General features: G+C 44.2%; 2 protein-coding genes and 1 long non-coding RNA gene across 3 annotated transcripts in view; 2 read left to right on the top strand and 1 right to left on the bottom strand.

Annotated features, from left to right (window-relative positions):
* The window catches only part of RHOV (ras homolog family member V), a 5,176-nt gene extending 2,604 nt beyond the window's left edge, over nucleotides 1-2,572 (bottom strand). The window contains exon 1 of the mRNA XM_009569995.2: nucleotides 2,285-2,572. Coding sequence (XP_009568290.1) covers nucleotides 2,285-2,480 — 196 coding nt within the window. The 5' untranslated portion in view covers nucleotides 2,481-2,572. The remainder of the gene's footprint in view (nucleotides 1-2,284) is intronic.
* A 9,900-nt stretch (nucleotides 2,573-12,472) lies between these two features.
* Nucleotides 12,473-24,332, top strand: VPS18 (VPS18 core subunit of CORVET and HOPS complexes). Its single transcript, XM_009569994.2, has 5 exons — nucleotides 12,473-12,653; nucleotides 17,974-18,115; nucleotides 18,287-18,378; nucleotides 19,101-20,971; nucleotides 21,713-24,332. The coding sequence occupies exons 1-5, from the start codon at nucleotides 12,563-12,565 to the stop codon at nucleotides 22,439-22,441; spliced, it is 2,925 nt and encodes a 974-aa protein (XP_009568289.2). The 5' UTR covers nucleotides 12,473-12,562; the 3' UTR covers nucleotides 22,442-24,332.
* A 42,696-nt stretch (nucleotides 24,333-67,028) lies between these two features.
* Nucleotides 67,029-71,316, top strand: part of LOC128852257 (uncharacterized) — a 10,096-nt gene continuing 5,808 nt past the window's right edge. The window contains exons 1-2 of the long non-coding RNA XR_008449987.1: nucleotides 67,029-67,597; nucleotides 71,287-71,316. The exon at nucleotides 71,287-71,316 is cut by the window's right edge and continues 105 nt beyond it. This is a non-coding gene — a long non-coding RNA (uncharacterized LOC128852257). The remainder of the gene's footprint in view (nucleotides 67,598-71,286) is intronic.

Raw genomic sequence — 71,316 nt, 5'->3', positions numbered from 1 at the left:
CTTGTTTCACTCAAGGCCGCTCTGCCTGGCAGTGACAGGCAGCAGGAGGTAGCACCCAGACAAATGTGGCGGAGTCACAGCCCTAGAGCCATTCCTTTGAAACAGTAATGCTCTCTTCTATCTTGTTATTGGCATTACGGTCCATTGACCAGAACTAGGGGTAGGACGTAAACTGCAAAGCTCAGTTCTGCTGGCAGTTAAAATTGCAAGTATTCCCTAAGAGCAGGGAGAACTAGACTGAAATTTCTTAAAGGGATTTTGAATTGCGCTTTTCTATGAATCTAGGGAGCGAATTTCTTCAAGTATATCCAGGTTGAGCAGGATTAGGAAGGGAAACCTCTCTATTCTCTCACTTCCTCCCAACAAGCAGAATTTGAACTTTGCAAGACCCATTTTTAATGTTTTTTATTTCTCTCAGTTAAAATCCTATGCACTTTTGGAAGCCAGGCTTGGTACTTCACCATTCAGAGTGGGGATAAATCCATGTGCAGCTGTCTTCAAACTACTTTCTGCTAATCAGGGGGTCTCTGAGCTCACGCTACCTCCAACTTTCTGGATCATTTTACTGTGGATTTGCCTTTTCCAAAAATGTGGAGGCTACTAACTATAGTAATTCCAAGCCTCTCTTAGCCCAAACCTCAGTGTAAGGGGAGCAGAGAGCAGACTAATCTTTCCTTTGGAAGACTTGAGGGCTTCTTACATCTGTTTCCAAAGGGCTGCTACACCCTGAGCAGCAGGATGTTCCCAGTTTATTTCCTTCAAGGGACAGCAGAAGATCGTGGAGGGGGTTAAGGCATATCAACAGTTCCCAGTGTAAGAGTAAGCAATGGAGAAGACATTTAGACAACAAAATGCTCCCTCTAAGACACCTGAAGACTATGACACATTAGAAGTCTTGTTCCTGGGTCTGACTTCAGCCTCACTCTAATCTGCCAGTCCATACTATTATAAACTATTATGTTTCTTCATATTAGATGAAGATCAGAAAGGGCTTTGTACTTCCCTGGGGTTTATATTAGAAATTGGAATAAAAAAGAAGAGGAGTGGAGAACAAGAACAAAGATGGAAAGTGGAAATTAAGGAGAGCTCAGCTCATGAGGCAGGCCATTCTAGCCACTTACAAAGCCCCTCAACCTCTCTTCAACGCTAACTTCAGTGGACACCTGGGGAAAAGAATGTTTATTGCTGACTACCAGTTGAAGCTAGGAATCCTACAGTGCAATGCTGTGATATTTCTGAAGCTAAACCCCAACAAAAAGAATTTAAACCCTCTCCCATTTATCCATAACAACACCAAAAAAGCAAGCAGATGCCCAATTTCCTAGAACTTGCAAGCCAACTTCACACATGCCCTGTTGACACACAAAGTTGCAAAATGCAGGACTTCCACCGGCTAAACGTCACTAAACACCTAAGGGACACAGTCCTAGTTGCAGAAAATGCCCTTGGGCTTCGTCCTCCCAGGCCGTTCTCGTCCCACACCCACAAACCCCCCTGGGTGTGCAATGCCTGGGTTCTCATCTCACACCCGCAAACTCCTCTGGGTGCACAGACCCCGTGTTTGCTCTCCCAGGCTCTGCTCACCTCACTCCCCAAACCCTTCTGGATGTGCACCCCTGGGTTTGCTCTCCCAGGCTGTGCTCACCCCATATCCCCAAACCCCTCTGTATGTGCAGCTCTGGGTTTGCTCTCCCGGGCTGTTCTTGCCCCATTCATGAAAACCCTCCTGGGTGCACAGAAACTGGGTTTGACCTCCCAGGCTGCGCTCACCCTATACCCCCAAACCCTTTTTGGGTGCACAGAACCTGGGTTTGCGCTCCTAGGCTGTGCTTGCCCCACTCCCACAAACCCATCTTGATGGGCAGCCCTGGGGGTTTGCTCTCCCGGGCTCTGTCCACCCCACCCCCTCAAACCCCTCTGAGTGCGCAGAACCTGGGTTTGCTCTCCCAGGCCGTCCTCGGCCCACGTCCTCAAACCTTTCCGTCTCCGCAGCCCCTAGGTTTGTGCTCCCGGGCTGTGCTGACCCCATATCCCCACACCCCTCTGTATGCACAGCCCTGGGTTTGCTCTCCCAGGCTCTGCTCACCGCAGTCCTCCAAACCCCTCTGGGTGCGCAGCCCCGGGTTTGCACTCCCAGGCTGTGCTCCCCCCATATCTCCAAACCCCTCTGGATGCGCAGCTGTCCCAGGCTCTGCTCACCCCACACCCACAAACCCCTCTGTATGCATTTGCTCCCTCCATACCCCCACACCCCTCCGGCTGCGTTAGCGCCCCAGGCGCCTACCGGAGAAGGTGTCAAGGGCGGTGGGCTGGTACTCGTCGGGGTACCCGTTGGTGGTGTAGCTGACGACCAGGCTGGTCTTGCCCACAGCTCCATCGCCCACCAGCACGCACTTGATGCCCAGCTCGGGGCCGCTGCCGCGCGGCGGGCTGTGTCTCCGCAGAGCTGGCGAATAGTCCAGGAGCTCCTGCGGGGGCATGGCTGGGCTCAGCGCGACGCTGCCATGCCCGGACGCTGCCGTGCGGGAACAGCCTCTCCGGAGAGCCTCACACCACTCCTCATCGCCGCACCTGCCGCCCTCTACCCAAAACCGGCTCTCATTTCCCTAACCCCGCCCCGCCCCGCCTCCCGCCCCGGGCTGCCACCTTTCCTCCCGGGATTTCGGTGCGAATTCGGTCATAGAATAGTTTGGGTTGGAAGGGACCTTAAAGATCATCCAGTTCCAAGCCCCCTGCCATGCGCAGAGACATCCCACTAGCTCAGGCTGCCCAAGGGACCATCCAACCTGGCCTTGAACACCTCCAGGGATGGGGCATCCACAGCTTCCATAGGCAGCCTGTGCTAGTGTCTCACCACTCTCAGGGTGAAGAAATTCTTCTTTATGCCTAGCCTAAATCTGCCCCTCTCCTTTTTATACCCATTGCCCCCAATCCTATCACTACAAGCCTTTGAACACAGTCCCTCCCCACCTTTCTTGTAGCCCCTTCAGGTACTGCAAGGTCACTGTAACGTCTCCTTGGAGCCTTCTCTCCAGGCTGAACAGCAACAGCTCTCTCAGCCTGTCCTCGTATGGGAGGTGCTCCAGCTCTCTGGTCATCTATGTAGCCCTCCTCTGGACCCATTACAACAGCTCCATATCCTTCTCATGTTGAGGATTCCAGAACTAGACACAATACTCCAGATGAGGTCTCACAAGAGAGGAATAGAGGGGCAGAATCTCCTCCCTCAACCTGCTGGCCATGCTTCTTTTGATGCAGTCCAGGATACGGTTGGCCTTCTGGGCTGCAAGCATACATTGCCGGCTCATGTCAAGCTTCTCATTGACCAGCACTCCCAAGTCCTTCTCTGCAGGGCAGCTCTCAATTGCATCATCTCCCTTCCTGTACTGAAATCAGGAACTGCCTCAACCCAGGTGTAGGACCTTGCACTTGGCCTTTTTGAACCTCATGAGGTTCTCACAGTGCATGCATCGTGCATGCACAGGGGGAGCCATGGTCCCCATGCACCCTGTGACTGTTCAATAGAAACCACACTGATGTATTTTATTTCCCCTGACCAGCAGCCCCACCTAGAGCACCTGTGATTTCTGGCATGACAGGAAGAAAAACAATAGCGCTGGTCAATATTGTGACAACAGAAAACAAATGACAGAAATACCTCACATTTGCTAACTGTGTGATGGCCCTTACTGAGTTCTTCTGACCCGGCTGAGCTGCTGCTACATGCCGGAAAAAGCCCCAAAATGTATTTTCTCAGCTGCATGGATATGCACAGGGGTTGCCAGTCCATTGCCTTTACCCCATTTGCCCTTGGTAGCTCACAAACTACACTGTGCGCTTGGCAGGTAAGACGATGGCTCCATTCCTGCCCTGAGGAGATTACTGCCTAAAGAAGTAGGACTAAACAAACAGAAGAGTAGGAGCACAGCGCTTGAAAGCAAAGATGCAGCCACATTGCACTCCAGTGTGACACCACTGAGTGACTGAAAACACTGGAAGGAAAGCATTAATGCATGTAATATCCAGTATCGTGACATCAACTTTGAAAGTGGAGCTGTTTCCTAATAGAGGAGCTAAACTCAGCCTCTTGATGAATGCCACCAATTTAGTTACATGATGTCCTTCCTCGTGCTCTCAGCAAGGGAGACCTGTGCTGCAAAGAGCCGATGATCAGCAGTTCCTGAGTGTGTGTCTCATTGTAGTTTGCATGCACGCTGAGAAGCTACCGGGGTGTTTCACCTATATTAATGCTAAACCTGAGAAAACATCTCTAAGTCAAGCACATTCTAAAATGCTTTTCCCCATGGCTGACATGTCGCCAGCACTGCAACCTCTCAGGTTCAAGAGTCTCGGCTGGACAAAGCATGTCCACTCTTTGGAGGTAGCACACAGGCTTCCTGAGGACAGCAAAAAGGCTTCTTCTCTGCAGTTTTCTCTAGCAGTTTACTTTAATCAACCTCTTCTGTCTTTTTGCTTGCACAACCATAGATTTCTACAGCTACAAAAAATGAGAGCAGTATTTTAAACTGCTGCTAAAATGTGTGCCAGATAGTCTTGCTACACTGAGTGGTGGCTAGTTCAAGTGACTGGCTTGTATTGGGTTGGCTTTTTCCTGTGCCATACTCTTCAGTGTTAGTTCAGAGCCAGGTGACAGCTGAACTGCTCCAGAAGAGCCAGAAAGTGCTGGGACAGGCGATACTCTGTAATGCATGAGGTGTGGCTGTATCTCCGACGGGACTGGCAAGGACGTGCTACACTGCAGCCTGTGCAGGCAGCACACCGAGTGAGGATCTTCAGAGTTTTTTTTCAGTGCATTTCAGGCACACGCTGACATTCTGTGAACTACAACATTTCCATTTAATTGGAAGAAATTAATTTAAATGAGGGATTATTCACCAAATTATTCACTGTTAGCAAGTGTTAGCAGTAACAGGGGGAAGAGAAGCTGGCAGCTCTTGTTTCCTATATGCTGTTTACTTAGGAATGGATGTCCTTCAGAAGACACGCTATTACCTGACTCCACAGACTGAATCCCTTTTTCTTTCATTCTTTTGCTAAAATCTCTTCCTTCTGTGACAATGTTTTTTTTCCTTTGTGGTTTCTGACAGCTGTTGGTTGACACACACTTAACTTGTGGATGAGTTTAAGCGATTTTTAATCTATATTCAAATTAAGCGATCAAGCAAACAAACAGTGCAGCTCCCATGGTTTTGTTTCTCAGGTCTTGCTTTGTTCCTGAAAGCTAACAGAAAACACAGGTTTAGTTTCACAACATGGCAAGGAGTCAGATGGTAGGAATCAGACATTTTGTTTTTGCAAGATTTTTGTACCATTTTCTTTTTGCAGTGAGAGTCTGCCCCATTCCTAGAGCTGCTGAGCCGACAGTCACAGGAACAGGCTTTGCAAACAGGTACAGCACAGGTTCAGCAGGAGAGCCCCATTGCATGCTGCCTCCCTGACATGCTCCTTTGCCAACATCATCTCTCTGGCTGAGTGGGAAATACTCAGTCTGCATATTTTTTGGCCTCTTTCCCAGGAATTATAATTGATACCAATTATGAAGGTATTCTTCATGATGTGAATTCCCATCCACTAGGAATTAAGTGCAGAAGATCAAACTCTCTTCAGGCAGACCCAATATAGATTTCAGGTATGTTAGCGTTCAGCTGTTATCCACCAGGGCTGCGCTATCATCTGAAGCTTCTGAAATTAAACAGAAAAGCTGCTCCATTAGAGTATTGGATCACTGAATTTTCACAGTGATTTACAGTGGAAATTCAATTTACAAATTTAGGCAATGTGTGATTGTCGCCACTGAATAAACATTATACACCTGCACAAAGTCCTATTTCTAAAAATACAGTTATTTAGAGGAAGGTGCTTCATTTTCTGTCCATTTCTATTAATTATAGCCTCCTTTGTCACTGGAGTTGTGGCAGGAGGGGTCTACCTATGGAATAATTTAAAAACAATAACTGAGCCAATTTGGATGAGGAGGAAAGAAGAGCTTGTCTGTTGTAGTGGGGGCAAACCTATGGATGAGCTCAAACTATTCCATATAATCTCTCCTCTGAAATGCAGTGCTACAATATAGGGAAACTGATGCTGGGATTCTTTGCAGCCACTAGTCTTGTCTTTGACTGCCTCCTGAGCAAAAGTGCACCTCCAACAACATCATATTTTGCCTCTCTGTTTGATTGCATTTGTAACTTCATAAAACCAGTTTGCCTGAAAGTCACAGAGTCAGAGCCACTACCATAATCTTCTGCAAAGCCTATCAAACTACTCAGATTGCTTCAGAAAAAACATCATGAGGTGGCAGACCTCAGTTTTAAAAACAGCTGCATTCCCTTCTTACCAAGGGAGTGAGGAAAATTTATCAGCCACTCTTAACATGTTAGTGAGCAAACCTGGCCTTCAGCTTTACCTGCACTTGTATAAGTGGGTTGCATATGTCAATACACTCCTTCACAAATGATACCCTTAGATCTCATTTCTGACTCCTTTCACAGTGCTACATAGAATCATAGAATTGTTGGGTTGGAAGTGACCTTAGAGATCATCCAGTTCCAACCCCCTGCCACGGGCAGGGACATCTCCCACTAGCTCAGGCTGCCCAAGGCCCCATCCAACCTGGCCCTGAACACCTCCAGGGATGGGGCATCCACAGCTTCCCTGGGCAACCTGTGCCAGTGCCTCACCACTCTCATTGTGAAGAAATTCCTCCCTATGTCTAGTCTAAATCTGTCCCTCTCCAATTTATAGGCATTTCCCCTAGTCCTACCACTACCAGCCTTTGTAAAAAGGCCCTCCTTAGATTTCCTGTAGCCCCTTCAGGTACTGGAAGGTTTCTATAAGGTCTCCTTGGAGCCTGCTCTTCTCCAGGCTGAATGACCCTAACTCTCTCAGCCTGTCCTTAAATGGGAGGTGCTCCCATGTGATGGAACATGGAACAATGAGAAAATGGGGGATGATGAAAAGAGGTGACAATGCAGGGGAGTGGTTATCTGGATTGAGAGAGGGGCTAAACAGGAAGGCAGGCGCCAGAGCAAACTGGATCTCATGATGCCAAGAGATATGCTGAAGAAGGCCAGATACGGCCACTGCGTGGCCAGTTGCCTTCATAATTGCAAGCAGTGAGACAACCAGTGCGACAACCAGTGCTGAGTCACTGGAGTTTTGTCATGCACCTGAATGTGCATACTCCCTGGGAAAAATCAGGCATAATTACCATAAAAGAAGTGACAGACAAAGGGGTGAAGACAAGAGCCTGACTTTGGTTTTCCCTTGCAGTGTGCCTCACCTAGTCACCGTCATGTGTAGGAAGTGATGTCAAATGCTTCTTCATATCATTTTCTATCACCCTTGCAGAGGCAGAAATAGCCACCACACACCAGTCAGTGGAAAATCAGGCTTTGGCTATTCACGGAAAAAATTACTACAGCTGAAATAAAAGGAAGAAAGATCCTACTATTTGCTTTCCCATACAGAGCTCTTGATTGATAGGAGCTCCATAGTTTCTGAGTCCACAGCAATAAAAATACTTCATGATTCTACAGCAGCTAATAGGTATTTCTGGTGTGCACTGGAGATGTGTGATTCAGAAATGTCTTTTAGGCAAATTAAAAAAAGGAAAGAAACAATGTGAGAATAGAGCTGCCACTATCCTGGCCTCTGAATTACTTTATTGCTACTTGGAAAAAAAGCAATACCATGAGGGGGTGCACAGAAATGTTCTGGTTCATATATTCACTATCCCTCTAGTTGAATACAGAGGCGAAGAGCTACAACACTATTATACTACATTTTAAGACTACATGATAATAAATTTAAATGAAATGACAGTGCCACTAGCTTAAAAAAAAATTCTTAAATGTTCCAAGGAAATATAAGCAGTTGTATTGTACTCGGCCCCTTTCTCAAAGAAAAATTCATCTCCTATCAGACTTTCACAGTTCTTCCTCTCAGATGTTCTATACACAAGTTAGCCGTATGTTGCCATCTGCTGGCGGAAGTACATCTCTTAATAAATCAACTGAAAAATGTAAAAAGTGGGCAAGGTTTAAGACACTCGAAGCCCTTTCTTTAAATCAAAACAGCAAACGTCAGACTAAGAATGCCTTGGGAGCTTAATTTAATTATGGCAATCAATCAGACACTTTACACGAAGAGAGGAGTTAACACTTAACTGGAAAGGTTGAGGGAATTAGCAAGAGGAAGGTGATAAGGTTCACATCCCCCATGTGAAACAGGGAAAGACAGGCAGTTAGCACTGAACAATGAGGGGCTGGGTTGAAGAGCGATTGCTAGGAAAACCATAAAATGCTGTAGGACCACTTTTCACCGAATTACCAGTTTCAGTTCTCAGGCTTGTCATTTATAGATCTTCCTTGAGGGTCAGAACTGAGCAATTAGTCATAGGGTGCTATTGATTGAAAAAAGGTTTTCTCACTGTAGAAGTATGTTTCTGTCCCTTCTGGTGCTTGTTTGTTCATTCTAGCACTGATGGGTTATGTTGTGGAGTTTCCATGAGGGCACTCCATGTGCTTAATGAAGGGCAGCGTGCTCTGGAGTGCATGCATAGCATCAACAGATCTTGATAGTTCACTTGTGGGAAAACTTCTCAAGGTGTCAGAACAGCTGTGGTAAGCAGATCTTGTTAAGATTCTCCCAGAGTTTTCTGCTCTGCAGGAAGCCTGCTTCTGGCAAAGAGTTTGGAGAGCTTGGGAGGTTGGTTAATGGTTAGGAGGTGGGCACTGCCAAACACATTTTGAGCTTTGATCTCTTCCAGTGTAAGTTATAATTGTTGTATGGCTTCCTATGTAGGTTCTAGTTCAGGTGCTCAAGAGTAACCATGCTACTCATAGGTACACAGCCGCAGCACTTTCTTTTACTGTAGTAAATTTGTACATAGAATTCAAGTGGTCACTTAAAGGCACTGTATCACTAGGGTAGTGTCACTCTTAGGAGAAGGTCTCTTGATTGGATGGGGGACATAGGTGTCTGCAGGGTGCTGAAAGCCTGGCTGTATAGTACATCTTTGTTGATATTATATGGATGCTGTTGCTTTTGGGAATATACACCTATTTGCCTATGGCTCTTAAGAATGCAGTGTATTTTTTATGTTGACCACAATGAAGGAACATTCTATAGACAGTGAGGTGGAGTGATGATTAGTACAACATGCATAGTGGAAATCTGTGAGGAAATCCAGGGTTTAATTCAAATTACAATTGTGTCACTAGGTTATCTCATGGGCAGTTCAGGTCATTTAAAGCGGAGCCGCTTTTGTTCTGCCCATACCTCTTCCCACACTTTTGTCTTCCTGCCCTCTATTCTGCCCCAGCACTCATGTTTAGATTGTGGATCACAAATTCGTCTGCTGCAGGGCACTGAACTTGCTCACTCTGCAATCATACACACACTAATCCTGGCACAAAGTATGGGCTGGACAGGGCAGATAGAAGTGACAGAGAGACAGTGTTGTGGAAGCCTACATTTAGGTGGGCTTAATCTGCTGGGAATCTGGACCTTGGACATAGTATATGTTTGTCAATGCCATTATCTAGAATCTGTTCCTCAAGGCAGCTGAAGAGATAAGCAGCATCTAGATGTTATGCAGCATCTAGATGTTGACAGCTGTGTCCATAGCTTGGAGAAAATGCTAACTTTTTAAGCCAAAACTACTGCAAGTGTGACCACAGCTATACAAAAACATGACCAGAATTTAGGTTTCCAATCCAAACACATCACTGAAGTCCCTCTTACAGACTTACACCACTGCTACACACAAAATGTAATCTGATTCGCCATGCACTCCTAGGGCATCAAAAAGCTGGTAAATCTTTTGCCTGCAACACTTGCTTTCCCCTTCTTTTCAGAATATGGAATCTGCAAATGCAGCATTAGGATATAATTATTGTCCATGTTTAAATAACAGCAGATGATAGTGTAAACGGACAGAGCAGGTTTGTAGAGGCCTGGATTAGCTTTAGGCTTGGGTTTCATTTCCAGATAAAGTGTGGATCTGGTTTCCAATTTAACCACAGTAAAATCAGACAAAGGTTTCTCATGAGGTATCAGTCCTAAAAGGCAACAATATGTGCCAGAATGAAAAAGAAAATATCTTCCATTTCTCGACCTGACCATGAAAAAAAAAGCCTAGATCTAGGCTTTGAATGGAAACACCTCATAGAGCTGGATACCGCCTAATTTCCAGGTATATGTAGAGAGAGTTTATTTCCCCCTTACTGAACATTTCAGTCTTCTACTGCTAAAAAAGTAACTAAAAAGAGAAAAAGAATAAGCATTATTGTTGAAAGCATCAAGGGGAAACATCAGGCACAAATACTTCATGCACAAGTCTTTGTCTCTCCTCTCCTCTCCTCTCCTCTCCTCTCCTCTCCTCTCCTCTCCTCTCCTCTCCTCTCCTCTCCTCTCCTCTCCTCTCCTCTCCTCTCCTCTCCTCTCCTCTCCTCTCCTCTCCTCTCCTCTCCTCTCCTCTCCTCTCCTCTCCTCTCCTCCCCTCCCCTCCCCTCCCCTCCCCTCCCCTCCCCTCCCCTCCCCTCCCCTCCCCTCCCCTCCCCTCCCCTCCCCTCCCCTCCCCTCCCCTCCCCTCCCCTCCCCTCCCCTCCCCTCCCCTCCCCTCCCCTCCCCTCCCCTCCCCTCCCCTCCCCTCCCCTCCCCTCCCCTCCCCTCCCCTCCATATACATCTGCATTCATTTTATATATGATGAAACTCAAAAGCGTTGTGTAAGAGATTAGCCTTTTTGTTAATGCTGTTGTAATAAATTCTGCTAGTTTAACAGGGTAAAGCTGTAAATAACAACTGTTGGCATAATCAGAACATAAGAATGCCGTCAGCTTTGAAATATTATTTAGTGATACAGAAGCTGGGTCCAATACAGAGTTTAGAAAACCGAGATAGACCTGCAGAATAAATGTAGCAGAGTTCAAGCACAGCCTTGTGCTGGATCTCCGTATGCTGTGCCACAAGCATTATTTTAGCAATAAAGCAAAGATTTTACCACTCATCCTACAGAAGGGATACCGAAAATGCTGACAAATAAAGTCCTTAAGATCCCTTTTGGAGTTTTAGAAAGCAAGCATCCTTTATCCAGCCTGGGCAACATGAGGGAGCAATCACGATCAAACACGTGAAATGAGACAAGAGCTGGGGACATAATATACTTCCCACTTACATGCATATGGATACCTTTCCCCAGAAATCTTATGCATATTCTATTACTTTCAAAGGACTAATTTTAATATTATTATGAACCTCAAAACAGTCAAAACTCTTGCTAATTTAGAGCTGGTGCCAGCTCTGCCTGACCTTGCATTTGAGATCAGGAGAGACTGCAAACAGAGGGGATTATAGGAGAAGACACACCTGTTCAGCACAGATCATACTGCACACAAGATCTTTTCATCTCCAAATAATGAACAGTGTCTGGAAAAACACTGTATGAAAGAAAACACACTGTCAGAGGGACACTCTGACTTTCAAAAAATACAATTGCTTAGATGAAACTTTAATCTATGAGGTTAAATGAAAAATATTCCACTTTTTGTAATAATCACTTCTTGTATCAGAAGACTCCAGAGCACAGGAATTTTTACAGCAATGTTCAAAACCAGTCAACTCCTGGTTGCCATCAGCAGCATCACTAGAGAATGCTGTATTTGCAGTGCCATCACAACCAAGGGATCCCAGCAAAGCCCACGGCTCCATTAGCCAGGGGATTTATCACGCACATGACAAGATGGCAGAAACCAGAAGCAGCAGACATTGCACTGATGTCCAGCACCTGCGAGCCTCATCGTGTGTGCACGCACCCCAACACATCAAAGCAGGGGTACAGCCTGATTGGCTGCCTGTGGGGTATTAGGAGGCACACGAGAGTCGTGTCTGTGACCAGACCGAGTTGCCTTCCCATCACCATTTTAAGCAGGGAAGCAGAGAAGAGCAACGAAGCTGGAGAACAAGTCTTACAAGGAGCAGCTGAGGGAACTGGGGTTGTTTAGCCTTGAGGAGGCTGAGGGAAGACCTTACTGCTCTCTACAACTACCTGAAAGGAGGTTGTAGAGAGGTGGGTGCTGGCCTCTTCTCCCTAGTGTCAGGTGATAGGACAAGAGGGAATGGCCTCAAGCTGTGCCAGGGGAGGTTCAGGCTGGATACCAAGAAGAAATCTTTCACAGAAAAGGTCACTGGGCACTGGCAGAGGCTGTCCAGGGAGGTGGTTGAGTTGCCATCCCTGGAGGTATTTAAAAGACGGTTAGACAAGGTGCTCAGGGACATGGTTTAGTGGCAGATAGGAATGGTTGGACTCGATGATCCAAGAGGTCTTTGCCAACCTGCTGATTCCACGATTCCAGGACTCGCCACGGGAGACGCGCGAGAAACACGCGAGGCCGCACGGCCACGTGACGCGAAGAGGAGGTGGCGCTGTCACGTGACGCCGACAAGGAGGCGGGACTGTCATGTGACGCGGGTCAGCTGAGCGGCGGAGGTGGAAGCGGTGTGCGCGCGCTTGGGGCGCCGAGGGGGGTCTTGGCAATCATGGCCTCCATCCTGGATGAGTACGAGGATTCCTTGTACCGCTCCGCCTCCTTGCAGCAGAGCCGCGCCAGCGTGGGCATCCCGCACTCCGGTAGGTGCCCGGGCCGGCCTCTGCAGGCAGCGCGGAGCTGCGGGCGCACCTGGGCCCCGGACATGTTGTGTCCTCGGCTGGGGGCCCGGCCCCGGACTCGGGGTCCTCCCCTGCTGGAGCTCAGCTGCGGACCTGCCTGCTGAGAGGGAGCAAGCAAGGGGACAGCTCGGTCGTTCGGGGCGGGATGAGGGGAGTAGGGCACTTCAGGCGTGGGAATTGTACCCTTGTTGTAGCGAGGTGGGTGTTGGTCTCTTGTCCCGAGTGACAGGCGATAGGACGAGAGGGAATGGCCTCAGATTGCACTGGGAAGGTTCAGATTGGGCATCGAGAGAAGTTTGTTAACGAAAAGGGTTATTGGGCACTGGCACAGACTGACCAGGGAGGTGCTTAAAAGATGTGTAGATGAAGTACTCAGGAATATGGTTTAGTAGTGGGCAAGTACGGTCAGACTCGACGATCTTGGAGGTCTTTTCCAACCAGGCGATTCTACGATTGTGCCTGGGGAAAGGTATATCACTGTGTGCATCTATGTCATTCACCTGTGTGATTTCCTGTGTGACATCTTTTGACTCGGGGAACACTTGGATCCTGGTGAAGCTTAGGGTGTGATGCAGGCTGCCTTAGCAAAATCGATGAGCTTGTTGTCTGTGGTAGAGCTTCATAAGGCCGTAACCCCATGTGCCATGAAGTGATGTGTGGTAGAAGCATGTGTACACGAAGTGACGTGCCTTCATAGTCACAAATCATAGACACGCCTCAGCACTACTCAGTTCAGAGCTGTGGTAATTATCTGAGATAATTTTATCAGCTTGCTTCCCATCCCTCCTCCCTTTTTTGTTTTTTCCTTCCCTTTTTTTCTTTTTTTCTGTTTTTTTCTCCTCTCTGAGGAACCCAGCTGTTACAGCACATGGTATTCTGGCTATGTGCACAACTGTACCTGAATGGGGTTAGTTTCCTGACGCAGGGACAGTTTGCCAAAGGCTTCGTTGTTTGGAATGTTTCCCTTAGGCTGACTACAGGATGGCACCTTTGCTGCTGTAGATTACCAAGAGAGCATTCTATATTACTATTAAATTTTTCTGTCAAGGTCTGTGAAACTTTGGTATACTGTGCTGTTTGGGAAGGTGTACAATCAATGTAACGTAAAGGTGAGATGACCAGTCAGTTGTTTTTTTCATGTGAGAGAAAGCAAACAAATGACTGGTATGTTCCATGATACACTCAAGGTTTATTAGATTCAATAACTGTTCACTCTTAGACACCACCTCACAATATTTTATTGAGTGTGGCAGGGAAATATAAGTTATGAGAGGATTCTGTTCTAACTGGTATTGTCATGGTAGTACCAGCTGCTGTGCAGCACTCGCATTTCTTAGTTACGAGTTTGAAACTGTATGGACACAGTCTTTCAAGTTGTTTTTTCCTCATATAGTGTTACCTGCTGTTAACCTTGGGGTAAACCAGGTTGTGAGGTTTATACATGTGGCAAGAATTGATGAATTATGTCATACTATGTATACTATTAATCATAAATACACAGACAGAATTACTCCATGTCTAGGTGCTGAAGTAGATATGTTCCCCATGTTTGTAGGTATTTTGTTGTGTAATGCTAAATAACGAATAAGTGTCCTGAATAGGTGGTGTGCAAAGCAGTGTTAGGACAAGCCATCTCACTGAAAGCAGTTTTTCAAGGACCTGGTTTTTCTTCTTGACTGCTGCAGTGCCTTCTTCAGTGATGGTTGTCTACAGTTGAGAAATCTACCTGTTTGCTGACAGTCGATGCTAGAAAAGGAAGTTTTGGAAACTGCTTAATTGCAAAGGCACAGACTAATCAGGATTTTAATTATTCTTAAATCAGACTGCACTGGTGATTTTGAACAAAACTTGAGCTGGTAGAAGTTGTGAAGAATCTGAAGTTTAAGCAAATTGATTTTGGAAAAAGATGCAAGTAAATAGTTAACTTCTTGAAAACAGCCCTAAAGTTTTAAGTTGGAAATTTTGGAACGTATTAAAACTTATTCTTCTGGTTCAGTTAGTAGTTTCCTGTGCTTGTTAAACTGCAGGTGCTCGAAGTTGTAGATAACCAAGCAGTGGTTTGATTGCCAATCCAAAGTACTGCTGCAGAGCAGGCTTTTAAGAACTGCAGTGCCAGCATGAAAAGACCTACTTTGAGGCACTAGACCTGACTGATGTTGTAATGTTAGATCTTCGAACAAATTGAAAACTCAATGGAAACATGCAGATTTGCCCAGAAATCAAGATGGGTAACGCTGCTTTCACACATCACTGCAGTAGGATCTCACTTCAAAAGAAGAGAGTCTTTAAGGTCAGGATGAAGAAGCTGGCTGAAAGGAATGTATGTTATAAAATAGGCATCCTCTTTGTATAGAGAACTGTAAGGTAAAGAAGTAAATCTTCTCCTGGTATGGATACTAGTTAAAATCTTGGAGTTCTTATAATTGTAATAGATATAGTCCTAGAGAGTCCAGAACGCTGGAGTCCAATCCGCTGACTTGAACTATGACTGAATAAAAAGAAAACCCCAACCAACCAAAACAAAAGAAACACAAACAAGCCCACCGCAGCTCAAAATTGCTACCTGTGTATAGATGCGAGTTGTTCCCTTTTTGAGTTTCCTTGCTGTCTCAGTCAACCTTGTTTTGCCTGGTAGCAATCTGAAAAAAGATCAAGATTTCCTGAATGAATGTGACTTGGAGATCTGTTGGCACGTGTTTTTTTTCCCCGATCACAGTAATCCTTCTTTTTATTTATATAAATATTTATTTGTATTTATTGGACATCATGGGAGCTTTGTCTACGTGTTTTGAACTGCAGTTCATACCAGCAGCTCCTTAATGTGAAATGACGAACATGAAATGGAAAATGGATATGGCTTAAATGGAGATAAAGGAGTGCACATTTGCTTAAGTGGGTAATGTTTAAGATGTGGATCAATATGTAAGAAAAAAATACACGTGCTGAGCAGAAGGCTGCCTACTCTATTTGTGGTTGCTTTGTCTCTTTTTGCATGTTCATCTTTCCTCTAAAACAGGGGTCCTTTAATCCACAGCTGGTTTAGTATTAAGGCAGAGGCAAGGAGAAGGCATGGGTGGAACAGACATTTAAAGGATTTGCAGTGTTAGTAGGCTGCTTTCTGCAACTGCACTGGCCTTTTCAACAGGGCTGGAATTAGATTTTTTTCCAGATGATTTGTGGGAGGTTATAGGTATTGAGTGTGCTTTGAAGTGGTGCTGCTAGCCACAGTCTGGGGAGTGTCAGGCCTGTGCAGCCTTTTCTCCTGAGGTACAATCCCAAGATGTTTTGGGTTTTTTTTTTTTTTCTTTAGGTTTACATCTTTCTAGTTAGCTACTTTGGCCATGACTGGCCTTAACTTGCTATAGCTCTTTTCAGTTTTAATCTTATTGTCCAGACCAATGGCTGTATGGATGTGCTTGCTTTAGAAGTCCTTCACTTGCATGTGGAATGAAGCAGTGGGTTAACCTAGCAATATATCAGTCAGTCATGCTTTCTGGCTTGAGGCGATGTGGTCAGACTGAGATCCTCTGGTTTTTTCGTTGTCAGAGGGTTATGTAAGAGTTTGTGCATTTGGGAAATTTGGTCACTGGGAAAACTTGTCTCATGGGAGAGATATGGATGAAACTTTGTGATAAGATCTGTTTATGGATACACATATGTTCCAGGATTTTGCTGATGAGTACCATCACTTGAATTTGGTGGTCTATGAATGTCTTCTTATTTTGCAGGTCACTGGCAGGTCTGAGCTCTTTTGTAGGTTTTTGCTTCCTCATAGGAAGACCACAAAGCATGCAGTCCTCATTTATGACTAGAATGGCACGGTCTCTGCAAGTCCCATGGTTTTGGATACAAAGGTCTACCCATCCCAAATAAAAACTACATCTGTCATGCTGCTTCTCTGTGCTGCCACAGGTTTACTCGTCGTAAAAGTTTCAGTTTTTTGACCACTTGCCACTTGTCTGGGGGTTTGCTTTTGTTGTAGCCGAAGAAACAAGTCTTAAGTGTTTGAACTATATCTTATGCTTTGCGCATCTGCACTGAAGATCATAAGAGGCTTTTGAAGCAATAGGCCTTTAATTTTTAGTTAGTTACATATTTCTGCAGAAATACATCACTTTCCTCAAATCAGACCTTCATTCTCTGCCTTTCCCACATAGATAGTATTCATAAGTAATCCCTTAATGTGCCATATTGCCCAGGCTGGTTGGGATGAGACAGACTAGCTGAATACTTACTTAGTCCCATGAGCTAACTTGCTAATTGTACATATTCCTGTTTTGAGTTCAGTTTAATTTCATTTTCAGTCAGGTTTGCATGGTTGGGCTTAAAAAGCGACACGTGTCCTGCAAAGCGGCCATTTCTTGTCAAACCTCAGCTTTCCAGGCATGGTTTTTGAAAGGATCTGAGCATTGGGTTAGTCTGGCTCCATCTTGGGATTTGCCATGAAACGGTAAACTACTATGAGTGGGCTTTGTCTCAGGAAACAATTTATACTGAAATCGGAGCATTGATCCAGCAATCACCAGGTCTTGGTTATTATTTTGGCTCTAATGAGTAGTTCACAGGCCTTCCAGCAACAACTGTGAAGTTGCAATTAGGATAGTGTTATGATTGGTAAAATAGGGTTATGGTAAAAGCATCATTGTGACCTCTGGCTGTGTTCACTACAGCAAATAATCCAACACACTTCTTTCTATGACAAAGTCTGCTGCATGGATACAAAATAACACATGGTTTTAAAAATAGCTTTAGCTTGTGAATGATGGATGTCACGGGTGGTATCTCATTCAATTCTGACATGGACTAAGAGAGAAATACATTTCAGTTAGTGCCACAGTGGTCTCCTGGGTAGCTTGTATGTGAGTGTCAAACCAGAGCCCTCTTTGTGTCTTATGCAATACCAGCCATTCTTTCCTGTCTTGAACAAATAAACTGTCAGTGCAGGAAAACAAATTACCCTCATTTTCAGCTTTTTATGTAGTTTTTGTGATGGTTTTGTGGTTTCCACTGGAATTTTGTGTGCTTTCAAATTAATATGAGAAGTTTGCAGTTCTGTGACAAGACAGTAAAGCATATTACTGCTTTTCTTTGCTGTTATATGTATCTATGCAAGTGCTGCTTTCTGTGTTTATGCTCAATGGAGCATAATCCCTTTTCAGTATAACTTGGAGCAGGCGACGATGATCTTTCTAGTCCTTTAGGTTACATTTTGATGTGGTGGGGAGTGGTTGTTGTAGGTTTTGCCTTGTTTTGTTTTTAAGTATTCATGTTCTTTCTCCAGGATTTGTGAATGCACGACTGGAGAAGGAAACACCTATATTTAACAAGCAAAGGATTGATTTTGCACCTCCAGAGAAAATTAACAGCTTAGTGGTCTCCTCTAACCAGCTCTGTATGAGCCTTGGCAAAGATACCCTTCTCAGGTAATGCTGGCAGAGACCAGAAGTTATTGCTTGCTTCTTTTTTTTCCCTTAAGTTGCTAGAGAATTTGCAACCACAAACGGGATAAGAAGCCATGAACCCAGTATGGAAAACAGCAGTTATGTCTACTTGAACTTTTGTTGGAAGCATGCTGTCATGGTTTCTCTTTGCAGGATTGATCTTGGGAAGCCAGATGAGCCTAATCAGGTAGAGCTAGGACGCAAAGATGAAGCGAAAGTCTACAAGATGTTTTTGGACCACACAGGTGAGGCAATGTACTATGTATATTTACTGACTCTGGTTGGCAGCAGGTGCATTTGAATGTGTATAACAGGCATTGGTGAAGGAGTTCATTATCTGTTCTGTAAATAAGGAGAACAGGTGGTACTTCTGTGGGCAGGACTCCATTGCCCGGGGCTCTGCCTACTGATTTGTCCCTGTACTATTAGAAAAAAAACCTGGCTTGTTATGTGTATGTTGTTGCTTTTTAACTGTCTGAAACGAACATGTGCAATTAGGCCATTCTGGGCAAGGCTGCTAAAACCAATAAAACAATCTTTGCAGTCACCCTGTGCTGTGTGTGTTTGCATAATAATTTTTTTAAGGACTGTGAAACGTCTGCAGCTCAGTGTAGCCTTGTCTGATTTTAGAAGCCAAAAATTTTGAAAGAGATACTCATATCTATCACCAGTTGCCAGGAACAAGAGAGAACTCTGGGAATTTTGTCTTCATAACACTTGTTGAAATGGAAGAATAACTTCTTTCTGAATTCTCTGGGACTAGTAGTTTAAGTTTCCAACATAGGCATACCATTCTGATCCAGCATGGAAATCCCACATGTTCCTATGAATGTCTGGGAAAGTCTTGGATTAAGTATTTTGATATTGGAGTTTATCAAATGTAAGGATTAGAAGCCTCAGGAATTTAGGTTGCTTATGCACAGCGTTAATTTGTTCTCTCCTTTCCATTCCCCTCTCCTGTTGGCAGGCTCTCATCTCCTGATTGCTATGAACACCAGTGAATGCCTTTACCTGAACAGAAGTGTTCAGAAAGTGCGAGCGCTCTCCCGCTGGAAAGGCCATTTGATTGAAAGTGTAGGTTGGAACAAATTTCTTGGTTCAGAGACCAACACAGGGCCTATCCTGGTGGGGACAGCCCAGGGGCAGATCTATGAGGCTGAAATCTCTGTCAGTGAGGGAGGCCTCTTCAGCACTAATCCCGACCAGTACTTCCGACAGGTCTACACCCTGGAGGAGGAATCAGGACCTGCCCCAGTCTGCTGCTTGGAGATTGAACGAGGGATGGAAGGGAAATTTTTTATTATAGCCACCACTCGAAAGAGACTTTTCCAGTTTGTCGGCAAAGTGCCAGAAGGGACAGAGCAGCAAGGTTTCAGCTCCATATTTGCTATGCATGCTGACCATTTGCCCAGCTTCCGGGAGTTTCCAGCCAGCTTTGGTTTCAGTGAGATAGCCTTTTACACCCCGAAACTGCGTTCCAACCCACGCTCCTTTGCTTGGATGATGGGAAATGGTGTTTTATATGGTACATTGGACTATAGCCGTCCTGATTCAATTTTGAGTGATGAACGGGTCTGGGTTTATCCTTCTGATATTGACATAACTGTGAATAAGCCAATATCTATTGTACTTACCCAGTTCCACTTCCTGTTGCTGCTGCCTGATCGGGTGAAGGCTGTATGCACTCTGAATGGGCAGGTTGTTTTTCAAGATCTGTTCCTGGAAAAGTTTGGCTTACTGACGCGCATGATCAAAGATCCCACAGTACAGCAGATATGGATCCACACTGAAAAAGTAGTGTTCCGCTACCACGTCCAGCGAGAATCTAGGGATGTATGGAAGATGTATATGAATATGAATAAATTTGATTTAGCCAAAGAGTATTGTAAAGACCGTCCCGAATGCCTAGACATTGTGCTGGCAAAAGAGGCAGAGCACTGCTTCCAAAACAAAAGGTATCTAGACAGTGCCAAATGTTATGCACTGACCCAGAACTACTTTGAGGAAATTGCCCTTAAGTTCATTGAAGCCAAGCAAGAAGAGGCCCTGATGGAGTTTCTGATTAAGAAGCTAAGTAACTTAAAGCCTTCTGAGAAGACACAGACAACTCTGCTGACCACATGGTTAACGGAGCTGTACCTGAACTGGCTAGGTATATTGGAAGGAGATCCCTCACAGCGAAATCTCTATTTGGATACACGGGAGAAGTTTCGCACTTTCCTAAGCAGTCCTAAAAACAAAGACTGTCTGTTTAATAACCGGGCATCTATTTATGAGCTGTTGGCAAGCCATGGGGACACGGAGCACATGGTCTACTTTGCAGTGATCATGCAGGACTATGAGCGTGTAGTGGCTCACCACTGCCAGCATGATGAATACGACGAAGCTCTAAATGTGCTGTCCAGGCACAGAGATGAGAAGCTATTCTATAAATTCTCTCCAGTCCTCATCCAGCATATTCCCAAGAAAGTAGTTGATGCTTGGATTTCTATGGGCTCTAGACTGGATGCCAGGAACCTCATTCCAGCCCTTGTTAACTATAGCCAGAGTGCCAGCACCCAGCAGATCAATGAAGCCATTAGATATATGGAATTCTGTGTCTGTCAATTGGAGGAAACCCAGCAAGCCATTCACAACTACCTATTATCTCTTTATGCTTTGTGTCGGCCAGACTCACTGCTATCATACCTGGAGCAAGCAGGAACCAACCCAAACAGGATCCACTATGACCTGAAGTATGCATTGCGCCTGTGTGCAGAGCATGGGCATCACCGTGCGTGTGTCCATATTTACAAAGTGATGGAATTATATGAGGAGGCTGTGGATCTTGCCTTACAGGTATGCCCGTGTCTGTGCGTGTGTACTATGATGTATAAGAATGCAGCCTGTTCAAGTTATCTTGAACCACCAAGCATTGAGAGGAGCTAGACAGACTCATGAGTACAGGAGCTGTGCAGCTAAGTCTAGGAAGAAAGACCTGTCTCTGTTAATATACTTCTGTGCTTTCACGGTTGTTTTAAGTAGACAGCTGACTGCGACAAGCCATAATTGAGGGTAGGGGCACAGGAAGTGCGAAGGGGAGTACTGTCTGTCTTAACGTCAGTCTCTATCATAAAACACCTTTAACATATCTGCATTTATGCAAGTCGTGTATAGCTGTTGCTAAGGTTTCTAATTACTTCCTGCTCTTAGCTGTGATAATTATCACTGAAGAATGGCTTTGTCAACTTAGTCTGAGCTCCGGGGAGGTGTTGGAATTATTTCTGTTGGCATTGCTATGTCTTTGCTGAAATGTGTGGTCAGCAAAGCTACTGTAACGTGGATTTGCCCTTATTCTAGTGCTGGGCTTTGCTGTTTTCTGCTGGATAGCAAGCAAATCTTTAGACAGTAATACTGGTGGAAAGAAGAGGCGTTTGACCTCTAAACAAGGAGGAGGTCAGTAGTGTAGCCCTAGACAATGAGATAGCAGGCATTAACAGAAAACTTCCATTGCTATGATGGACAGCAGGCTTTGAAATTAAATGGTGGATAAACAAAGAGGGAAGCTTAACTCACATTCCTTGTCTGTCCATCTTCTAGGTGGATGTTGATCTTGCCAAGTCCTGTGCAGATCTCCCTGAAGATGATGAGGAGCTCCGCAAGAAGCTCTGGTTAAAGATTGCTTGCCATGTTGTTCAGGAGGAGAAGGATGTCAAGAAGGCAATGGCTTGCCTCTCTAGCTGTGCCCTGCTGAAGATTGAAGATGTCTTGCCATTCTTTCCAGACTTTGTCACTATTGATCATTTTAAGGAGGCGATCTGTAACTCCCTGGAGGACTACAACAAGCACATTGAGGAGCTGAAAAGGGAGATGGAGGAAGCCACACAGAGTGCCAAGAGAATCAGAGAGGACATCCAGGAAATGAGAAATAAGTATGGCTCTGTGGAGCCTCAGGAAAAATGTGCTGCTTGTGACTTTCCACTTCTAAACCGCCCATTTTACCTTTTTCTGTGTGGTCACATGTTCCATTATGACTGTCTCCTCCAAGCAGTTTTCCCAAATCTTCCTGCCTATAAGCAAGCAAAACTTGAAGATCTTCAGAAAAAGCTGGCAGCTGCCAGTCAGCCATCCAAGAGCCACCATCGTCCCAAGGACACAGATACCATTAGCCTGGGGAAAGGGCAGCAGAGCCGGGAACAGATCAAAGCTGACATTGATGACATTGTGGCAGCTGAATGTGTGTACTGTGGTGAGCTGATGATCCGGTCCATTGACAAGCCTTTTATTGATCCCCAAAAGTATGAAGAGGAGATGCAGAGCTGGCTGTAGTTTTCCAAACCTGAATGCACCAAACTAGTTTTGTTCACAACTTGTGAAGCTTCTGCAGTGGGAATATAACCTCCAGAAGCAGGAACTCAGTGGCTTTTGTGGAACTTCAGGGCAACTTAGTGGGATCATGTTATCCTGATTACGGAGAGCTAGTCTTGAAACCAGGGAGATATAGGTATAATTGAGAACTTGAACAATAGTTAGAGCTAACCTACTAGAATATTTTTAGCAGGTGCTTGCTGCTTGCAGTTTTCCCAAGGTTCTCAGTGTAAAGCTAGTGGAGTGCCTTGTTGTCCAGAAGGAAATGGGAACAGCCTATGATGTGTATTCCCTGTTGTGTGGTATTTGTTTTCGTGAAAAGAAGCTTAAAGAGAAAGGTAGTGAAGAACACTAAGTGGTGTATCTTCAATCATCATTTTGAAAGCTAGAACTGCTTTCTGTTTCCTTTTTTGCTATGAGTGTACAACCACATACATGGAAAGAACATGAAAGGACAAATGCATATATTTTTTGTAAACATCATGCTACAGAAATACATGTTTCTACACAATATAATATAAGAATGTGTGTGATTCTCAAGCAGGAGTGTCATTTACCTGCAATTTAAGGTGTATAATTCTTTCCCACAAGCTTTATGGACAAGCCTGTGCATTTGAATTTTCTCTAGGTACTCTTCACTTTGTTTCTCCCAATGCTTCCTAGCCTGTTCACTCCTTCTTGCCTCTCTCCATCCTATTTCTACCATGATTGTCTTTGTATAGTGGATCTTGGTTTTGTCTTCGCTGCAAAACAAAATTGATATATGTAGTAGTAACGTTTCAGCTGATACTCTGCAAACAGGAACACAGCTGATTTGTATTGTTCTGCTGTGGTCCTCTTCAAGCTGCACTTAAGCACTAGAGATCTTGTCATAGGTTCCTTCAAGGGTAGACTACTGAAAAGTTCTGTTGGTGTGAAATTTGCTTTGCCATTTGAGGCCAGTACTTCATGATCAGGTGGTCTTTTACCTTCCTGACAGTATTTGATGCTTTCTGGAGGTGGCTGCAGATCAGTGTTTCTGTCTCCTGCTCTTACTTGGAAAATTCTTCCTAAATGATGATGACTACTTTGCGGTTGAGGGAACAAAAAATTTTCTTTAGCGATTTAGCAAGGGTTCCTTGTTTTATTTTTGAAGAAACTAACATTTTAATGAAGTTCTGCTGCTTGGGGCTGAATCACAAAGTTAGTAATTGGCAGAAGAAGGGAATGATGTAAATGAAAAATGATGATTCTTGTAATTAAGGCAATAGAAAATGCTGTCTTCTGAACAACCTTCAGTTCTTTCATATGAATGTGTGTGCTTGTCTTGAGTATTGCTTGATCCGCTAGTCACTTACCCTCTTCATATGGTTGTAGAAATGAGTCTTCACATCGTTGAAAAAGAATATGTCAGTTTCCTCAAGGAGCTGGCCTAAGAATTTTGATAACCATCAGAGCTCCAGAAGAACATACACAGGAGCTTCAGCCTGGAATGAATTAATTTTATCTATGTAAAATGACATGAGTAAATAAAAACCAGAGTTGACAGTAGGCTTTGAAATCTCCTTTTTTAATCCACTTTTCATTGTTGGAGCCATGGGATAGGCAGTCTTATTACCACCTGGTACTGTTTGTTGCTGCCTTATCAGAAACCACTCCTTCAGTGGTTCTGTCAAGGAATGGTTCAGAAACCCCATGTGCTGTAGTTTTCTCTGAACAGCCTTCTGCTCTGAATAAATCAATGGGTCTGCCAGAAGAATTTGTAATGAAAACTAAATGTGATGTCTTTTGAAGTTCAGCATTAAACCTGTTATACCTGGCCACTCCCGAATGATCAACTTTTTATGTAATCAGTGCGATATTTAAGGTCATATATGTCATTATAAAGAAACCTCCCCCCACCCAAAGCAATATCTGCTCAAAGGCAAGTGACTATTTTTCTGCTTTTTAGCAGAAACATGAGTAGCAACTCATTCTCATGCAAGGGGTAATTTAAAGTTATTTATTTTCTTGGAGATAGTCTTACTACTTGTTACATCTCTTTACTTTTTTTTTGTTTTGTTTTTTTTTTTACGGGGTGCTTTTGTGATATATTGGAATTGTTATAGTCCTCTACTCTTTTCCTATTAGTGTTACAGAACAGCTGCATCGTTTCTATTGTGATCTGAAGATTATCTATTTTGTTTGCACATAGATAATTCCCGGGAGATCTATCTGCTCATCCATAATATTGGAGGAAGCATGTGTCTGAGGCATAGCAAGTAAAGAAACCCCTCCCTGACACGGGGCGGTAGGGAAGGGACCTCAAGAACCTGCTAGTCTTGAGTATTAATATTTCTGAGTTAACTAAACTGGATTTTTGTGTTTAAATGACTAGTATGTGACATTCTCTGAGGGTTGTAGGCTTGTGCGCCAGATACATATACCACAAATCTCATGCTTCCTCACTATTGTTAATTGAAAAATCTTTAACGGCATTCACTGTCAAGGCTTTGGAGTGTGTTAATGCTTGCAGAGTCCAGCAGTGATTAAAGGGCTAGCACCAGTAGCACAGGAAGCTACATAAAGGTATCTTCTGAAATTTCCTTACATTGTCACGTGCTTCCAAAGTTTCAGTAACCACTCACCTGTGCTTCTTGGCTGTTTCATAGTATAACTCGGTGAAAAAGGCAAGAGGGCTTTTTAGGGGAGGTGGAGGGAAGTGAACTGCCTAGTGTTCTCCCATATATCTAATCTGCAAGATCACTTCCTCTTTGGTTTCAAAATAGCATTTTTATCTTTTCTCCTTGTAATTTCAGCATAGTTACATTTTAGAAATAACAGTCCTTTGAATGTTTAATTTTTTTTTTTTTTTTTAGCTGTGAATGAACATTGTATACCAGCTGTTACAAATGATGTGGCCTTGGGCCTTGTCCTTGTCTGTGCACATAACCTCTACCATTTAGTTTAATGTAGCTAGAGAATGGCATAACCAAAGGGTGGGTGAGAGCCCCCAGAACAAATATCTGTAGCTAGATTTACACTGAAGAAATATAGTTTTGCAGAAAAGGCCTAAAGCAAACTTGTGTGGGCTACCCTCGCCTCTCGTAGCCTTTGGGCAAAGAATTGGTGAAATGCTGTGAGTTAGGGGAGACAATGGTGTGTGTTATGGAAGAGTTTGTAGAGAATTTTTCTCTATGTGGTTGGAAGCCAATGGAAATGATGACAGCTGTGTGTTTTGTCTACTTTCTGAAAACAAATGACTGGGCTGGAAATCCAGTAAGGCAACTTCTTAACAAGCCACTAGATGTCATTGCTGTCCACTTAAATACTGAGGTTTGCTGTAGAGAAGCTAAGAGTGTTCTGTAACTGGAGGAAGAACGGTACCAATGGCAAGGAACTGAAGCAGGTTCCCACTGTCTTTGGGGGAGGGTGGAGACGGACCAATATGTTAGTTATTGGAGAGAAAGATGCTGAAAAAAAGAAAAAAGGCAACTTCAGCACATGGATCAACGTTTTCCAGGTTTTGAAACACGAAAGCTATATTTATTGTGTTAACAAATGAGTATAAGTCCTCTTTTGTTTAATTGCATTACAGTATAAGTTCCTACAGACTTAGCTGATGTAGTGAATTCTAGAGATATCATCCTGAGGCTTGCAGCTGTGGTATCTGGTGGCCTTGGTCTGACCATTTTGCTTGCTTCCTCTTCACAATGTTTCAGCAGCGGAGATGGTAGTAGTGAATGTGAGACAGCCTCTTAGTTGCCTGAGTTCAAATCTAGTGTGCTTTGTCAAAAGCACCAGTGAAGCTGGGTTTGTAGTATGATATTGGACACTGACTTGCATAAAGAGAGAAGTTAGTATGTTTGCTTTTGTCTAGGAATTGTGGGGTCATAATTCCAATAAAGGGACAAGTAGGAGTAGGAACATTTTGTACTCCATCAAAATTAGATGTTGTAGTTTAAGTCAGATTGTAGTCATGTATTGACATGGAGTTCTTGGAATGGGTACTTCCCATTCACTATGACTGTCACTTTCAGCGTATAGACTGTGTTTACGAGTGCAAGTACTTAGTTTCTGCTGGGAATTGATGGGAAGTCTGTTGTTCCTTGTGTCACTTCATGCCACAACCCTGTACTGAGTTCCAGGAAGACAGACTGAAAATGGGCCTATTTTTGCAACAAGTGTGCTGAGCTGTAATTTATGGTTAGAAATGTACAAGACTTAGAGAAATTTGGATTTTTTAAGTTGTTATTAGTTTTATTCAGTTGGATTAAATCTCTTTCTCCAGAATAGATGGAGTACCATGGGATTCACTGTGGTACGTGTAGTGTTTTTGAGAGAATCTTATGGTATCCTCAAAGCAGAGAGGCTGGCCAGGATCTCCTAGCCTTTTTGTACGGGGAGGAAGGGATCCCCTAGAAAGTGGAGAGAATGGTGGTTTCTATAAAGTGATTTGGCTGAACTTTATGTATCTGACTTCAGGGAAGCTTCCCCAGTGGAGTGTGATATTGATGGATCTGTACTTTCCACAATGAGGTCCTGAAGGGAAAAAAAATCTCATTTCCTTTGGAATATGAATTTTGGTAAATTGAAGAGCTTAGTCCTTGAAAGTGGAATGTTACGGGAGTGCCTTAAATTTGCAGCGGGTTGTGTATGGATTCAGCTACTAAACTGTCTGCTGTCTCTGATCACACTCAGTCCTGACTTTACACCTCATGATCCCTCTAGGATTTGAGCTTCGTGCCCTTGCTCTGATTTTGGAGACTTGTGATAATTCTCCCTCAACTTGGTGTTTCGTGTTTTTAACTCCCAGATCTCATCGAAAGTCTTCATGCTACTTATTTGTAGTATGAGATTTAAAGGAACCTGACCTGCAGCTGCTTTCAGGTGAAAGGAGGGGAAAAAGATTAAACAAACTTGTTAGATCTGCCTGTTGAAACTGGAAAAAGCTCAGGCATTTCTTCTCTGCCGTGGCCAGGGGTATTGGAGACAGCTTGTTTGAGTAAGACTGGTTGCTTAGGAACAAAGAAGCTACAGGAGCACTCTAAGGTTAAAAGTGCAGCTACAACTGATCCTACGCTGTCATTGTGGGGCAGCTCAGCAGAGGGCAATTTCCAACTTGCAGCATGTCGGTGTTGGGTTGAGACCTCCTGGGTGTGTTTCATCGCCCTGTGATGTGGTTGTAGAGCTGTTTTAAATTCAACACTTGAGATGCAGAGCTTGCTTGTTGTCGGAATAAGCACAGCTGGTGTGTCTGTACAACATCAGGCTGTCTTGCTGCACAAAGATTTCCATCACAGGGTTCCAAACACACATAATACCCTTGTTTTATAAAGGCATATACAGTCTGTATCTGGTGTGTATCAGGTGATAATTTTGGCATTACTCACTTTACAGCAGTTCATATATTCCTTCTATGATGCTGTGTCGGCTCTAGGTTGTCTTCAGAAGAGGATTTGAGCTAGCCTTTAGTTCGTTTAACACATTGTTTACTTCATCTGTAACTGAGAATACTACTGGTACAGGTTTTGGCAATGAAAATGTTTGGGAGAAGCTGAACCATAGCCTGCCGCTCATTTCATGCCCCATATTGAATGGTTCATTGTAGGTGGCAGCTTATATGAAAAGGATTGAACAATAGTTTGGTATCCAAAAGTAGGTATTCTCCACTCCTGCAACTGAAATACAAGTAGTGGTCACTTGGCGTGGAATATGATCTTCGGAACGCAGTGAACTTGGTGGCTGCTGGACTGTGCTTAAACAGACATCTGTGTTTTCCAATTAGTCAGTTATTCTACAGGCTTTTTTCAACTCATTGCGTAGGCATACTGAATAGATTTTCTAGTAAATAAATTCTTACGGTGGAACTGCATTAATAAAAAAAGTTGCTCCTATATATATATTCTCTTATTTTCCCATGTTTAAAACAAGATGCACTGTGTTGTTTTCTCTGACTAGATCTGGTGTTTTGATCTCTAATGTTTCAACTCTGTTCCTCTTTGTACACAAGGGTGTGTATATTGGGCCAATGCCTTTGCATGAATTACAAGTGCCACAGACAAAAAGGAACACAAAGGATGCTGTATTACATTTTTAGGACCTTGTCCATGTAGAGTCTGTAGGGGATAAAATATTAGCAGCTGCCCCAACTGCTTTAGGTGGCTGCTGCTCTTTTTCACTGCACAAAAAGATACTCTCCAGTAGAGTATCTGAAGGTAGGGGCAGTCAGAAGTGGTTGGTCTTCGGCTAATTAACACTATTTTATCAAATAGCTATTATCCAATTTTTCTTATAGTAGCTATCAAGATAACACTAATGTGTATAGTTGATCTAAATAAAATAATCCACATGTAGCTGAACCATATGTTACCGTGCTTGAAAACAGGGCCATAAATGTAGATCAGCTCATGCTGTTTGAAAGGACTGAGCAGGTTGTTGCTGGGGAGGAGACTGATAGTTGAGGCTGACTCTCCTAGATGTCCCAATTCTTTGTTTAATACTTGCCTGTGTGACACAGCGTGACTGTCTCGGGGTGACATCTGCATTTGTGTTATAGCAGTACATTCTGCTAAGCAGCCTTTTTGGGAGAAAAGCACTTCCCTGTATTCTGCAGTCTGTCTCAAACACTTGCCTGCTTGGCCAGTTAATGAGATTGTAACAACTAGGACCGTGTCATCTTTCTGCTATGTTCTTCTGAAAGGTTGCTTGTGGTAATCCTCTGTATATGCTTCAAAGACTTGCAGTGGTGGAGTTTCCAAAGCAAAAAGTATTTTAGTACAGTAAACATCTAACAAAAACGTAACATGCTGAAAATCCATTCCATAATAAGCCAGAGTTTGTTTTCATTCTGTTGAAAAGTCTCAGTGAGGAAGTAGGTATAAGCTGTGAAGTAACTTTTTTTTTTTTTTTTATGAAATTTCTTTCATTTCAGACTTCTCAGGGAAAGCATGAAGGACAGAAATGTCCCCTCTGAGCTGGAGTGGGTGCAAATCAGTTAACATGGACTTTTAGTTTATGAGTACAATCTTCTTAAATTTGTTTTTGGCTGTTGATGGAGAAATGTCTTGTGATCCTGCATCTACCTAGTACTTGTACACACAGCCAGTTTTAAGAGGCTACAAAGTGCACCGTTGTATAGCAGTATTCAGCAGTCAGCAAGCCTTGGCAATAATTTCTGTGCTGGTCTAGGATCAGCATTGATTCCCTGACAGCTGTTTTTCTCTGCAGTGTGGTTACAAAAGTAGTAAGGATTTTTCAGAAGAATCTTGAGGGACCCTTATACCCTTATGAAGAGGTAACTGGAAAGTGGTAACTTTGTGGAATTGAGTGATTTGGTACTGCGTTTCAGCAGCTTTGAGTTACAGGGAGTTGCTTACTTGATGCTGTGGCACCTGAGCCAAAAGTAAAGGCGTGGATTATTTGCCTGCCAGTCATCTTGTCATACCCTGTGTTATGCTCTGTAGAAAATCGGTAATTTGAGAAGTCCAGGATGAACTTAAGTTGAAATAAGGAAGTCAGAAGAATTCCTATACATTACTGCTCGTCCTTCAGTCCACCTGAGTATTGCTATGCCAGAACAAGCTTGCTGGATGCTCTCTGTAAGTCAGCCAAAATCTGCAGGTAGGGCCTTGGGCAGAAGTTCAGAGAGGTCTCTTAGCCCATTCGTCAAAAATCAGAACACTTCTGGAGCTGACTGCTTCCATATAAGACTCTGAATCAATAGTGACGGTGGAGCCATTTCTGTGTGATACTTGACATCTTTTATGTCAATAAAGGTACTTTTTATTAATTCTTCTGTCACTGTGACAGGCATCAGGTCAGCAGCCACCTCTGTCTCCCACTCACTCCTTTCATCCTATCTCCTCAATGCTCTAGCAAAGAACTGTTTGATTCTGACATGAATATTAAATATAAGAAGAGTTAATAGGGGGTGGACAGTGGAACTCCCTGCCACTAAGCTTGAAAAATAACAAAGGAAGAGAATTACGTGGAGATGATAACAAGAGGCCAGCTGACTTCAAGGCTTCAGAAGATGAAACATGGGAGATAGACCAAAGCAGCACCAGGGTAGTGTGAGGAATGTAGCTTGTTGTGTTTATTTTGATTCAGCAGAGTTAGTACAGGCTGTGAAAATTCTTGCTTCTGGCCGGATCTGTTCCTGAAGAGTATGCTACTTTTGTTTGAGTCGCAGACAGGAGCAGCAGGAGAAGGTTGTGAGGGAAAAGGTATGTCAGATTTCATAACTTGCAACAGACACAGAGGATGACCTACAAACTTCTTACATTGGTGGAATGAGGAGCTGTTAGAGACTAGGACAGAGCATACTTTGGATTCAAGAGGGTTATGGATGTATAAACAACTCTCCTAGATGCTACTGAGTGTCATACCTGGCTTTCAGGTGCTTTTATTTCCTAAACTCCCCTGCCTGTGTGTTGAAATACTCAGGATCCTTAAAATGCTCTTGAATGCTTACACAGCTGAGTCACCACTAAGGTGCCAGTAGGACAATTAAGTGTCATATCTTTGAATTAACATCACCTCTCAGTTGCCCTGTGTAGCTGTTCAGAGCTGTCCAAGCTGTGAAGCAATAGGATAGTGGTTTTAACAACATTTAAGATTAAAATCTAAAGAGATTGCCCACAGTAGCATGGTCATGTTAAAGAACTGAGTCTGGAATTTAATTTTTTTTTTTTAATATTTTTTCACTGCTTTTCCAGTGCCACAAATGACAGCTGAAGAGGATTTGGCTTTTCACTGTGTCCCCTTCTTTCTGACTAACACTATTAGTGTGTATGGGAGGCTCAAGATGGCTGGAGAAAGTATTCCTCCCTTTGACAGTTATCCAGTCCTGCACAGAAGAGGCTGGGTAGTTCTTCCCCCTTTCAAGATGAGGTCACACAATATCCATATTTCAAAACAGAAACAAACCCCCAAAATAGTGTTTCAAATCTCTCTCTCCCAGCTCAATTCTATTCCCTATGTGAAAGTTTTGAGTTATATGATTGGGTCACAAACCATAAGGAATCCCTGGGTTATGGTAGCAGTCCAAGTCAGTAGCCTAAAAAAAGTTATTGTGCCCAGATGGGTACTGTCTGTGGGGATGTAAACCAGCATGTTAGATGGAGATGTCAGTGTTTCAGGGACATTGCTGCATTTTAAAAAAAACAAAAAAATCCCCAAAAGTTGTTGGATTTACATAAATGGAGGTGTTGCTGTCTGCCTAACTGTAGTCCAATACGTACCAAAGTCACCCCTTTCCTTTAATAGCAGGAAGGAAATAAGATCTATATCTCTTGGGAACATGCTTCTAAAACCAAGTTTCAGTTGTGTTCCTCTGTCTCCTTTTAGTTCCTTTGAATAGTAAAGATTCATGTTCTCACTTTTTCATCACAACAGCCTTGGATATTAGATCACTGGAGGATGTTGTTTTTCTGCCACTGTCTTGTTAACGTCTTAACTTGGGTGTTGGTGCTGCTCTCACATGTTCAGGTGCCTAATAAGGATTCCTTACTGCCCCAAAAACAGTTTACTTTGGATCCCAGCCCAGCATGCGTGGGCATTGGCAGCATTTGGATATTTATAGCGATTTCAATTTCCTTCTTTTCTTTGGGCCGCTTTCTTACTTACTACAAGAATTCCTTGTTCCTTCCATGCTCCAGTGAATGCAACACTCCGGGGTGGTGCCTTGGCAGTAGATGTTATGTATGTAACTTTCCAGCTGCTGAGGCCAGTGCAAGCAGATATAACATGGCACAGTGAGAAAAAAACCAAACCAAAACAAAACCCCCTTCCATCTAGTTTTGAGAGAGTACTTAGCCTTCTGATTTATTATGTGAAATGCTTTGAAGATTTTCCTGGTTGAAATTGCCCTTTGGGTCTATGCAGAGCAGCAGAAGGGTGGACAGCATGGATTGGATCTTTCAAACAGTACAGTACTGTTTTTATTTTGATTAGTGCTTTGAAAGGTGAATAAGTAAAGTCTGATTCGTAGACGTCTTTACAATTTCCACTTAAACTTTCATCTCTCACCTTCTGGGTGCTCATGGTAGAGAAGGACGGCAGCAGTGGTGGTCACCTGGCAGCTACATGTGTGCAGACTAGCTCAAAGTGTTTGCTGACTGACCAGCCAGCTGACAGCAGGAGTGCAGAGCAGTAAATTGCCCTTTGCTTTCCCTTAGTGGAAGCAGTAGCTGGGTTTCTCTGTTCCACCAAGCCACTGCTTCCCTCAAAACTTGTAGAAATCTAGTAACTTTGTGGCTCTGCCTCATTCTGAAATTCAGTTGAAATCTGTCAGTATGTCTCTGATGGGAGTTCAGTACTTGTAAGTGTGATTTTTTTTTAAATTGAAAAAAAAGCTTTGTTTCAGAAGCAAAGAAGTAATGCAAATATTATATCTGAGCTTCTGTAATCAATCTTGGAAGAACTATGCGGACTGGAGCAGGACCCTGAATGCATAGCTGGAGGAGAAAAACCTGCAGAGGACATATTTTGAAGATTTCTTATCAGAAGGCACTAAGAGACTAAATTAGGAGACATTACTTGAAAGAGTCCATAGCATCCTCTACATATCATTAACAGATGGTTCTAAGAGGCAACCGTGGAAAAGCAAACTTGTGCGTGTTTGTGCTTTCTCTGCCCTGTGCCTCTCCTGGCAGCACTTGCTGGCATAATCTGTTGGAAATTAACCTTTTGCTTGAGATATCATTACAGGGGCTGGCATAATTAATCCCATTGCTTGTGACAGATCTGTGTCTCCCCCTCCCCACACTCTTCCCACAAGAAGAAATTATGTCAGAATAACAGAGAAACACTGGGTGTAGGATCTTACAATTGTGACAGGGAAACTTCCTTCTCCTGCTGTAAGTTTTTCTGTGCTTTCATTGCCAGGATTGTCCACACAATCCTCTACCCCAATTACCCATTGATTATGGCTCCTCTGGTAATCTGCCAGATGCAGGTTTGTTACCAACAGATGGCAGAAAGCATTTGAGGTAATGAGAGAAAGGATAACGATTGCTGATCTGCATAATAATCAGCTTGTGAACAGGTTTCATGTTTTTGTTTTTTTTTTTTCCGTATTTCTACTGGCTCAAAGATTGCACTGTCGGACAACTGGGCACCTTCTCTCGAGTTAAAGAAATAGTAGCAGAGGAAGCCATTTGTTCCAGCTGCTCTTAAGAATTCTGAGATACACGTACTCTCCATCACTGACAGGTTTAAGATTTTATCCAGAGAGTCCGAAGATCGTGCCCATAGTGCTAGGAATGAACATTGAATCTCTTGTAAGCAAGACCTATAACCCAACCAATGGGTCAAGAATACTTTCCCTTCTCTGTTTTTTCAAGACAGTTTTCCCTAGCTCTGCCACAAGACTAGAAGATCCTCAGACCAGCATCACTTTTGCAGTGTTCAATGCCTAGTCTGAGAAAATGACTCCACTTCCACATGTTGTGGAGTTCTTCAACCAAATTCTGCTGCTTTGTACATTGAGACAGCTGCACTATTGCCATGCATAAGTCTATATCTAAATTATTCTGGGGTCCTTGCAGGAAGAAGTCTTCTCTGACTTACTCTAGAGCACTGTTCCTGGAGTGATATACCTCATAACTGGCTGGTTTCCTGTGCAAGATTTGTAGTATGGATTTTTACTGTTTGAAATCTATTTGCATTGAGACCATTTTCATTAGTAACCATCCCTGTATGAAACAAGCCATGTAACGCTTGCCCCAAAATCATCTTGGGGCCATTCACTGTGAATTTTGGCAAAGTATTTGGGTTGACGACTTTCTCAAAAAGGAGCCTTACACATGTGCAGTAAGTGCTAATGCTGGACTGTTCTCCATTTAGTCTCCAGGTGGGCTGGTAGATATGGTGGACAAATCTCCATCAATCCCCTTTACTTTGTGAAATCCCTTTCTTCGTTCAAGACCTACATGGAGTTTTTATCTCCATCAATCCCCTTTACTTTGTGAAATCCCTTTCTTCGTTCAAGACCTACATGGAGTTTTTATGAAGTCTGGACTTGATTCTATGGAGAATTTTGTTTTACCCTGGGTGTTGCTAATACAGCAGTCCCTTGCCAGTTCTCTGGAAAGATGAGGTTTATCACAATCGCATCTGTATCATGCGCAGCCATGCACTTGTTGCTAGTAATGTTAGTATCCGAACTTTACAAGGCTGTCACTACTCACTCCTGTCAATGTGTTACAGCTGTATAATCTGGACGAAGCAGAGGATTTTTATTTTTGAGTTTATACTCTAAAGCATAACATTTTTACTATTAAATCCTGATGTTCTGCTGTAGACATTGCTCTTGGTTACAGGATTTTCCAGTCCTTAGTCTGGTTGCTAAGGAAATGACGCCTGAGCATCTGAGCTCATGCACATTTGTTACATCTTTTTTTTTCTCTGTCTGTGTTTTCCCTCTACAATTTCTGAATCTATTTGCCAAATGCAATTTTATTTGACAGATACATTGTAAAGATACTGGTTTCCTACAAGTTCCCTGAAAATAGATGATGGGGAGTGGTTCTTACTTGTGCCTCCATAAACAACACCTATGGTGTGTGCTCGAAGTCTGAGATACTACAGAATCCACGTTAAAAAACTGTAACAGAGAAAAAACTCCATCTGATGCTGGGGTTCATTAGACATGTGGGAGTCCAAGTGCTAATTCATATTACAGCCATCTTCTCTAATTCAACTTCTGCAACTGTTTGTGAAAACTAGTCACAGTAGTTACCGTGGTGGGAAAACCTCAAATTCCTCGTATTTTTCAGGGACTACCTTTAACTGTCCTAATTTAGCACCATCACAACATTACAGGCTATCTTTGTAGGTGCCTGTGAAACACTTATTAACGTGTTCTGTATATTTTCTGGGAAGAGGATGGCTGAACAGTTTCCTGTCTCAGAGACATCAATGTTTCTAGAGAGAGATGGGAGCTTTTAGCCATTTGGTTGAACAGGTGACCCCTGATTAAGTTGGGTCTTGCCCAGAAGCCTTACAGTGATGGAGAAAAACCTGAGGCAGAGATTTCATCTGTATCTGAGCTGGCATTTGTTTCTTCTGACTTGTAGATGACGCCAGTGGGCCGTAGGACCTAACAAGGAATGTGTGGGGTGGAGGGAAGAGGTGGAACAAGGGAGAAGGACTTTCATCTCTTGATGATGGTGAGCTATTTAGTTTACAGTGTCTCAGACTGCTGAGAGTTTGGATATGTAAGATAACATGTATTCCTAAAGCAGGATCTCTTTTGGTGGAAACAATAATTATGACAAATGAGAGTCAACTGCGAGACTGTGTGTATCCTGACAGCAACATGCTGGGTGAAAACCAGACTTCTTGGAACTGATCAGAGAGTAAGTAAAAACAAGTGAGCTGGGGTGTGTGTGTTGTTTGTGCTTTTTTTTTTTTTCTGCATTTCTTCCAAAGAACACTGTTAACACTTCTTTTTTTTTTTTTGTTATTACCGAGAGACCTGCCTGGTGTTAACCAATTGAAGGGTAATCAGCAGACTTAAAAGTGCAGTATTGCTGCAGGGTTAACATATCTCTGCCATGGGAAACTGAGGAACACCGTGGCAGGACTGCTTCTTTGAGTCTGGACAGGTCACTTGGGAGGTGGTAACAGCACAGGTTACAAGTGAAGGACGGAGCTCTCTGTTGGGCAGCAGAGAGTGGAGAGGGGTGCCTTTGGTTCTCAAAGGGAACTTCTTTAGCTGGGGTAGGGCTATGCGTGTGGGGGAAGGGAGGCTTTCCAGGAGAAGAGCTAGAGTCTGGGTTGTGTCCATCTCCCCCTACCTCATTAATCTTTCTAAAGGACAACTGTATTTGTTAGCTGGTGGAGCTGAGTTACTTGATGGCTGGCAAAGGGTAATGCTGCTGAGCTTAGTTCCTCCCATTGGAGGCTGAGCTGAGGTCCTGCCACTGAATTCCGAGGACCATATGTAGGTTGAGGTTGTCACACTAATTACAATGCTTCACAAAGAAATACTGGAGCTTCTACATCAATCTTTTAAGGCAAGGACTGGAGAATGAGGGTTTATTTAGGGGACAAATAGAAAGTCACCTAGAGTACTGAAATAAAAATAGAGGGCCTTTAAAGTTTTTAAGACTATACCTCTTCATGTGTTTTCTTGAAAGTGTTCTCAAGGCTGCTGTGCAGTGTAATGTCACTTCAAGCCCATACAAGACCCAAAATGCTGCTCTTTAGCAGGTGAAACAGATGCTTAAATGAATGAGGCTGTGTTGCTTAAGGCAGTGTGTTCAATGAAGCAGTGTGCAGAACCTTTCCCACTAGCAAAAGTGAGGCTAAGCTTAGAAGCTGCTGAGCTGCTCTTAATAGCTTATCACAGTTATTTTCTCTCCGCTGTTATCCTGGCTTTGGCTCCTGGCTTTGGTCCACCCAGTAACACCGTGCGACTCTTGTGAAAGATGTTCTGTGTGGTCATGTTTTAGACAGCAGAGAGTTGCAATGTTTTCTGTTCAAAAGCAGTTGATTTGTCACTGATTACAGCATACTTAAGTGCTTTTTCTGGCCTTATTCTCTTGGAAATGAACATAACCAAAAGGAATAAGAGGCATTGGAGAATAGGTAACTCGCATTTCTATGTGTGTCTGATTCTTATTTGCACATGCATATCCAGAGTGCTGCTCAACACTTGTGTTTGCTGCTGCTGAAATTGGTACACACCATTCTTCAGAAATAAATTGCAGGGTTTTTATTCTTTATCCAGTACACCTGCTTCCCCTTCCTTCCCTCCTTCCTTCCTTCCTTCCTTCCTTCCTTCCTTCCTTCCTTCCTTCCTTCCTTCCTTCCTTCCTTAACCCTTAGCTATGCCACTTTTAAGGTTTCAGAGGGTCAAACTACAGCAAAAGCATTGCCAGTGGCTTCACAGGAAGCAGTGGCCGGCACATGGTATCTCTAATTCCTTGTAGCGCTTAGCTAGTCTGAGAATGCTGAGCTATTCATTAGCACACATAACAGTACTGTGTGGGTACTTCAAAGAGGGAATTTAAACTCCAGCAGCCCTACTGGGATATTTTATTGCCTTCGGCTTGAGGCCCTTTCTTCCGAGTGAAGATGTCTGGCTTCATAGGTGCACGTTGTTTTATTTACAGATGGCATGCTTTTAATTTCTCTTTAAAGGGACTCTCTCATAGCAACCTCAGCTCTAGAGTGAATCTGAGGTGGGGTTGTGTTTGTTGTGGTGCATAATTCTGAGAGAGGACCGGATACTTGCTGAGGCTAATCCTTCTCTTTAATAAGAGCTAGGAAGCATTGCAACCACAAATACTATATGTGTTTTGAGTCCCCTGCAAAATCGTCTCCTGTGCTGTACATCCTGAGTCCTAGACAGGCCATGGTAAGGCAGGACATTTCATAAGCCTCTCTGTGTTCAGGAGTTCCAGAGAAGGGCTAAGAGCTGCAGAACAGGGAGGATGCAGTTTGTGTACAGGGAGCATAAGCTCTGGTGGCTAAACTGATTGGGATCCCCAGGTGTTCTACACCTCCCCAAAGTTGTTGCTTTGCAGTGGTGTTGACTGTGGAGGATCTGAGTGGATAAGAAAAATCAGTGCTCAGACTTTTAGAGAACAACTTTTTAATATCTTCTTGAGCCAGGCTGAACAGCGCTGCTAAGCAGGAAAGAGGATATGGTGGTGAGGAGTGTCTTATCTCTTGATAGCTTACAGAAGATATAAAAAACCACTGTGATGCCAGCTTTGGTACATGATGATAGTAGGAGCTGCTGTGTCTCTTTACCAGCTGACCCTGCATTGGGGACTTAGTGCTTCCCGCTTGAGGGAGACGTGCTGGATGGTTGCATGAAGGGGAGGGGGATTTTTTCATAACTATCACAGTTAAATCTGCAAGCACATGTGAGAAATGTCACAATTTTAGTTTTTGTTCAGCAGGGCTCTGTTCCTTGCTCTTAGCTACTGGGATGATCAAAGGAAAGGTTGGGAGTCTATTTTTGACTGAATATTGATGATTTTTCTTCCCCTCTGCTTTGGTTTTTATTACGATACTGAGTGAAGGACTGTTCTTGCAGTCAACACCTTTTTCTCAAAGCTGATACAAATCAGAACCAAATAAAATAACTAGTAAGTTGCTATTTGCTTAATGCTGTAGTTCTTTGAAGATGTAAAATCTTAGTACACCTTCCTGGTTCTAATACTTGCCTACTCTATGGCCTTGAGTCATGTAATGCTATGATGAAATGGGAAGAATGATACCTGGGGCACGAGTGGCTGTGTGGCTTTTAAGGAAAAAGGAATATAAGACAGGCTTATTTCTGAGTCAGAAAAATATCCTTCACCATGTATATGAAGGAGATGGGGAGAGGAAGGATATCAAAGAAAGTGTATTAGAGGTTTTCTGCCCTCTGCCTGGATTGCTGCCAGAGCTGGTGATGGAATCAGCGCTGTGACAGATTAAATTTACACTAATCCAGATCATCCAGAAACATGAGACCCCCAATCATGCATGGGTAGGCCAGAAAATTAGACTGTTGCCATTCCGACAAAGAAAATACTCTTTCCTAATGTTCCACTGGAACTATCATATTGCAATCCAGTGACCTCACTGTAAGTCCTTGGTGGTTTCTTGCTGCTTTTGCTTCATATCATCATTCCTCAGTAACTGAGGAATACTTTGAAGGCTGCAATCTTGGGCAACTCACCTATTCAGTGCTTAACAGATTAATGTTGCTGTTTTCTTAGATGGATGGCATGTTTGCACCTTGGTCAAGTTATGCTTATGTCTTAAAAAACTGTTACTTTTAAAAGCAGCACCTGCAGTGATTATCTAACTGTCCTAAGCTGCAGGGCTGGGAGTTCAGAGTGGAGATAACATTGTTTGAGCATCATCGAATGATTACCATCATACAATCTCAGCAGAGCCTGGACATACACAGTGCCTCTGAAGAAGGCAGTGCTGCCACGGATGGCTTTTTTCATTGTTTAAGATGTGTTGTGATCAAAATAATGCCAGTCTGTACTGGAATGACACACCACTTGAGCTTCCCTTCCCTGCCCAAAATACAAGCTTGTGGTTAGTTTTCCCTTTTCACTTGAGCTTACGCTCATCCTCTTATTGGGATGGTTTTCTGTATTACAGCAGGGCATCATCTTTTATATTTTAAGACCTCTCGTCACTGCCTTTTTTTGTCGCTTTTAAATCTGTCAAGTAGAACAGAAGTAGAAGTACTCTCTGGTACATAAAACAGTCTGGGCTTCAATCTCGACTGATGCTACAGGTAAAATGCTGTTGCAGTGAGTCAAATAGAGGAAGGGGACTCTGTTTCGAGGACTGGGCATGCTGGGTCTGAACAGCTTTGTGTATACAGGAAATAGCACTGAGTGCTTCACTTGCAGTTCTGTAAGGATCTTTGGCAGATTGCTCTTGATTTCCCTTGTTATAAAAAGAAGCAAAATGCACTTCCACCAAAATCTGTACACAAGAGGTTGACTTTCATTTGATACTTGGGTACAAATGAGCAATATCACTGTGGGCACAGTTTATAGATTTTTCCCCTGGGAAGAAGATAGCCTTCAAAGAGAGGTAGACTATGCATCTCTCTTGTTAGCTTTGATGAAATAAGAATAACTAGAAAAGCAAGGAGTTGGACTCAATGATCCTTGTCTGGTCCCTTCCAACTCAGGACATTCTGTGATTCTAAAAATTGTAGGAATGCAGTGAAAGAACATGGTGTTCTATACATGTGTTTGATGTTGCAGCTTGAGTATTAAAAGCAGGGTCCTGATGCAAAACTTCTCAAGGCCTTCAAGAAATCTTGTCACCCAGAGAGCAGGTCTCTAATACCGCGAGACCAAACATCTGAGCACTTGAAAAAATAAGATTCTTTTGCTTCTGTTTTGGGACTCCAGCATTTGTTACGCTTTCTTTTATAGCAGAGAAGGACAGAAGATAACTTTAAAAATACAAGTGTTTAATCTTGATCTGCTTTCAGAGTCTGGGCTTTAAAAAAGAAAAAAACAAAAAGCAAAGGTGAAAAAGATGTAAGAGATGGTGACAGGGACTGTTCCATCCTTCTTTGTCAAGTTCTTCTGTACTAAGTCATGCAAGGAGACACAGCTCTGATCTAAAAGTGGAGTCATATGGTATATACAGCCACAACTTTGTGACAGGACAGCATGTGCACTAGCTGGTGATGCCACGTAACTCTCAAAACCCCTCAGGCTTGTCTATAGCATGGGCCCCCTGTCCTCATCACTTCATGCCTGTTTCTGTGTAACTGATATCCTCTGCCTTTTGCAAAAAGAACAGTTAATGCCTTTCCTTGACTAAAGCCGTAGCATTTTTTTCCCCTAAAGAGCCCCTGCCAAATGCTGTATCCGAAAAGATTCTTTATTGTGTGCAAATTTTCCTCTGCAGCTTACAAGCTGATTGATCCCCTGTGGGTCAATGGGAAAGTGCCAGCAAAGGGAAGAATTTGCTTCTGCCTTTTCAAGACTTGTCCTGAAATGCAAGTGATCGCATGCTGGAAAGTGTTTCTGTATGTTTCTGAGAATTATGAATATAATCCAATACAGCTGCTGTGCTAGCATGTCTCTTCCTCTCCTTTGGCACCTGATCGGGCCCCTGGTTTTTGAAAACCTGTACACAAAACCTCCACACCTGGTTGTACAAAATGGTTCTGCTCACAGTGAAACTCAGCAAGGCATCGGTACTGTTTCCTCTTGTGCTACAGAGGACCTTGATAAAATTTTTGCCAAGTGCAAGGCACTCAGTTTTCCTTCCCCTGAACTGCAGTTAAGTAAAAGGAGGTACTTAGAAAAACGAGCTTCACCTTTGTTTTGTTGGGGCACTGTAGTTCCTTAGTCTTCCTCTTGGTATCAGGACAGTGCTAGAAGCAAGTGTTGTTCTGTCTGCTGTAGACTTCATCCTGAATGAGATTAATTTGCAAAAAAGCAATGAGGGTGGGGGAAGAGAAGGGAAAAAATAATCTGATGCAAGCACAAATAATCTGTGTGTGCTGTTGCGCCAGGATGTATTTGCCACAGATCTGTGGGAATTTCTTCTTCCTTCCCTTAAAGAGAGAAAAGGGGTTGAAAATACCCACCATTTTCCTTTACTTCAGCCATGTTTTTAAATTAAAGAAGATATTTGGAAAGACTAACTGCTGTTGCATCCCACACTATAACAATTCAGGCAGCTGACAAAGCTTACAGGCTTCTCTACCTCTCCAGCACTGTTTTCCAGCACTGGAGAAATCTATAGTATTCTGGCCCTGTGGCATTTTTTACAGGCAGTAGGGATGTTAATGCCAGAATCTTGGCAACTTTCCAACCAGAGTAATTACATTCTGCTGACCTGAAATTCTTGCTTCTACACAAGGTCACTTTAGGCACTGACAGAGCTGGGGCTACAACTCGGTGCCCTGCTTTGCCCTCCAATCCATCTCCTTGCTCTATCCTTCCGTCACGTTCTCCTCAAAGGGACAGAAGGCTCCTTGCTCACTCTAAGGTACCCACTGCCCCATAAAAATTGAGCTAAGGAAATGGGTCTGAGCAAATCCCTTGAACTGCTCTCACTAGGTTTTGAAGTGTGACCCAGTATCCCGCTCCCTTTGATAAGTCCCAGACAGTGGCTCTTTTCTTGTTCTCCCTTCGACCCCTTTTGGAGCCAATGTGGCACAGCTAATTCATGGAGGAAATTACATTTATTACTTTTCCTAGCAAATGCGCCCTCTCTGCAATGCTGTTTTGTGCCGTGCAGGGCAGATGCAAGTCAGCCGGCCCATTTTCCTAATTTCATTTGGAAGGATCAAGAGACACCATGCTGGTCTCGCAGGCTGGGGGCTCAGTCTAGAAAGAAAAGGCACAGCAGGCTCCTGCATTGATGGAATCTATGGCATTGCACCAAATGTTGGTTGTCCAAAAAAAATCTCAATGACAAAGTGTATCCTTCCAGAAACATAACAAGCTACCCCAACAAAACTAAACCAGCCTTCGTGACAGCCCTGACTGGGAGGAAGGTGTTGGGGCAGTAATTCAGCTGTTGTTTTGGTGCAGATTTACTTGTACTGCCTTTTGCCTTCCCATTCTGCAAGGCAGAGGTGACAAAGCCCTTGACTAGGGAACTCTGATGTTCAAGGCACATCTTTCTGCATGCCATGTTTGCATGCACTCTCCTCTGTGACTGTGCACAGACATAAATCTCCAGCCACTAATCCCACAGATCTTTGTGTATTAATTCCTTACAGTGCCTCTATGCTTGCTTTCCTCTTACGCCTCGCCTCTCTTTGATGTCCCAGCTTGCAGGTTTTTTAAATAACCTAGGAAGGATTATAGGTAGGTATAAAATGTGTGAGAGAGATGGTGGCCAGTTTGGGGACTGGTTTTGTTTTAAGAATGATTTTGGTCAAAATTGCAGTGTTATCCTCATCTACACTCCATTTTCCTTTTATCATCCTTCGCCTCTCATTTTTACCTGATTGTTTTTCTTAGGAGGGAGGTACTAGAAAGAGACATGGTATTCATACCTGATAAAATTATAAGAGTTGGTTTGGACGGATGCCAGGAAGCTTTCTGAATTCAGCAATGCTATCAAAACTAATGTTAGAGGACTTTGACTCAAATTTGTCATTCTTGTTTGAAAGTGGTAAAAAGTGAACAAACACTCAGTACGAACACCTGCACCACCTCCACCCCAGACTGAATCTAACACTTGTAAGGGTTTAAAAAACTTATTTAGAGAGTCAGGGGGAAAAAAAGTAGTTGCATTTCCACTTCACCCAGACCCAATTCAGTCCTCTGTAAAGGTTTAATCTTTGCAGAGTTTGAAGGTAGATTTGATGTTGTCTCTTGAAACACTATTCTATTGAGACAGAAGTGCTGGGACAAAGTCAGGTCTCCAAATACCATGAAATGTCATAGATGGCACACAGCTAAATAGCATAGCTACAGGTTAAAAGGACAGATCTAATAGGGAAAGCAGATGACCACTTGATATTAAAGCTGGTTTTTAAAATGTATTAACCCAATTTTTAACCTTGCTGCCTCAGAGTATTCCTGCCTTTGGCTCAGAGCCAAAACATCACTATGCAACACAGAATTACAAGAACCTACAATTAGACAAGTTTAGAAAGCAGAAGAAAAGTAGAAATCAGCATATCTGGTACCTGTGTTTGTGATCTCTTGCTATTGTGTTTGTATCATTGGCATGCAATGCAGTAAACCAAAGCAGAGGTGGATGGTGTGTTGTGTGCTCAGGACGTGTGCTCCTAGGTCTTTAACGTGTGCCCAGCTGTCCCACTGGGGAGTCAGTCAGAGGTGGGACGTGAACATGCTTCAGCACGTTGTGGTGTCTAGTCACTGCAGTGCCTGGTCCTTCCAGCTCTGCTCCTGATGGCACCAGGTTTCAGCAGAGAATTTGCTTGATTAAAAAGTACCAGTTTAGGAAGTGGTGGGGAGGCTGCATGACTGACTAGGTAAAGAGAGGACATGTTTGCTGGCAGGCAAGAAAGCAAGGCAAGGATAAGGGTGAAGTCTGCAGATGGGAGAATTAGTGCCTGCTGTTTGTGGGGCAAGGGCAGAAGGAGCTGCCTGCCAGAAATCTGGTGCTGGCAGAGGGATACGTCCACACAGTCACGCACATGGAAGGAAGCATGTGTGTATTCATGGGTGCATATGGCTGAGTCCATGTGCTTAGACATGTGGCATGTTTGTGCAGATTCTCTATATGTACAAGCATACCAGGAAGAGGTCTGCCTTTTCAGAAGTGATTCACAGTCTGGGGTGAGCTAACACGTTGCTTCCAGGCAGCTTGCTTTGTCAGGAAGAGTTGAGTTCCTTCTGCCTAGCAATTGCAGCCCTCTGAAGAGTAAACAGCAGTTACCTTGGAAAAATGTTTGGTCTGATGTATCTGCATATGGGAGCAGAGCGCGGAGCCTGAAGTCCTGCTCAGTGTTTGAAGGTAGATTTGATGTGCAGGGAAGCTGGGTTCCTGAGAGATGCAATGCTAAAGCTGACACTGTTGCTGCATCAACACTGAATTTTAAGAGCAGCCTCAAGGCTGGGCCTGAGGCCAAATTTGCCGACTGTCCACACGTGGGACTGGGTTGAGGGTGAACCACTGAGCGTATTCAGGAAAAACGCCTTGAATGAGTTCTGTGTATTTACTTGCTGCACAGGCAGGTCCCTGCGTGCCATGCCTGCCCCATCTGCTCTTGTGGCTATGGCACGTGACTGGCAGGCACACAAAATACCCCAGGCTCTGACTTGGTTGTCACCTGCCACAGGGGCAGGTGTGATTACAGCTTCACTGCAGCTCAAGTCTAGTACAGCTTCAATCTCCTCTCCAGTTTGGTCTGCTAAGGTGCATGTTTTTGCAGCTGTATCATGTCAAGAAATGCCTTTACCCCTTTCGTAGTTCATTCGCTTCTCCTGACACAGGTCCTTACTAACTACCTGGCATTCCTGGGACTTTTGAGGTTCCCAGGTGGAGAACCTGGGTGGGATACAGCTTTGTGTCCCATACCTGATGTGCTGAGCTGTATCTAGATAGGTGTGATGCAGTACTTGAAAGTCAGTATGTACTGTGCACACAGAAAATCACTTTTCAGACATGGTATAAAGTTTTTCAGTGACCCAGCAGAAAAGTTTCTTGTTGATATAAGCATAGGAGCATAAATAAAACACTATTTACCCATAAGATGCATGAACTGGAAAGCTTGCATGTCAGCCAACTCTTCTTTGGCATGAACTTGATGCACTGCATCAGCAAATTGTGAAATAAGTTTTTTTTTCTCTAAAATTCAGTTTACTTTGAAGAAATAAGCGAAGTGCATCTGGCCACAATTACATTGCTAATAGGGCAGCAAAATAAAAACTTGGATTTGTTTTGTTTGTTTGGTTTTTTTGTTATTTAGGTTCTGACTTCACTTGTTTAGGTTTCCTGCCCCCCATCCCCCATCTTTTTTTTTTTTTTTTTAAATCCTTGAAGCTTTAGATTCCATAGAAGCAGCCAAGACTTGTATGGCTGTCAGACAGTGCTCCTATTAAAATGGCATGATGCAGTGTTACAGTGGACAAGGATTTCTCCAGAGGCAGTTTACTATACTATGATTTACCACCCCATTTCAACACAAGCACTTGGAGTACTTTGGTGAACTGTGGCTGAGTTCAGTTTTAGGTTCTTGTCCTACAGATGTCTCCAGGCTTTTCTTAATGAAGGATTTGTCTTGAGAAAGGAGAAACCTTGAAGACGTAGAGCACAGGCAATGAGAGCCGGCTAAACAGCAACATAGAGCTTAAAAGAACTACATGAGCAGCTGAATACCTGTAAGGCAGATAGTGATAGGCAGGTCTGGCAGGGGCTGGTATAAAAGTACTCAAAATACTCCTTTCCAGCCCTGGAATGCACCCTTACCCTTTTCTGACACCTGAGCTGAAGCTTTGTCACTGCTGCAGCTGCAAAACCTTCCTCTTGCTGCAGCACAGAGCTCTACGATCTGAACGCTCTTTTTAAAAACAGCACTGCCACTGAGGTTTCACTGTGCTTTCTGGATTGCAAGCAAAATCTGGGGCTGCAAACTCTGCTTGCTTGTCAGTGTGGGGAATACAGCAACATATTCCTGGGTCTGAAGGGGTGCTTGATAAGACGATCAGCCCTGAGCTGTCTTAGCATGTGTTGCGTGGTTGCTGGCTTATACTATCCTGCTCATAGTCACCCAATGGTTAACTGGTGCTAGTGAAGGTCTTGTCCACTAGTGAGTGTAGGATCTGGTACTACCTGATCCATCCCAGCTTCCAAGAAGGCAGTGGCCTCATCTTCCTCTGAGGGCAAAAGCCAAAGGGTCACAGGCCAGAAAATCAGCACCAGGCTGTTCCTGTGATGTTGGAAAGGCTCAAGAAATGCTATGTCTTTGTTTGCATGAATCATGGTTAGTAATTAATGCCACAGTAAAAGATGTTTGCTTTTTCTGTGCTAAGCCTCAGTTAAATTTGCCAGCAAGATCTGCTTTCTGGATCATTCTAGCACAAAAGACTAAAGATGTTAAAACGACATCAAAGTGATTTGCAGCAGCATTTAGGTAACGCAGTAGACTCAGATGAAATTCTACAGAACTGGAAATTGGAAGTGCTGTAGAAACTGTAAGGAGTATGTCCACCCACCAGGCAGAGCATAGAGTCCAGTTGCTGTTTCTGGCACCTGGCAAACAAGACAAATGCTCTTGGGGCAAGCCAGGTTCTTCTCTCCAAACTTTTCTCAGGCTACAGACAGATCCCTGCAGACAAGTCTACAGACTCAGTGCATTTCTTGGCAGGCTTGCTTCCCAGAAAAGAATGGATTAGGTGATCAGAGCTCAGGAGATACACCAAATAGTGCCACTGTGAGTTGAGCAGGTTCTCCCTTTTGGAATGCATATGCATTAAAACAAATCTGTGTTAAGAAAACAAACAAACAAACAAAAAAACAAAACAGAAAAAAATATTAAGCAACAACAGCTACCGGAAAAACATCTTGCCTGTATTTAAACAGGGAGAATAGGCCAGACGCTAGCCTAGCAGAGGATGTCATCAAACATGCAGGAAATGGTGGGAGGTTTAGTGAACATAAGTGGCCAGTGGGTTGGGCGCAGCAGTGAGATGAGAGAGTGCTTCCAGCCTCCCTGGAGAAAGAAGCTTTCAGAAAGCAGTGCAGCCTGCCCCGTGAAGGGCACCACAGGCTGAATTTCAGGAGAGAGGGGGAAGAATGCACTGTTGTTGGTACTGTTCATTCTCATCCTTGAGCACATCAGAGGAAAAGTCTATCTGAATCAGTCCTTTTTCTCACAGATCACTCTCAAGTCAGGGCTGCAATGAGATGTTTTGTCACTAAAGGTGTATGTCACATGTTCATTCTTCCACCAGTTCTCCCCCTTCTTTTACTCGACTCTTTCCAGCCGCCACCACTTACTTCTGGCCACCTCTGCAAGCCTCTTCTGGGACCAGCAGGAATACCAAGAGCAGGTGACGGGTTTGAGCATATATGCTCCCCCTTGCAGCCCTTGCTTGAACTGGCCTCAAGTGGAGGGTGGGAAGGAGAGCCGAGAATTTCCACATCACCAAAAAATGGGACACTTCCTTTCTGTGTGATTCATCTTATGTCAAACTGGAGGGATGAAAGGAAATTTTAATACATAAGCCAAACACAATAAGTCCACAAGTGCATGCACGACACCCTCCCACCAGCCATAACACGTACACAAACTATTTCCAGATCACAAATATAGCTGTATAACAGCATTCATTATTTATTCGGCCTAAGTAAGGAGTTAGACGTTTGAAAAGGGAGTCTGGCAGAATTCAGGAAGTTAAGTTCAGGTTATGAGCCCAGAAATTCCCACTCTTCTCTCCCACTTAGCTGAAGTCTTCTAAGTCTTCTTTTTTTTCTTTTTTTTTTTTTTTTTTTGTCCCTCTATAAAAAATCACCACTCCCAGAAAAAGCTTTGTTTGGATTGTGCTGAACAGCTTAGTACCTGCCTTGCTCAGAGCACACCTAACCCATTCCCAAGAGTTGCATTTACTGGAGAAGAGACACTGGATGCTGGGGAATAATTTGATAGCTCCTGTTAAAAATGTCTCACTGTGTGTGGGAAAGAACCCAACACCTATTGAGTCATAAGATGAGTGCAAGAGGGATCCTGACTCCATGTCCCCTTGGGAGCCCAGAATCCCTTCTTTTCTGAGCTGCCTTCCTTGATGGCAAGTGCACACTTCCTCTCTGGTCACACTGAGGAATCTCACGCCTGCGAGTGGATCAGTCTCAGAGGAGACTCGGAGTGCCTCCCCAGTCTGTGGATCTGGATTCCCTTCTGGATGCTGAGCATCAGGCAGTTAGATCTGTCTGTGCTGCACCAAGAAGTTTAGCCTCCTTCAGACAGGATTAAAACCCATTACACCTGGTTCTGAGTATACCCTGGTAGCAGCTCAGCTCTGTTTTCAATAGTATACAGGTAATATTAAAGTCCAAATATTCCCTTGTCCATCTTTTCCTAAACTCCTGGTGCACAGGACCCCTCACCTTTCTCTTTGCTTAGTCAGTGTCCACCTCCTTATTTCCCTAATAAAACCCTTCTCCTCTTTGCAGTGCTTCGTGATAAAGAGTTACTGAGTTCTCCCAAACTCTTTCCCTGGAGTCTTGCAAGAGTATCGACGGTGTTTGTAGGGACTTTCTCATTTTGGGATGTATATTTCTGAATCCACCCGGCCCTTCTCCTATCCCGAAGTAGTCTAGCACTGAATATTCCACCTCATTTTAAAACAGGCATCTAACTCCTTCACATGAAGTTAGACATTATAAACATCAGTTTTTGGCATTTGCCTATCATGGAGCTGAGCAGGACCAGCTAAGACACTGGCCACATCTGGAGCAGTACACAAGGAGAGCCCAGGTAAAGCTCTGCCCACCTTTTCACTTTCCCCAGGGGAATCTGCCTCATCTTCTTCCTGTGGTTTACTTGTGACCTGAATCACTTTGCTAGACTCTTGTTTTATGCTTATCCAGTCTATGATGTGCTCGCATGGCACGACAGCAACCCTGTGTGCACAGCCGGTGGGTTTGGGGCTGCCACTGTCTTTGAGATTGCAGATCAGTGTTTCAAAGCAACAGAAGATGGAGACCACCTTGGCTAAAGTAGTTCAGACTCTGAGAGCAAGGTTGCACAGATCAGTGCTGCTGCATTTCATGGGAAACATGGTGTTCAAGTACAGAAAAAAAAGAGGAGAAAAATATATGCGATGAGACTAAGGCCAGAAGCACGTAGCTCAATCCAAGGTGAAACCTGGAGGAAGGAAATGCAGTATTGATGGAATACGAGAAATTATTTTAAATTCTTGCAAACATACCTTTTGTGATCCATGGCACTTCTTCTGCTATATCAGCATTTTGGTGGTAACAGCTTGGGAGCCTGAAATCAATTTCTAAACCCTTGACCTCTTAGTGTGAAAAAGCAGCAGCAAGAGGAGATGGATTTTCTAGGGATAAAGCTCTTATCCACAAACTGTTTATCGTTTAATATCAGTCTGGGGACTAAGATAGCCATAAATCCATGGGAAGCACCTGTATTCTGTGTCCATTCTAATACCGAATGGGATGTGTGCCAGGCATGTGAACCATGGGGTGGCTCTGAGAGTTTGCCAGAAAATTAAGTAAATTGCAATTAGACAAAAATTAGATTATTCAACCAGTATTGTTAGATTTCTGTTTATCTGGATCAATATAGCTCCTTCTTAAAGGTAAAATATTTCATTTCTTGTTCTCAAAATTGGTACAAATAGGCAAAGAAAGCATAACATGAAATTAAATGTTTTGAAATATACAATTTTTTATGCCTTTAATCCTACTTTCCCCCGTTTGTCTGAGATGACCTATTTGCAAATGCAATTAGGGTAGACTTTCTTTCTGAGTTTGAAAGGATAGAGTCAGGAAGGAGAACTGTCAAGTTCAACAGCATCAGGAGATGGCTTTTCTATCTGGTGCTGAGTAATTTCTTGTTTAAGAATGTTTACCCTTGTCCATGTAGCATCATAAAATGCATCCCAAGGCAGACATCTGCCTCATTTTTCCTTATCTATTGCTCACAGAAGCTGTTCTGTGGCATTAAAATCCAGGTCTGATCATCATCTCAAAAATCCCAATGCCCCCTTTCTTGGAGATCAATACCTAACTGCACTATTTCCACCTCTAGCTGTCAAAGGCTCTTCTTTCTCCTGGGAGGCCTGTGTATCTCTGTTTCTGTTAGTTTTTCTAGCAATATCCACTACTCCACTGTTCTGAGACCTGTAACAAGAAAATTTGGAGAACTGGTCAGTCTTGCATCTGTGTGCCTGTGCTCAAGAGAAGTTATGAAACAGAGAGCAGGGACTTTACGCTCCTGGTTGAGAGGTGATGTGCTCATGGCATTACAACACGAATGTATTGCTGCTCTGAGGCTCTGCTTTTCTTAGGGGACATTGAGACTCAGAAGAATGAGAGTAAAGGTTTTAAAATCTCAGTAGTTGACAGTTGACCACAACAAGGACCCTAAGAAGCACCTTCTTCAGTGCACAAAAATGACAAGTTCAGTAGCAGTGTCTAGCTTGTTCCCTCTCCATAGCTCTATGACAGTGACCACCTTTGATTTGGTGGCAAGACATCTGAGCCTTGGGTGTTCCTTGAAGCCTGGTCTTGCCTTCCCCAGTCATCTTTTTGTCCATTTCTGTTTTCTTTAGAGTATTTCAGTGCATTACACAGGGAATCTGCTAAGCAAAGTGGGTATCAGTGATCTTCTGTGCCAGGACAGGGTCATTATTGCTCCTGACGACTTTGGTGCTGGGCAGAATGATGCCATGGCAGCGTGGGTGTCTGTTCTGACCTAGTGTCTCCTCACACTTTTTCTGCCACATTTCTCTGCCTCTCTGCCAGCTTGTTGGTGACTTGTGCTGCATTTCTCCAATGACATTTCGCCAGCCCTCCATGCCCTGCTACCAAATATGCCCCTTTACCAAATATGCCACAAGAGCTGTGATCTGCCCAGGGCTGTGTATATGTAGCTTCCCATGGGCCCTCCAGGCTTTTGTCTCACTTTGACTTCTCCAAGCCATAGCAGGGGGTTCTTCAGTCTTTGATTGCCCTAGATGTTGCTCTTTCTTGTCACAGACTCATCCATTTCTTCCAGGATTTCACATGACCCCAAACATCTGTAGCATCTGGTATAACCAGATCAGCAAGAGAGGACAGCCCTGGGCTCTCCAGCATGAGTGTGTTCCTTACTTCTTGCTGCTTAGGAAGCATGGAGCTGGGCTGCCGAGTGGCTCATCGTCTGCTATGCAAGAAGCATCTCCCCCTCCCCACCCCCAGACAGACCCAGATGCCAGGGTCGGCAAGCGAGGGCACCACGAGGGGACCTGCCAGCTATGCCACTGCAGCTGCTCCCTCTGTTGCTGGCAGCTGGGCTTGAATATTCATGGCACCAAAAGATTAGCACTGTGTGTGCTTGGCAATGGAGGCAGATAAACTTTCTTGAGATGCCCGTGGCTCTATTCTCATCCCATTCAAAAAGCTTGCTCCCTCTCCCCCTCTCCACTTGTCTGCTTCATCGACCAGCTGATTCTCTTGCTGTATAAATGGCCTCTGTTGGGAGAGGGAGGAGAGCAGCTTGATTAAGCATTCAGCAAAGTGGTTCGGAGTCCAGACAAACTAGTGAGGATCTTGCCAACAGTTGCACTCAATTGGCATTGAGGAAAGCCAGGAAAAAAGCTCATTTATAAATGGGCAACATTTTGCCAGGCATTGGAATGAACTTACGAGCTGCTCTCCCCTGCTCAAGTGACTTAGACATGCAAGACCATCATGTCCTCTTACTTCCACTGAAATTTAGGAGTTTGAATGTCTAAGGAACATTTGAGAAGGAGACTTAGACCTTTCAGTTACTTAGAAACTTGTCAGTTTCATCTCACACCATCACTGATGAGTTTTAAATACTGTCTGCCACTTCCCCCTCCCTCCCGTGAACTGGCCTGGAAAAAATTAAATTAAGGATTGTTGTCAAATTATTAATGCTGGTCAGAAATAGAAGAGGGGAACTCTATTGCTTTCCTACTTTTACCGTTAGGTTATTGTTTGTGAAAGGACCCTGGACTTGTGTCAAGTTTGTAATGCTAGTGAAGTTGACAGCACAGTACGGCTGGTAACTTTGAAAACTGCCGCAGATGAAGGGATGACCAACCTGGGCAGACAGAAAACGTGAGCTAGCTGTGTGATGTGAGGTGGTCCTGTGACAATCTAGGAGATGTCCTTGCTTACCCTACATTTCAACTGCTCTTTGTCCCTTTCTCAGTGTAAATTTCCAGTCCTCCAGGGCTGGGTCACCTTTAGCCCAGAGCAGGTGGGTTGTTCATGCTTGAAAGGGAAACCTGCAAGGGTGAAGGCAAGCAGTGGCTGAAGGTTGAAGAAGGGGTTGTTACAAATGAACAAGCAAAATCATCAGCATGGTAGTGGTAGCTTTTCAAAAGCACTCCGTAGTGGCTGGGCTATTGGGCTATCTTACACTCTCACCCAGTACATCTTCCTTTTTCCACCCAGGCAAGGCTGGGAACAGCTGGTGGCAGGGTGAGAAGTGTGACCAGCTGAGGTCCTTCATTGCTTCAGTGGCCCTGCTTGGGCTGTGGTACTGCAGATTTCCCTTGGGAAGCACGTTGCTTTCATCATGTGCTGTGCTAGGAGTCAAGGTGCCCAAGCCACGCTTCTTAGCTTCCCCCAGGACTTCACATTAAATGTTAGACTTTATGATCCTCAGGTGAGTCCTTTGTCAGAGTTTGTCCTTGAAGATGGAGTAAATTTACCCCCACAAATTTAAGAGGACGTATCTTTCCAGTCAGTGGAGAGAAAGCAAATCATCTGAACTGTTCCAACTCTCTGCTTTAAGATGAGATGAACAACGTCTTAGAAGTGCCTGAATCTTTTCAGTTGTTAGAAGGGAGTCTAGACAACAAGGTCGAACATAGACATGTATGATAGATAAAAGCGTCTGAACTCATGTCCCTCAGAGCAGTCATGGATAGCAGCATCTCAAAGAAGATCAACATTTCCAACCCTGTCTGAAGCCAGAGAGATGAACCATGTTCATGCTCTGAAGAACTGTGGGCATAGTGGCTCAACACCACATAACACAGTCTTGTGCTGATAGTGGAGAGAGAGGAATTTTTTAGATCTTCCCCAGAACATCACATAATGAGGCTTTGGGGGCCCAGCAGTAAATGAGTGGCACAAAAGGCTGCCTGATGGGATCTGCTCGAAGTAGCCAAATAATTATCCTGCTTTGGCAAACCACACAGGTCTTCAAGTCATGATAATATTAATAGTTTATTATTTGCTGCTGTGTGGGAAATGGGAATAATTTCCAGTTTTCAGTAATTTGCTAGGAAATTAACTTCTGATGCCAAACCCAGGGCTGCTGCGTTGCTAACCATTCTCCAAGGATGACAATAAGGGAAGAAAAGAGCTTAGGGGCATGGCCACCTGTTCCTTCTCCATCTGACACTGACATAGTCACAATCTGCCCAGATTTATCTTGACAGTTCTGTTGTGAGGACAATGGGAACAACCTCATTAGTAAAGAAGACTAAAACTGGAAAGGTAAAATTTACTTCTGGTTTCACGAGTATTGGAAAACAAGGTCCTCGCTGTGCACAAAGTTGTGTTCTTAGGCCTGTGTGGTCTACACCCTTAGTTGGACAGGTTTGTTCAAAGGTAATGATTTCCTCTCATGCTCTCACAAATGAATTTCTGGTAATGTTGATCACCTCTTGGGCTGTTAAGTGGTTTCCATGGGCTGGGAGACCACATCAGGCTTCTCAGCTATGTATTGCTCCCTAGCTTTGAGAAGTCAACTGGGGAGATGCAACACAATATTTCGCTGGTTCATTCCCAAGTACCAGCAGGACTTTTCTCATCTCTTCAATACTACTATTTTTTCTCTCAAGCCCCAGTTAAGATATCAAGAATTTTCCTTCAGCAGATTGTCATTTCATTCTCCTTTCACTGATTTTAACAGAGATTTTCATTCTCCATTTGCGGACAGGGAGCATTTACCACCCCATGCCTTAGCTGGTGCCTTCCCTGGCCTGCATTGCCACACAGCGCGGCATTTGTCTCTGTCATATTCTGGGTCATGGAAATGCTGTTCACCTTCTCATCCATGATGTGTGTGACAAGCAGCTCTGACTCCTTCACTCTCCTCACAGAGTGAAAGTCATCACTCAGCCTAAAAATTTTATTCCATTCAGACACATGGAGACTCAAGCTGGAATTAACACTTTCTCACACAAGCACAGAGAACACTGCCGCTTTTTCAGGTATTTCAACCTCTCTCGAGCTGCCTTTCTCTTTAGGATCATTATGTTGACGTGCCTAGACAGCACTGCCTCGGCTGATACCAAAGCTGTGAGCATGCCCAAGCTGTTACTGCAGCATCTCAGGTGATAAACTCTGTCATCTTGTTGTGCACTGCAGCTTATTCGCTGTCTGTTTCATTAGAAGAACAGACATAAAAAAGCACCTTCTCCATGCCAGCACCAGGATGCTGCAGCTTTTCCTCAAAGAGCAGCCTCTGGTGCAGCCCTACCTCACTCCTAGACATAACCATATTTGCAAGTGTGTGATTCATGTGGAGAGCAAAGCCAACTCAGCCTCACTCGTCTTGCATGAAGAAGTGACCCAGGATATCACGCCTTTGCCTGCTGATCTTATTTTAAATAAACCCCCAACCAAATAGCAGATAAATCCTTTTCTAATATAGTCTGAATGTCTGTGAAGTTCCTTAATTATTCATCAACACGTCTATGTACCCAGCGGCAACCCCTCATCTTAAAGTATGAAATATATCTGATGGCCTCAGAGAAATGGGCACAGAGCAAAGTCAAGATTTGGGTCTCCCTGCTCTGAACTCTACTCTGGGAGGCTCCTTCCAAGAGCAAGCCCTGCTGCTCATCACTTTACTGCCATTTACAATCCAGATGCTTAAATGGCTATTGCGATCAGAGAGACATCTTGGTGGCCCCAGACTTAGGTGTCCCTAGAGATACTACCTACTTCTTGCTAAATTTGGCATTTGTTGTTTGACCGAGGGAGCTTGTGCTGTTGCTAAAGGTGACTTCTCCTGGCTAAAAGTTGTGCTGGCAGATACAGCCACTGCTCTTACCCTATTGCTGGCAGCTGACTCTGAAGTCAGTGAAGAAACAGCATAAGGATACTTGTACCTCAGAACAGACGGGACAGCAATCTTTATCCAGAACTAGAGTAGAACTCAGAAAGAAAGTTTTATTGATACAATTATATTTTTAGAATTTCCTCTCTCATACAGTTTTCACAAAAAGATGCACAACTGCAGAGTTAAGGAGACACTGGAAATTAAGGAGGATCTGGGAAATGAAGCCTTTGTTTACATTAACTTTGACTGTTGACAGATTTTCAGTGAAGCTGTGAAATATAGTGAGGCTCTTGCAGTGAAGAAGAGCGACCAGAAAATGAGCCTCTTCTTTTCTGAGCACAAGTGTGATTTAGGGGGCCAGAGACAAGAGTTGTGCTAGAAAAACAAAAGACAAAAGGAACAAAAGAAAGGTGGAAAGACACACTTGCCAGATCCCTAGGCACCTCCCTGGGGGATTTTGAAGAATTTTTAAAGGACTTTTAAATAAGGCACCCTGTCAGTGTTCATTTTGTAGAAATCACAGAGGCAGAGATTTATTTGAAACCTGCAAACTAAACAAATCTACCTAATGAATTTCCTGAGAAACTGTACCACCTCACTCAGCAACAGAGAGACTCCTTAGTCCATAGAAATGGCCCAGGTTGTAAAAAACAAACAAACAAAAAATCCCCTTGCAGTTTGTATGAAGATTGCAGTGATAAGGCTTTCTGAGAGTACAACAGGAAACTCTGAGCTGGCAGTAAACCTTCTCCTATAAGGAATCTTGGAAGAACTTTAAAGAGGCAGAGTGTTGGGACAGCGAGGGGAAATGAGTAACAAACAGGAACCTTGCACAAAAACAACTGACTTCTCCAGCTTGTGACGCCAGCTTTTCTCATGCAGCTCAGGGAGGCAAGGACGCTTCATTCTTAAACCTTCACCTTTGACGACAGCAGGCCAAGAGGCAGTGTTACGTAGAAAGCATTGTGTTTTACAGCAGTTCTCTCCTATTATCCTTCCCACTTCTTTTCCATGAATCAATTATTGCTCACGAAGTGATCTTGCTGGGAAAGAGCTGATTGTTTTTCTACTAGTAGGGGCGTGGGTGCGTACGTGCACGTGTGCATATACACACGTAGTTGCAAATTCTGGGACTCCATTTTCTTTGGGGTAAGCCAAGAGCTTTCCTGATGACACTGGCAGGTACAAGTGCTTATGTCTCATTAGGACATAGACCCCATGGAATATGTATTGAACATGCAGTCCAGCATTGTGATGTGAGTTTAGATGTTGCCTCTAACTGGAATAAGATTTGTTGGGAAGAAGGAAAAATACCTGCTTTCCCTGGAGAGGGTAGTAAATTCCATGCATGAGTAGATGTAGGAAGAAGAAAATGTGGGTACATCACATAGTCACATGGATCAACACTTGTTAGCTACAGTTTCTCATTTAATAACGGATTGTCTCAATTAAAAATGTGACCATTTGTTGGAATGTGGTGCTGCAGAGGGCTAGGGACTCAGAGTCTGGGCCTGAATTGCTCTTTGTAGATAACACTGTTCCAGTTATGAAGCATGTCTATCCTTGTGAGCTGGCTGCCAGCACTGGGTTAGCTGCAGAAGCAGCGACTCTCTGACATGACTCGGATTTCAGTTGGACAATGCAAGTTTTGCAGCACTGAGAAAACTAACTTGGTCCAAAAAATGAGTCTATGTGTCTTTCACTAGAAATAATGGGAAAATGTCTTCCAGGCTAGCATCTTGATCATACAACTAGTTACTCATATTCTGAAGGGAAGAGGGAACTAGAGCATACCATGGGTAAGATAAGGATATAAAACAAAGAATGGGCAGCTTCATCTGCTTTGTACACTCCTATAGAGTGCTTTGCTACAGACATTTCTCATGCCTTTAGCAGAAAGGATAAAATGACACCATTCTTCACAACCCACAGCTGCTGATTCAAGGGTTTGACAATCAGACTCATGACTTCCAGCTGCCCTCCCTGCTCCCATGCCTGAAGTTACCATCACCACACCATGACACATACCTGCTTCTGCACCGGGAAACACCACATCTTAGCTGAATCCACCCACTGACAGCCTGGGGAGATGGAGAGGAGTTATGGTGCTGTGTTAAGCACTGAGGTCTGCAGTAGGGGAACCAGAGGGTGAGGAAATGGACAGCTAGAGCTTCCCTCGGCTGTGAGTCCGTGTCACGCGCCAGGCCCAATCACAAAACCTATGTTTATTCCTGAAGCTGAAGGAGAGTAAAATCCAGATGTAGCTAGTCTTTCCTGGCTTTCTAATGGAAACAGTAGTGATTAAGCCTGAAAGAATGTCTAAAAATATATAGAAGTAATGAGTTTACACGGTGCAGTTTAGTGTCGTGTATGCTTCCAGCTGAAAACTGGAAAAAAACCCCAGGTGTTATTGTCTCTTTCAACCCATATACATTTTAAGCAGTTTGATGTGAAGGATCCCAGGAACAAAGTTGCAGAGCATAGACAGCAGACCTTGCAGAGGAAGATGTGGGGGTCCAATCAACAGAAACTCTGTAATTTTTTCTGGGCTAACGCTTTTTAAAAATAGTTATCCAAATTATCCGACTCTTTCCAGTGAAAGAAAACAATGAATTTACCTTACAGTTTCTCTCATGACCGGTATGAATCAGCATCTTTCATTGACTGCCCTAATGGGCAGTATTTCATACCAGCCAGTCACTGGGTTTTCCAGGGTTGTTGGTGTGGCATCATGAATTGTCATCTTTTTAGTGCTGATGAATGTTTTGTATCCACAGGAGCTTTTCTGAGTTAACTAAGTGACTAAAGACTGAATCATAGAATAGTTAGGGTTGGAAGGGACCTCAAAGATCAGCTAGTTCCAACCCCCAATGAATGAATGGAAGCAGTTTAGTTCAAATGAATTCTCCATTAGTATCTCAGAGGAAAGCCTGTCAGTTTAGGACCTCAGAAGAACAGAATGTGGGATGTCTACATATGCCACTCAGTGAACTGTCAGCACAGCACACTAACAAATTCATAAGAGCTGCCCTTAAATGAACCATTAGGAGGCCAAGTGATTAATAGGTTGATCTGTTGAAACTGTTAGTTTCCTAAAAGCACGATTGAGAGGACACATTGCTGATGGTACAAGGAGTTGTTATTAACATTCCAATAGCTGTTTTTCGTTAAAGACATCTGTGACTTAGAACTGTGAAAGCCTGTTTGGTTTTGTATTTGTGTCTTAAATAAACGAAACACTGCATTTGTATACCCAGCACGTTTCCTTTATGGGGTATGCTTTCAAAGCAGTCAAAGCAAAACACATTGCTTTGTGGCAAACACAGCTGATGGGGTACCACTTTGCTGCTCATGGGCTTTCATCTACTGTGAGGAAAATGTGACCTGGGGAGATTTTGGGTTCCTTCATGCAAAGTTCCTTTTCCATGCCAAAATGCTACTCTGCTTTTGCACAACATGTGGACTCCAGACTTTTGGGAAGTTGCTTATTGGCAGCTGTATTTCTAATGTACAAATACTGTGGAAGAATTTCTCCCTCCCCACCCACAGTGCCACATATGTGCTTCAAGCTCTTTCTCCAGCTGTTGGAGAAAGCAAACCAGATCTGTAATTACCAGTAAATTCTGCCTTGACAAAATAATTAATTGCTTTGAAACTGCCAGCAGCCAAGGAAAGATTATGAAATAACAAATGGGGCAAGGTAATAGAGTAGTGCAGTAGTTCAAGACCTATTTACCCTGGGCAACCTGAGCTCAGCAGCCACCTAGACATGGGTCCATAAAAGGACTTGGATGATCAAAGCTGAATTGTTTGCTGTTGAAATCTCACTCAGCTGTTGTTGTAGCCACATCATTGACGCTCTGTGGGCACTGTGTTCTGATATTTTGTAAAATATGCAGTTGTCATACAAGGAGCAGAAATTGCTCAAGTATCAGAGTCTGAAATCACCCATCCCTCTTTCAACCCAAGAGCACTAACTACTGGACTGCAGCCAAGGGCTCCCGTCACTTGCTCTCTCTGGCAATTATTGTTTTCAGTCAGCAGAACCAGCTGGAGGAGGTTCTCTTTCCTCAACCTGCATTTCTCAGGTGAACACCCCACTTCCTCTATGACAGAGTTTGGAGAGAAAGGGTGCTATTAAACTGTTGAACTGAAATTGTTCTCCTTGTGGGACTAGTCAGGAACAGTGATGAGTAGCTGCAAAACACAATAATTTAGGTGCTCCTCCATCAGAGGAATGCGTCTTGGAAGGGTTTGGCTACTGAACCCCCTTCTCCCAGGAATCTGCAATTTTAGACTGGAAACACATGTGACAGATCAAGAAACAACCTAAAATAGCAGCAACAATGCAACTTGGACCTCTACCAAAGGAGGAGGCCTCAGGACTTCACACTGTGGTCAGGAGAGCTGGGAGATCCTCACAGAGGTCTTTGGACAGGAGAGCTGCCTCCTGCCTGGGCTGAAGGAGTGAAACCTGCTCAGGATGCCCACAGAGGAATCTTTGAGGCCTGATTCTGGGTGGAGGGAAATAGGAGAGCTTTGGGGGAATATTTGAGGTTGAGAAAGGACTGGCACTTTACAGGAAATTGTGTCACCCTCCCCTGTGTTCAGGGAAACTCTTGTTTAGGAAAGGAGGTTGGAACCCTCCAGGCTTGTTATATCAGGGCCTCTATATACATACTTTGAGAGTATACAAACTGCACAGAAGAATGTTGATCCATTGCTCAGGTCAAGAGGGGAAGAGCAGTAACAGACAGAATAAATTTCTTGCAACGCTGGGGCAGGACATGGATGGGAATCTGTTCTCCTGGTATGGGAAGATGTTTTTACTGAAATAGATGAGACTGCTTTGCATTTTCAATTACCAGCAAACCAGATGATTTCCTTAGCAGATGGGATGTCTCACTTCATGCTCATTTTTGTTACGTCAATATTCAGAACCCACTTAGTGCTCTTTTGGTAAGTCATGTTTGTAAACCGTACAGTGCAGCTATTCAGATATTGGGCAAGGTCCTGTCAGTTTCTGTATGCTGGAAGCCTGGAAGCTATTAAAATAATCTGAAATGTCCAAGAAGACAGTATTTTATAACCTGCAGATCCACTAATATCTTCCAGGTTTGTCTACAGTTATTCCTACATTCCTTGGAGTAAAATGATCCCAGTAACCAGCACAAACTGGGAGGTACCAAGTGTGCTAGCTAGAAGTTGCTGCAGTGTGTGTTGATGCTGTTATTCTGAGTCAGGAGATGTCTATGGAGCACTCTCCAAATAAACACACGCAAGCTGTCTTCTTACATGCTTTTGGCTGACTGAAGACTGTGTAAATATGATGACTGAGACATAAGGGCTGCCTGAGAGGAAGAGAGCCTTAGCTCAGGTTTGGCAATTTTATTCCACACTCATCACAGCACTAGCCAGATTCCCCCTCTTCATAACCACGTCAGGAAGTGAATAAAGAAATTCTACATCTGCTCACAAAAGGCCACACCATGATACTCTCATCCAACATCTTTCCCAAGGATTGTCTCTGGCTCACAGGCTAGTTATGAAGCACACACTCCACAAATTAAGCAGCCACTGTTTAAAGTACAAGGGCCTGATTCTTTAGAAGAGCAGATGGAGTAGAAAACCTACCAGTCAAGGACTTGGTTTAAATGAAGCTGGCAGTGCTTTCCTGAGTCGGCAGACAGCTTGAAACAATGGCTCTGAGAAGCGCGTCCTGCCTTCATTCATCGCACTAGGAGACTTGCCACTGAGTCCCACAGAAACAATGTGAACGGCCATATTCAGGGTTTCTCTGCTGATTATTTTAGCAGACAGGATGGGGACAGGGTAGGAATGAGACCCATATGGGAAGTGGGAATTGCATGGTAGGAAGTAGGGAGACAACACAGAAAAAAATCAGGGAAGGGGGAAAGAAACAAAGACAGGAGGGGGTGAAAGAATAAACCCTCAAGGGCAGACATGATGGTGATAGTAAGGTACTTGCTCTTTATCTCTGAGTGACACTGGACACAACGTGGCAGGAACAGAACTAACAGGATGAAGATAACTGGGCCATTTCTTCCTTACTGCATGTTTTGCTTGCCTGCTGTGCCTGTATCATTTGGGGAGAATTGTTCTCTGGCTAGAGGATGCAGACTACACTGTCAGCATATCCCAGCCTATGAGTCTTGAGAAAATGGCTTCTTTCAGCCAGGTTGACATTCGGCACCCAGCGTGAGCCAGGTCACCGGGGTTCTGCCAGAGATGGGCACTGGCAGAGGGATAGTTGTTGGTGTCTTAGGATGGGAAGAACCATCTGTAGGTGTCTGTCCTTCTCCACCTCTCTGCAGGGAGCCACCTCTCTCCCAGCTCTACTCAGGGAAGGCAAATTCCCAATGATGGATAGAAAGGAGTGCATGCGCTCCACACTGGCTGTGCCTGCACTCCTTAGCATTGTGTCAAGGATCCCTGTTCTGTTAAGCTGAATGGTGGCCACCTTCCTTTTAGGTGTCAGATGCTTAGGACAGGGAACAGTCCCATGTTTCTTTCTTCTAAGAAGCAGTGAATTACAACTCCAGCTCTGAGAAAGCCATACAATACATCTGTACTAGTAAATTAAATCAGCTGGGAATTTTCTTTGACACTGAGGTCAGCTAGCATTGAGCCACTCATGTTCATGCTGGTTGTGTTGATTGCTGTACCATGCCTGGAGCTGTGTGCTGGCCATCTCAGGACAAAACTGTGCAAGAGACATTTCTATTTAACAGGATAGCAATTGTCTTCCAGTGCCTGGCAATATTCAATTTACTAGTAGAGAGGAGCCTAGAGCCTAGATTACGCCAGACACATCACTATGTGTAAAAATGCCAGGAGGCCTGCACAGATGAACAAGGAACTCCTCATCAAACTTAAACTCAAAAATGAAGTCTACAGGGTAGCTTGGAAAGAATATAGATAAATCGTCCAAGAAGCCAGGGATCAGGTTATGGAAACTAAGGTCCTGACAGGATTAAAACTGGCCAAGGATATCAAGGACAACAAGAAAAGCTTCTGTAGGTATGTCAGTGATAAAAGGAAGACTAGAGAGAATGTGGGCCCCCTCTGGAAGGAAATGGGAGATGTGGTTACCCAGGATATGGAGAAGGCTGAGGTACTCAAAGACTTTTTTGCCCCAGTCCTCACCATCAAGGACTCAAGCCACACCGCCCAAGTCACAGAAGGCAAAGGCAGGGACTGAGGGATCGAAGAGCTGCCCACTGTAGGAGAGGATCAGATTCAAAACCATTTAAGGAACCTGAAGGTGCCCAAGTACATGGGACTTAATGAGATGGATCCATGGATCCTGAAGGTAAAGTTGCTAAGCCATTATCCATCACATTTGAGAAGTCATGGCAATCTGGTGAAGTTCCTACTGGCTGGAAAAGGAATATAACTCCTGTTTTTAAAAAAGGAAGGCCCAGGGAACTACAGCTCGTCAGTCTCACCTCTATGCCTGGCAAGATCATGGAGCAGATCCTCCTGGAAATTCTGCTGAAGTACAGGGAAGATAAAGAGGTCATTGGTGATAGCCAACATAGTTTCACTAAGGGTAACTCTTGCCTGACAAATTTGGTGGCCTTCTGCAGTGCGGCTACAGCACTGGCAGATAAGGGAAGAGTAACTGACCTAACCTACCTGGACTTGTGCAAAGCATTAAACACTCTCCTGCACGACATTCTTGTCTCTAGATTGGAGAGACATGGAATTGACAGATGGACCACTTGGTGGATAAGGGATTGGATGGATGGTCACTCTCAAAGAGTTGTGGTCAATAGCTCAATGTCCAAGTGGAGACCAGTGATGAGTGGCATTCCTCAGGGGTCGGTATTGGGGCTGGTGCTGTTTAACATCTTTGTCACAGACATGGACAGTAGGATTGAGGGCACCCTGAGCAAGTTTGCCAAAGACACCAAGCTGTGTGGCATGGTCAGCATGCTGGAGGGAAGGGATGCCATGCAGAGGGACCTTGACAAGCTTGAGAGGTGGGACTGTGCTAACCTCATGAAGTTCAACCAGGCTAAATATAAGGTCCTGTGCCTGGCTCAGGGCAATCCAAATCCAGTACATAAATGGGGCCTACAGGAAAGCTGCAGAGGGGCTCTTCATCAGGGGTTGTAGTGATAGGATGAGGGGTAATGGTTTTAAGCTGAAAGAGGGGAGATTTAGATTAGATATTGGGAAGAAATTTTTCACCATAAGGCTGGTCAGGCACTGGCATAGGCTGACTAGGGTAGTCATGGATGCCCGTTCCCTGGAGGGGTTCAAGGCCAGGCCGATGAGGCTTTCAGCAACCTGATCCAGTGGAAGGTGTCCTTGCCCATAGCAGAGGGGTTGGAACTGGAGAATCTTTAAGGTCCCTTCTAACCCAAACCATTCTCTGACTCTGTGGTTCTATGACTATCTTACAGGAGTCTCGTATGTACTGCCCTACCATTCCCAAAGCACCTCTGACTGCTGCCACTGCTACTGCCCTTGGAGCAAAGCAGAGTGGAAATGCTTTGCACAACTCAAGGGGATTCAGCAGTGATATTTCACTAGGCCCTCAGCTGTGTCTCATGGACACTGAACACAGAAGAGATCCCTAAGCCCTGCAGGGAGAATGTTCCTGTCCAGAGAAAGAAAGGAGAACTTCAGGTTTCTGTCAGAAGCAGTTGGGATTGACAGCCTATCACACAATGGGGAAGTGTCCTTGGCACTGTGAGCAGACAGGATGTTTACCACCAGAGATTGACAGAAACTATCAGAAAGGGTTGTGATAAGTGGATCTGATACATTTTATAACCCTTGAGGGCCTTTTCCTAATTTGCCATGTGACTTATCAACCTGTTATTGTCCTCTAGTGTTTTCCACGTATTGATGGCACTGTCCTTGAAAAGCCCATGGCCCAATATGTTGAATGATATTATTGTGTGTGGAAAGACAACAGAATTCTAGGTCAGAGACTGGAGGGGAGCATGTGAATGTGGAGACAGAACAAGCTGGAGACTTTACAAGTGCCAGTTTGTGCAGGCCAGGTTCTCAGAGGGATTTGAGAAGTGATACCCAGACTCTCATGCTGCTGTCAACACAAGCCAAGAGAAGCAACAGATTTGCCTTTTCCGAGCCATGCAAGACTGTGCTACTGCCGAATCCTGCAGCACAATGCAAACTGTATATAGCTCAGTCACACCGGGATCTTGCAAAGCATGTTATTATTGTCCCTGCTTTAGAGAGAGGGAAACGGGAAGAATCCTTACCAAAGTTGTACAAGATTGCAGAGTATACCAATAGTAGAAGGAAACATACCACTTCCCCAAGACCCTGCTCTTGCCATTTCAGGTGGGATGCTCAAACCTGGGAGATTTGAGAGAGGTTCCTTCTGTACTAGAGACCTGGGATCATCTTCCTCCTGTGGAATCCCTCCTTGGTTTCTCATCACCACTGCAATAAACACTGATTCAAGAGGTCACTTCCTCTACTGCTCACAGTCAATGCAAGTGAGGATATTTCTTTATACAGGAGCATTTGACTTGAAAGTGTTTAATGTACCAATCTTGATGCAGCTGCTGGGTGAAATGTAAGCACAGGTCTGGTCAGCAGGCAGCTCTTCATGCCCTTCCAACAAGACATCCAGTTTATGCACCTGTCAACTTAAAGCTAAATACCGACTGGATTTATCCAATACAGGAGTACAAGGTAGAGAAGAATTCAACCTGGGCTTCTGCAAATAGAAAAATCCACTTCAGAACCAAAGAAACAGTAGCTGGCTTATGTTACCTAAGCACAGGGGATTTCGAATCTGAGGTTCCTAACAGGCCAGAAATTAAAAGATTCAGTACCGGTCTTTGCTCCAAGAAAAATGCAAAGTAAATCTTGCCCCATTCACAGTTTCAGACAAGTCCAGTTCCAACACAGCTGCACAACCTATTTTCTCATAGTCTCCAGGATGACTCCTGATTGCCTTTCTGATCTGTTTTCAACCACAGAACAAGAGGCAGAAAAGAAGGTCTGGTTTTCTTGCTCCTTGGTTGAAGGTTTGCTGAAAACAACACAACTCACTAATGAGAGTCCAGCGGTGGTAAATGAATGTTAGTGTGGAGATTGACCTGGGACCAAACTTTGCACAGGCAGATGCATGCTGACCTGCCAAAAACAGAGCAGCAGCTCCTGCAGCATGACTTTTGCAAGCCCCTCCTGCACAGCCTGCAAAATGGCCAGGGAGAAGGGGATGGGTGAAAGTTCCCTGTGTGGAGAGGCCAGGGGCTGGCCCATTTGGGAGAGCAGGTGGCATAAACTGGGTTGAAACAGTCACTGTTCTCCTCTTAGCAAGAGACACCCAAGAGAAGCAGCAGTTTATTCCTGCTTGGGAAGCTGGCATGATGCCATATCATCCAACAAGCTTCTAAGGGGGAAATTGCCTGTGCAGCCCCAGAGCTGGGGCCAGTGGTGGGTATTTGGCTGTTAACATGAACTGCAGTGAAAGCCAGGGTCCTGGCACAGGTCCTGGTGCGACTGGGAATGGCCTCTGCCAGGTAAATACAGCCCTTGCCCCAAGCCTGGGGCTCTCAAAGCAGAGACCTTAGGTCTCTTCACCCACGCCAAGGCAGAAGCTAGGAGTGGGACAGGACCCGTGATGGATTTAAGGCCACTCAGATGAGGTGACAACCTAACTATGCTGCAGGGTGCTACAGCTTCTTGGTCCATCCAGAGGGTTGTTGTCTTGGGCTCCTGCAGGCACAGGAGATGGATCTGCCTGTGCTTCTTCAAGGAGGTTTATCACGTTTCCAGTGGCTAGCGCATTGCCAGATGGTGTTCCTGGTGGTGGTCCCAGGCAGGAGCCCTCTTGCAGATATCTCCCACTGTGATGAAGGGTCTGGAGGGTCTTATGAGTAGTGACTGAGAGAACTGGGGTTGTTTAATTTGGAGAAGAGGAGGCTGAGGGGAGATGTTATGGCTCTCTACAATTACCCAAAAGAAGGTTGTAGTGAGGTGGCTGCTGATCTCTTCTCCCAAGTAAGTAGTGACAGGACAAGAGAAAATGGCCTCAAGTTGCTCGAGGCAAGGTTTGGATTGGATATGAGGAAAAAATTCCTGTACCGAAACAGTGCTGAAACATTAGGAACTGGTTGCCAAGGGAAGCGGTGGAGTCTCCTTCCCTGGAGGTGTTCAAAAAATGTGTGGATGTGGCACTTTGGGACACAGTTTCGTAGGCATGTGCTGGATGATCTTATAGGTCTTTTCAGCTTTAACGATTCTTTGATTCTATGATTCTATGATACCTGATATTTCAAAGGTTTTTCAACATGGGCAGTAATTTCTTTGGGGTTTGTCCAAAAGCTCTGACTAAAAAGTCCTGATTTCTTTCAAGAAAACAGAAGAAAATACCACCACCAAAAACTATTGGATGCCTTTCTCACTTTCAGGCACACACATAATTTCACGCTGGAAATCATCCTCCTGAAATTCTGTTGTCTGTGGTGATGCTGCTCACAAATGAACCAGAATCATAGAATCACTCAGTTGGAAAAGACCTTTGTGATCATCGAGCCCAACTGTACCTGTTCACTGTTAAACCACATCTCTAAGCATTTCATCTACCCGTCTTTTAAATACCTCCAGAGATGGTGACTCAACCACCTCCCCGGGCAGTTCCAGTGCTTGATAAACCTTTCGGTGAAGAAATTTTCCCAATGTCGAATCTGGACCTTCCCTGGTGCAGCTTACGGCCACTCCCCCTTGTCCTATCACCTGTCACTTGGGAGAAGAGACCAACACCCACCTCTGCAACCTCCTTTTAAGTAGTTGTAGGCAGCGGTAAGGTCTCCCCTCAGCCTCCTCTTCTTCAGGCTGAACCACCCCAGTTCCCCCAGCCGCTCCTCGCAGGACTTGCGCTCCAGCGCCTCCGTTCCCACGGCTGCGGGAGCAGCAAAGCGGACGGGGTGGGGGCAGCGGCCGCTAGGTGGGTACCGAGGGCCGATCCAGTGGACCCGCTCCCCAGCACCTTCTCCCTGCGGGGCTGACCTTCCCACCCACCCGGCTGACCTCGGGGTGCCGGGGGCGCAGCCAGATGTCCCGGTGCTGAGGAAGGACGGGACGGAACGCGGCTGGGTGATGCCATTAGCCTTCATTTCCTCAGGAAACGGTGGGAACCTGTGAGCAGCCCGCAGCCAAAGCCTTCGCGTTTAAACATTTGGCTAGGAAATGGAGCCTGGGATTCCCTGGCACCTCCCTAGGAAGCGTGCTTCTGCGGCTAATTTAGGCAAGCGGTGGATGGTGGTGGTCCTCCACGCCAGCCTGGCAGAGATGCGGGTACCCAGCCCATGCCGAGGGCGAGGTCCTCGCACTCAGGGCAGGATTCTGCTCCTCTCTGCTTCTCCACTTTTCACTCTTCACTCAGCGGCCACACAGTGATTCCCCCGGTACCTGCAAGAGGACGAACGCGCCTGAGAAGGGTAGGTTTTTCTGGAAGTCCCCAGAAATGACCCTGTTCATTCCCTCCAGAGAAGCAATCCTCAGAGCGCTTCTAACACTGACATTTGGGGAGCACAGAACAGAAGTCCTCCCAAAATGAAAATATATGGGATGTCATTGGAAAACAGTACTTTCTTGTTAAACTTTATCTGCTGAAGTGCTCTTCTGCCAAAAAGATCAGAGTTGATAAATCAGGAAGTTTTCAGTTTGGCAAAGGCAACTCTGCTGAAGCTGTGTATAACTTGATCCTCCAGGTCTGCTCTGTGGACTGCGCACGTAATCCACGCAGCAGCCAGATGTACACACGTTGTGTGTGTCGGTGTAAGGCAAGGGAATTAGAACCCAGGCAGAACCCCCAAACATACCTTTCTGTAAGGTTTAGTGCCAACATACAGTCCCTGAGCTTTCTTTACACAGAGACATGCTAATGCCACCTCTGTCAGGAGGCTATAAGCTTCCAGAAATCAGTCTGAAGTAGCAGTCTCCAAGGAGAAGGGTCTATTTTTACAGTGGTGATGTGGAGATGGCAATGCTGCTTTTTCTGGCAACACTGGAGAAATTATTCTCACCAGTATTGTCCACCTGCACATGACAATAATAGCTGATGACTCAGGATGACGGGCTTTGCAACACTTCCATATCTCTCACAGTTGAGTCACCGGCCGGGATGGGATGGGCCCAGTGGGAAAGCAATGTGCAGGATGTGTCTCAAGCACACAGCCAAAGCAGACGGGTCCTTTTTATGTGTCTGCCTACAGACCACAGGCAAATAAGGATGGTTGATGCGAGCCAGACTAACTTCAGGGCCTCAGAATGGCTGTGTTTCCTCTCTTGGTCTCTTGTACCCTCATCTGCAGGGAAGTGCAGCAGCATCTTCTGGCACCTTGGTGAGAAGGGTAGCTGAGGAGCGTAAACCAAAGAATGGGGCACAACCACGGGGATCATGTTTCCCCGTCCTCCTCCAGGCCCATGGAGAGTAGAGGTTTCTTTCTGCATAGACAGTGGATGGATGGATGCACTCAGGAGCACATTTACAAGTGCAAAGAAGGATGATTGTGTTTCCCAACACCTAGATCACCCCACTGCCCTCCACCAGCTCTGGTAATAGCTGTTGTTAGAGTAATGATATTGGAGTGTTTGCGATTCGTACTTACCTGAAACTCATCTTTCAGGAAAAGTCCTAAAGTAAATCTGTATTTGTTCACTTCTTTCACACTCTTCCCTGTTCAGGCATTATTTTTGGCTCTATACGTTGCATACAATGTATATGATATGTATACATAAAAGGTGTATACTTGTCCTAAGGATACATTTCTTTATCATAATGCGTTTGGCTTTCTTCTATGTTTTTTTTTTTTAGTGTCAAGGTTTTTAGATTTTTAATGTGTTATAAGTATATTTTCTGCAGTTCTCTCCTTTCATACATTTTCTCTTATATTGTCTAACTTCATTCTAACTTTGCTTTTCATCTAGAAATTGTACAATGGAAAAAATGCACTTCAGCATTGTGTTATGCTAGTGTAACAATTAATTCAAACATTCCCTCCATGAAAGACAGCAGAAAGTCTTTTCAGTATGTGGAAACTGAGGGCTCAAGTCTGCTTTTACTTATCCTGACACCAGTCAGGAATGACACCAACATGTTTCATCTGGGTGGAGTTAGAGGTGGAGAACAAGTCCTGGGTTTTCACATGCATAAAACTACACTTTTCGAAGTGTGAAATACTTCAGAATACGTCCTCAGATGACCCAGGCTCCAGGGCAGTGCACACAAAGTCAGCACTGGGAGAGGGAGGGCTGTGGGATTACCCTTCCTGGTTCTATAACCTCATAGCAAGGCAGGTATCTAGGAGTGATTGCATGCTGGAGGAACCCCAGTGGTGCCAGCACGTGATGCAGACCTTCTGGCAGTGTTGATGGGCTAGTTTGATCAGTGGTAGATGAGCTAGAGCAATGTGGAGCTTAGCATGAGCTCAGTTCCCATGGGCTTTTCCAGCTTTTGAGCCAGCTTTTTCAGCCCACACTGAGCTCCACGCTGTTGCAGCTTGCCTGCTCTGGATACCCACACTCAGAGGACTAACCCAAGAAGAGCTGTTGCCTTTGTGACTGCAACCTTGTGGCAGCTATACCTATAGGCAGCCTTGTGCGAGCAAAAGCATCCCCAGCCCATACTGTATTATACTGATACAGGACCTGGGGAGGATTTTGGCTAAGTAAAACTTCTCTGACTGTTATCTCATTTCTTACACTGAGGAACTTAAGGCTCAAATTTTGGGACTGCTGTCTCGCTCATTCAGCCTCTTGGAAAAGTCATCATTAAGGCTCAGCATCAGGAACACGGCCAAGCAAAGGATGGCATGTGTGACCCAGGCCAGCATGGAGAACCTTCTACCTCACTGTGTAAAGAGAAAAAGACATCTCAATGTTTTCGATAAAGGAAATGATGGGGAACCTCTTATGGTTTCTTAAGCAAATATGTGATTTTTCTGACTTTTTTTGTCCTTTGCTTATGTGATTATTCTTTTAAACAAATGGTTTCTATTCTGGTTCGATTTTAGGCTGCATTCTGGGATTTGCATTTTAGGCTGCATTCTGGGATTTTTTTGTTTTATTTTATTTGGATCTGACACAAATCTCTGATTCCAAGCGCCCCTGGGGTTAACAACATAAGGCAGCTCTCATTTTATCTGAATGGATTGGGCTGAACTGAAATGTAAACTTCGGACAGGCCAACTTAGTTCCCAGATGTTTCTGTCTGTGGGTTTTCAGATGGTCCCGCTTCCCAAAAGCAACTAGGGGATGGTCTCAGTGTGGCAATGTGGCCAGGAATTTTGATGTAATCCCTTGTATATGAAAAGGCAAGAATATTCATCAACCTTAAGTTATTCTTTGTGCAGTATCTATCCTAATTGCTCGTAACTAGCATACCACAAGCAAGGATCAAGTCTTTGTTCATAGGATCGATGTGTTTATTTTTTTTTTTCACAGAAATGGCAGCAGAGGCCGACTGCCTATACTAAGACACTGTCAAATAGCTGCATGAGCTTCTCAGGACAACCCAAGGAAAAAGCCCCTTTTGCTCAATTTCTCTCAGAATTTTCCTTGAAATGAAAAGGAACATATTTTGGGTCATTCCCCTGGCAGGGTTGTGTTTCAGCAATGTGGGGGCCCAAATAACAGTTACAGTTAGGCTTTAAGATGTCTTTTCTAAAGCAAATTTCATGTCTCTTTATCCCTGCCCTGGTCCAAGATATGGGCAGTCTTGCAGATGCTTGTGCCTAGGGCTAGCTCAGCCCTCCCTGCTCTTTCTAGGAACAAATTACAGCCCAGATCCCTGGGAATGGATAAGGTCTCACCAGCTGCCCCAAAATTACAAGAAGAAGAGAAGAAGAATTTGGAGAAAGAAGTTTTCCTGTCCCATTACTACAGACACAATAAAGATTACAAGTGGGAAGCACTTTTCGGTGATCTGTTTTGCTGGAGTCATCTCTGGCTGATGGAGGAGACCAACTGTCAAGACTGCTGAGAGCCTTTTGCAGCTTCATCACCAACCTGTGATGGGACACTGGGCTTGTCTTGTGGTCTTTTTGGTCTGTGTCTCCCAAAAATAAAGAGGAAGGGAGGCAATACTTCCCTCCTCCCCACCGCTGTCTCTCTTGTATATTCACAGAGCAGAGAGATCAAAGGCTTTCGGTGTGGG

This window comes from Cuculus canorus, chromosome 5, assembly GCF_017976375.1.
Source record: "Cuculus canorus isolate bCucCan1 chromosome 5, bCucCan1.pri, whole genome shotgun sequence".
In the NCBI taxonomy this organism is placed as follows: Eukaryota; Metazoa; Chordata; class Aves; order Cuculiformes; family Cuculidae; genus Cuculus; species Cuculus canorus.
The sequence above is the reverse complement of the archived record's forward strand: the minus strand, read 5'-3'. Positions and strand labels throughout refer to the sequence as shown.

What these genes read in the sequence shown, in the direction of transcription:
- VPS18 (XM_009569994.2), top strand. Translation starts at nt 12,563, where the DNA reads ATGGCCTCCATCCTGGATGAGTACGAGGATTCCTTGTACCGCTCCGCC. An exon ending in GATGTTTTTGGACCACACAG is followed by an intron (nt 18,379 to 19,100) that starts GTGAGGCAATGT and finishes TCCTGTTGGCAG; the next exon opens with GCTCTCATCTCCTGATTGCT. An exon ending in CTGTGGATCTTGCCTTACAG is followed by an intron (nt 20,972 to 21,712) that starts GTATGCCCGTGT and finishes TCCATCTTCTAG; the next exon opens with GTGGATGTTGATCTTGCCAA.